The following is a 72089-nucleotide window of genomic DNA, read 5'->3' on the forward strand; positions in this document are numbered from 1 at the left end:
CCGAGAAGGACCTGCTCATCAAGAACATGGCGGAAGAACTCAAGAAACTTACTGGCAGAGTTCAAAGTGTCGAAGGGGGAAAATGCATTGAGGGTTTGAATTATGAAGATTTGTGTATTCAACCAGATGTAGAGCTGCCAGAAGGTTTCAAACCTCCTAAGTTTGAAATATTCGACGGGACTAGTGATCCAAAGGTGTACTTGAGAATGTATTGTGACAAGCTTGTGGAGTTGGCAAGGATGAAAGAATCCGCATGAAGTTGTTCACGAGGAGCCTCACCGGAGACGCCCTGTCTTGGTACATCAGTCATAACCCAAAGAAATGGGTTAATTGGGTGAGCATGGCATCAGATTTCATGGATCGGTTTGAGTTTAACACAGAAAACGCACTAGACATTTTCTACATTCAGAATCTCAAGAAGAAGCCAACGGAAACTTTTCGCGAGTATGCTACTCGGTGGAGATCTGAAGCTGTGAAAGTAAGGCCAGCACTGGAAGAAGAACAGATGAATAAGTTCTTTGTCAGAGCTTAGGATCCACAATACTATGAAAGACTGATGGTTATTGAAAATCATAAATTTTCTGACATCATCAAATTGGGAGAAAGAATAGAAGAAGGGATCAAAAGCGAAATGGTGATAAATTTTGAAGCACTCCAAGCCACAAATAAAGCCTTACAGTCAGGAGGTATCTCCAAGAAGAAAGAAGTAGGTGCGGTGATGGTAGCCCAAGGTCCAAAGTCTCCCCTTACATACCAAACACCTCCACCCACATATCAGCCTTCACCTTCTAGATACCAATAACCTGCCGCTACTTACCATACTTATAACACCAACCAGCAAACTACCACTCACCACCAGCCCGCCAAAACTATCAAAAACCTAGACCGAATTTCGACCACAGACCACCCAGACAATACACCCCAATTGCTGAACCCATAGACCAACTGTACAAGAGACCGAAGGCTGCCGGTTATATCACTCCCATTCCCGTTGTTGCTATGGAAAACTCCTCCCAGTGGATTAATCCAAATAAGACATGTGCCTATCACTCAGGCATGAAGGGTCATACTATTGATGAGTGTCATACTTTTAAGGACAAGTTTCAGACATTAATTGACACCAAAGTCATACAGACAAAGGAGGTTGCACCCAGAGTCTGTAACAATCCTCTCCTGGATCACAGGGGTGAAGGGGTAAACTTGATGGAGACCGATAAAGAATGGGACTCAGAGGGGTCAACTGGACTCATTCGAGAAGGGGATAACCCTGAAACATCTCCGGTCACTCTCACACCTATCATGATACAAACTCAGGCACCGATTGAAGTTGAGTTAGCCGCACCAACTCCATTTGAGGTTGAGGTAACAACACCCTTCACCGTGATGGTGGCACCCACGTCATATTTTAATTATAATGCTATACCCTGGGATTATGTTGCGGAAGAAAGAAGGAAAGGAAAGGCAAAAATAGAAAAAACATGTGCAGCACAAGGCATGACCAGAACTGGTAGGGTTTTTGCACCCGAGCATTTGGGAGGAACAAGCAAAGAAGCCGCCTCTAAACCGCCTGTCATTGAGACTAGCCCCGATGATCTTTGGAGAAAGGTGAAGGCGAGAGAGTATTCTGCGGTTGATTATCTGAACAAAACCCCTGCTCAAATATCCATTTTATCACTGCTGCAAAACTCCGAGGCACATAGGAATGCCTTGAAATAGGTGTTGAATGAAGCTTATGTGCCAAATAACATCACCAGTGGATAGATGGCCAACATGGTAGGGCAAATGTTAGAAAGCCACAAGATCACTTTTCATGAAGACGAGCTGCCACCGAAAGGGCTAAGTCACAACAAGGCACAACATATCACCGTGCAGTTTGAGGACAAATGCATTTCCAGGGTCCTGATAGATGGGGGTTCGAGTCTCAACATCTTTCCACTAACTACTTTGAAAAGGTTGGGTAAAGGTCTGCACAGGATGCGAACAGGGAGTATGAATGTGAAAGTATTTGATGCGTCTCAAAGGGCCACAATTGGGGAGACCAACCTCAGCCTACAGATAGGCCCGACCTGGTTCGATGTTGAGTTTCAAGTATTGGATATATCTGCTACATACAATCTATTGTTGGGGCGGCCTTGGATACATGCCGTTGGGGCCGTGGCTTCTACTTTACATCAAGCTGTGAAGTTTGAGTGGAAACATCAGAAAGTGATCATCCATGGGGACGGAAGTAATCCCATTTACACTAATCAAACTATTCCGGTCATCGAGAATAGAAGAAAGTTGGGTGGAAAAACGTACCATCGCGTCGAGTGCGTCAACACAATTGAAAAGGACAAATGGTGGAGCAGTAATATAGAAAGCATATTGGCATGGACATGGTATGAACCTGGCAAGAGCCTAGGTAAGAATCTCTAGGGGATCGCCAAACCGATACAGCTAAAGCGTCACGGCACAACTTTTGGGCTTGGGTATGAATACACCTGGCACGAGTATCAGAATTGGTCGCCACCGTGGCGTGGTCTTTATTACCCTCTAGAGACCCCAGTACCACATTTGGGCCAGTCGTTTCATCAAGCTGACATGATGTGGGGGTCTGAAGAAGATGAAGCTCTACCTGGCATAAGGAAGCTATTTCTGGATGAAAAAGACATGGACTCCAGTGTGATAGTTAAGGAGGAAAAGGAGGAGGAGGAAGACCTTATTATTCAAACAATGGAGAAGGGAGATGTTCTCAAGAATTAGACTAATGTGTCATCAAGGGCCCGTCGAGTTCCTGGGTAGCCTGGCAGTTAGCATGAATTATTTTTAAAAGCAATTTTATGAGCATCTAAGACATTTTCAATATTTTGTTCTGAACGTATTTTGTTTTGAAATAATTGCTCGAGTCACCGAGCCGTACTTGTTTGACGTTTTCAAGATTTATTTAACGCATTGTTATTTTTAGTATTTATTATTATTTTTACATTTTTTTCTCTACAATATTATTATTACCTATCCTGATAACCCTATGACTGTGACATGTAACGAGACAATGCAACATAAGGATAGTGATTCAGAGGATCTGGAAGAGGATATAATACCCGAGGAAATTGTCAGAGAAGTGGAAAATTTTTTAAAAGCAATTTTATGAGCATCTAAGACATTTTCAATATTTTGTTCTGAACGTATTTTGTTTTGAAATAATTGCTCGAGTCACCGAGCCGTACTTGTTTGACGTTTTCAAGATTTATTTAACGCATTGTTATTTTTAGTATTTATTATTATTTTTACATTTTTTTCTCTACAATATTATTATTACCTATCCTGATAACCCTATGACTGTGACATGTAACGAGACAATGCAACATAAGGATAGTGATTCAGAGGATCTGGAAGAGGATATAATACCCGAGGAAATTGTCAGAGAAGTGGAAAATTTTGAAAATAAGCCTAAGTCCAATTTGGATGAGACTGAAACCGTTAATTTGGGAGGCTCCGAAACAGTCAAGGAAACTTTTGTAAGCATTCACCTATCGCCGTCAGAGAAAGAAGAATACATTCGGTTCTTGAAGGAGTATGAGGATATTATTGTATGGTCCTATGATGATATGATCGGTTTGAGCATGTCCATAGTGGCTCATAAACTACCTACCAACCATATGTGTCCGCCTGTAAAGCAGAAGCTCAGAAAGTTCAAACCAGATATGAGTCTGAAAATAAAGTAAGAAGTCACCAAGCAGATCAAAGCCAAGGTTCTCAGAGTGGTTGAATATTTGACCTAGTTGGCTAACATTGTGCCGGTTCCAAATAAAGATGGGAAGGTCAGAGTGTGTGTCGACTATTGGGATTTAAACAGAGCAGGTCCCAAAGATGATTTTCCTCTGCCCAATATACACATACTGATTGACAACTGTGCCAAGCATGAACTTCAATCCTTTGTGGATTTCTTCGCGGGATATCATCAGATCTGGATGGATGAAGAAGATGCCGAAAAGACAGCCTTTATTACACAATGGGGAGTATATTGTTACAAAATAATGTCGTTTGGCCTAAAGAATGCTGGAGCCATCTATATGAGGGCATGCCAACCATTTTTCACGACATGATACATAAGGAGATAGAGGTGTACGTGGATGACGTCATCATCAAATCCAAAAGAAGCACATATCATATAGCAGATTTGAGGAAATTCTTTGATCGACTTCGAAGGTACAACCTGAAACTGAATCCCGCAAAATGTGCCTTCGGAGTCCCTGCTGGAAAGCTGTTAGGGTTCATCGTCAGCCACCGAGGAATTGAGCTAGAACCGTCAAAAGTCAAGGCTATCCAAGATTTGCCACCTCCGAATAACAAGAAAGATGTGATGAGTTTCTTAGGGCCTCTCAATTACATCAGCCGTTTCATAGCACAATCAACTGTGATATGTGAACTGATTTTCAAAATGTTGAAGAAAGACGCTGCAACAAGTTGGACTGAAGAATGCCAAAAAGCATTTGACAAGATCAAAGAATATTTATCCAAACCACCTATTCTGGTCCCACCGAAACCTGGGAGACCTCTGCTACTCTATTTATCTATACTAGATGGGGCTTTTGGCTGTGTCTTGGGACAACACGACGAGACGGGAAGAAAGGAATAGGCCATATACTATCTGAGCAAGAAGTTCACACCCTACGAAGCACGGTATTCTTTGTTGGAATGCACCTGCTGTGCTTTGACATGGATAGCTCAAAAGTTGAGGCACTACTTCTGTGCCTACACCACATATCTCATATCAAGGATGGATCCGTTAAAATGCATCTTCCAGAAACCCATGCCCACGGGGAAGTTAGAAAAATGGCATATATTACTAAGTGAGTTCGACATCATCTATGTAACTCAGAAGGCTATCAAGGGGCAAGCGTTGGCAGATCATTTGGCAAAAAATCCTGTAGACGGAGAGTACGAACCACTGAAAATGTATTTTCCCGACGAAGAGGTATCATTCGTATGAAAAGATATCATCTAAACCTATGATGGTTGGAGAATGTTCTTCGATGGAGCTGAAAATTTCAAAGGAATGGGTATTGGAGCAGTTTTAGTATTAGAGACAGGTCAACACTATCCAGTATCCGCAAAGCTCAGGTTTCTATGTACCAACAATATGGCAGAATATGAGGCTTGCATCTTGGGACTCAAGTTGGCCATTGACATGAACGTTCAGGAATTGCTGGTAATTGGTGACTCAGACCTTTTGGTACAACAGGTTCTAGGAGAATGGTCTACAAAGAATACCAAAATACTGTTATATTTGTACTGTATACAAGAATTGAAGAAGATATTCACAAATATAGAGTTCAAACATGTTCCGAGAGTCCAGAATGAGTTCGCAGATGCATTGGCCACACTATCTTCCATGATACAACACCTAGACAATAATTTCATCGACCCTATCCCGGTAGGGATTCATAACCAGCCAGCTTATTGTGCTCACATTGAAGAAGAAATTGATGGAAATCCATGGTTCCATGACATCAAGGAATATTTGGCAAAAGACGAATACCCAGAGCACACAAATCATACTCAGAAACGCACACTCTGAAGATTATCTAACCACTTCTTCCAAAGCAGAGGGATTCTGTAAAGAAGGACTCTAGATATGGGGTTATTACGGTGTGTCGACGCCAAGGAAGCATCCAAATTTCTCGAAAAAATACATGTCGGAACTTGCGGACCAAACATGAATGGCTTTATCTTAGCTAAGAAGATATTAAGAGCAGGGTATTTTTGGATGACTATGGAAACAGACTGCATCAGGCATTTCCAAAAATGTCATCAATGCCAAGCACATGCTGATATGATACGAGTGCTACCCAATGAACTCAATGCAACAAGTACACCTTGGCCCTTCTCCGCTTGGGGGATGGATGTCATCGGTCAAATCGAACCTGCCGCTTCAAATGGGCACAGGTTCATTCTAGTAGCCATATACTATTTCACAAAATGGGTTGAAGCTGCATCTTACAAGGCTATAACTAAGAAGGTCGTAGCATATTTCATTAGGGATCGTATTGTCTGTCGATTAGGGGTACCAGAGTCAATCATCACCGACAATGTCGCCAACCTTAACAGTGATTTGATGAGATCCATGTGTGAAACCTTCAAGATCAAGCATAATAATTCCACAGCATACAGGCCACAAATAAATGGGGTTGTGAAAGCCGCCAATAAGAACATCAAGAAGATACTAAGGAAGATGATAAACAATGACAAACAATGGCACGAGAAGTTACCATTTGCCCTACTTGGATATCGCACCACAGTTCGCACATCAACTGGGGCAACTCCTTATTTGCTGTTCTATGGTACTTAAGCCGTCATTCCCGCCGAAGTAGAAATTCCTTCTTTGAGAATCATACAAGATGATGAACTCAGTGATGCAGAATGGATACGAAGTCGTTATGAACAACTGGCTCTCTTTGAGGGAAAAAGAATGAACGTAGTATGTCACGGTCAACTTTACCAGAACAGAATGTCCAGTGCTTTCAATAAAAGGGTCAGGCCCAGGCAATTCACACCAGGGCAGTTGGTGCTAAAGAGGATATTTTCGCATCAAGATGAAGCCAAAGGGAAATTTTCACCCAATTGGCAAGGGCCCTACATGGTTCACATATTACTAACAGGAGAAGCACTCATACTTGCATAGATGGATGGAGAGATTTGGCCAAAACCTATCAACTCAGACACGGTCAAGAGATATTATGTTTAGGATTGTTTACATTTCTTCTCTTGATGTAACAGAACTATGCTTGATCCTGATTCCCATTTAAGAAGGGATACGTAGGCAGCCCCGTGGTTTCGGTCATATGTCAATAAGATATTCATTTTTCCATGGTCAGAAACTGGGGCAGAATTTTGATGAGGACCCTCAAAACTCTGAAGCAAGTCTAGCCAACTTCGTCATACACAGAACAGTCAAAGAATTGCTTTTAAACTGGGGTAGAATTTTGAGGAGGACCCTTAAAATTCTAAAGCAAGGAAGTCGCAATGTTTTCAAAATATGTCACAGTCATTGTTTCATCTAACTTACTTGATATCGCATACTACTATATTTAAAAACAACTATATTTATCAAATGCATGCATATTTTTCGAAAATTTTATTTCTATGGCAGCCAAATGCTACCCAGGGTAACTCGAACAGGATCTAAAGACAGGAGCACAGGCAAGGCAGAAGGCAAAAATGCAAACCAACCTTCCCCCACAGAACTCACAATATTTCTTTGAATGCAGGTACAATAAAATAACGATACTCACAGATACATCAAGGCACTGCCTTCAGATTACCTAGCATAAATATCTTCAGCTAAGAAATACTTTTCCACTTGCCTCTTATTCTTTGCATGAGGCTAAGCATTGCCTCCTTAACTGCATAAGGCTAAGCATTTCCTTTCTTTGTATGAGACTAAGCATTGTCTCCTATTTTGCATGAGGCTAAGCATTGCCTCCTTAACTGCATAAGGCAAAGCACTGCCTTTCCTTACATCGAGATTAAGCACTGTCTCCTTTTCTTGCATGAGGCTAAGCATTACATCCCTAATTGCATAAGGCTAAGCTCTGTCTTTGCTTTCATCGAGACTAAGAACTGTTTCCTTTTCTTGCATGAGGCTAAGCATTGCCTCCCCAATTTCATAAGGCTAAGCTCTGCCTTTCCTTGCATCAAGACTAAGCATTGTCTCCTTTTCTTGCATGAGGATAAGCATTGCCTCCCTAATTGTATAAGGCTAAGCTCTACCTTTCCTTGCATCGAGACTAAGCACTGTCTCCTTTTCTTGCATGAGGCTAAGCATTGCCTCCCTAATTGTATAAGGCTAAGCTCTACCTTTCCTTGCATCGAGACTAAGCACTGTCTCCTTTTCTTGCATGAGGCTAAGCATTGCCTCCCTAATTTCATAAGGCTAAGCTCTGCCTTCCCTTACATCGAGACTAAGCGTTGTCTTCTCTTCTTGCATGAGGCTAAGTACTGCCTCCTTAATCGCCTAAGGCTAAGCATTGCCTTGTCCTTGCATAATACCAAATGTTATCCCCATGCTATTTAAAACCTAGCACTATTTTCTATTCGTCCAGGGCTAAGCACTGCCCCAATCTTACACAAGACTAAAGCTCTGTCTTGTTTTACTTCGTATACGACCAAGCATCATATCTTTGCATCTCATGGGCTGAAACATCGCCATTTGTCCAAAGGCGTCATAGTTTGAAGGCATCATCCTCATAACCGGAAGACACCATGCCATGGCCTGAGGATTTCTTAATATTGCACGTCATTATTCAAAGGCGTCATGGTTCAGAGGCACCATTTTCATGGCCCGAGGACATCATTTCATTGCCTGCGAATCCCTTATCACATGATTCATGGACCAGGACATCATGGTCTAAGGGCATCATCCTCATTGTCCAAAGACAACTTTCATGGTCCAAAGGAAATTTGCATCATGTTTAAATTCTCGCAATAACCTATATATACTTGCACGCATTGTGTTTTAAGTTTTGCAGATAATCCAGGAAGTGACCATTCTCCTAATGGGAGCAATATTCGCTCCAGTTTTCATTCAACATTCGAATCCTGCAATTATTTCAAATGCAGCCAACCACCATCAGTTACCCACTTTTACTTGATAACCGTTAAGATACTCATTTTGAGATACATCCATAACTTTTCAGATTCACATTTATGATTTCGCGTAAATTCATCTGATATTGTTTTACCCAAAAGAACCCTTTCCGAAACATACGACCATTGCTATAACAATTCCATCGCTTCAATTCACCGATGGATCCTAACACCAGGGATATGTAGGCAACTCGGGAACCAAGGTCCGGCCCTCATTTTTTCAAATAATATTATCCCTCGTTCAATTCAGTCAAAATCGGTCATCATTTTCTTTACCCGACAACTCTTTCATCACTCCCGGGTAAAGAGGAGCAGTTGTTAATATCCAATTTTGCCCTCATATTTTTCAAATATATATATATGCTTTAAAAATAGCATATTTGCATCATTATTTAGTTTATAAAGCTATACAAGCATTTTCTATAATTATTTCATAATTTGTAGAGCTTTAAATTAATTTGTTTTTTTATATTCTAATTATAGATAAAATCCTTTAAATTATTTTTGTGATGACTTAGTTTCCTAAAATAATTGTTTTGCACCTATAATATATGTTTCAAACATTTTATTTCATTCCATATAATTACATTAGCATTTTTAAGCTATTTATCTAATTTTGCAATAATGACCTATATTCTACAAATAATTGCGTTTATTATATTATTTATGCCAAAGTATCATTTTATATTTTTATAAGGTTGAGTTATTATTTTTAAAATAGTTTTACAGCATAAATATTATTTTTACCATTTATTAGAAGTTTTAATAATTTATTTTTAATTAATTTTTAAGGGTTTCAGGAGCTGGTCCAAAACAGGAAAATTAACGGACCGAATTTTGGCCCAAACCATTAGCCCAACACCCCAATTACCCCAAGCCCAACACTAGCGACCCAATACCCTATACCCATCCATTAACCCGACCCAGCTCTTTTAAAATCCTGGCCGTTGATCTCTAAGATCAATGGCCCACAATCAATCCCCCCTTTTATAATCTTAACCCCCCAACCCTAAACTCAATTCTCTCTTGAACCGCCGCCCTAAAATCCTCTCCCTTCTCTCCCATCGAAACCCTAGCCGCCCTTTCAATCTTCTCGGAATCCATCTCAATCATGGATTCCTTCCATGATTCTCTTGCCTTTTATGTGTTACCTTAGTATTATTTGCAAGACTATGGTGTTACATAGTACTTGCCCCAATTTTGGCAAGTACAAGACCTCAAATCGAATTCCATAGCCTCCAACCTTTGAGATTTAGACGATATTTCGTCTATATGCACTCACTATCAGGCTATATGGTCCGATTCAGTGAGATTTTCGACCATCTGTGCTTTCCTTTTGAACTAGGGTTCGAGATTTTCCTTTATTCTTTACTGATTTTCGATTGATACTCTTCCCTTTTTCGTGTTTGACCGATATTTTCCTTATTTCTGTTTAACCCACCGTATTTCCCTATTTTTACTTTTATTTGCCCTAGGACTGACTTTAATTGATTTTCATATGCTATTTTCCTTATTCTTTGTTCAATCTATTGTATTCCCTTATTTTAAGTGTTATTTGCATGTTCTTTTTCCTTATTCTCCGTTTAATTTACTGAACTTCCTATTCTATGTATTATTTGCCCTAAATTGACTCTAATTGATTATGGCATGCCATATTTTCCTTATTCTGTATTTAATTTACCGTGTTTCCCTATTTTATGTGTTAAAGTTTCTACTACATAAACCCCTCCCCTAAAACCCCTTGAACAGACCTTTTGAATATCCTGATCCCTGCTACTGTTTTCACTACTCTCTTCTCTCACTCACACACTCACTGTTACACTCGAACACTCTCTAAATTATTGAACAACCTCCTCTGATGCAAGCACTGCTCGGAGCCCATTCTCGAGGCTCTTATGAACTCTGAAGCATCGGGGATTTGGGATTTTGCTATTACACTCTTCATTCTTTGATTCTACTACTAGTTAGTGTCTAAACTCTTGCAATATTCAATTTACCTCCTTCCTTTACAATATGTATTTGGACTTGCATGAGCATGATTCAACTATGATAATGTTCAATATTTTAATGTCAGTCTGTGTTAATTAAACGCATGAGATAAACTACTATTTGTGTTATGCTTCTCTATGATTTGCACTCTGTGATCTCTTGTCTTCTGAGATAGGTTTTGTACCCCTGTAGCATCTTAAAATGTTTAGTTTTGAACTTCAATAGTAGTCCACTTCAACATGAGCTTGACTATTGTGATTGTATGCTGTTAAGTTACCAATTTCTGCATATTGTGTTTAGATATTACCCTAACTCTATGGAAATCCCCCTTTACTTGAATGAACCTTTTGGTACTGAATTCTGTGTATATTAGAATGCTCTTTGTGTATTAGCCCTAACTCTACGAAATGCTGCCCTAAAATCTGCTCTAAACTTGTTTCATGCTATCCTAATTTTCTAAAAGACAAACACTCTGTTTTCTATTGACTAGGACTTTACTCCCACGCTAATACTTTTCCAGTATGCCTTGGTTCATTTGCTATTCTATCCTTTCTGTGATTATCAATGTGTGTATCCCTCCGTCATGGCTAATTATTGATTAATATGTCATTAGGTTAGACTTAACTTAATTTAGACCCTTAGGTTTCAACCAGTTCAACGTCATGCAACCTATGTATGTCTGCAAACCTGTTTCTTCTCCTAATTCCTATGATGGTTGTCTATGTGATACTTTGGCTATGTGAACCTTGCTGAATTTACTAAGCTACTTGACCAGTTGTGTTGTGTGCTCAGTCTGGTGATTTCTGTCCACTCTCCTTACTTGTTACTCTGATATTCTAAATTCCTATTCTTAGCCGGCTGAAAGCCAAGGCTACCTAGATTCTATTGTTGGCCTCCCTAGTGTGAGCACTGCTCGGGGTCCAATTGAGGTCCTTGTGAACTCTGACACACTAGGGCTTGGTCCTAGTCATTCCTTTAACCTCCAAAACTATCCCTAATACTCTACTTCTCTATCATGTATTGTGTTCTATATTGGTTTTTCCAAGTGGTGCAGCACTTGAAACTGTGGCTCATTGAAAGGGGTCTGAAATCCCCTATGGATCTATGATCATATGGTTCTTTATTGAAGGCCTAAAGTATTCTATGCCAGAATTAATGAAGTCCCAGTAAGGATGCGTATCTAGTTATTCTATTAGGGCAAACTATAGGCATGTCTACTGTTATGTAGTATTGTTACTTTATTCATTATTGGGCCTGTAATAATATCCTTTTTATAAACGATTGGGGTTGTTAGTAAAAGGGGATGGGTAGATCCTAATGTTAATATGCGATAGGTGGATAACATGCCTATAGGATTGAATGATGCATTTGCTTTATGTTGTTCATTCTCTATGCACACTATAGAAATCATGCCATTAGGAAAAAGCACACATTTGCACTACTTGATTATTAGCAAAGCATGAGCTCAAATGCCTCAATATCTTTGTTGCTATATGTTGTTAGAAAACCTGCCCGCAGGAGATAAATATCGTTGAATTTTTCGTTAATTTGCATTATTGCAGCATATCCACTAGAGATCATGCCTATAGGACTCTGATCACCTCATTTGTCATTGCATCGCATGATTCACCTAGAAAACTTGCCTATAAGGTTTAACAATAAAATCAGGTTCTCAAGTGTTAATCATTAAAGATCCTGCCTATGGGATACCACAATTTGCCTTAATAACTGTTAATGATGCCCCTCTCAATATTATTTATTGTTCACTTAGACCACTATCAAAATCATGAGTAATATTGGGATCTAATTTCTTAATTCTGAACTGCTCAACATACAATTTGTCTTGCGTGCATTTGTTGCTTAAGTGTGGAGGCAAACTTGAGCCTTGACTGCCTATATGTGAAGTCCAATGTGTTTTGTATGTCTCCTAGTTTTGACATTTCTGAGCAGCCTAAGTGAGGTCTAGAACCATCCAAAGTAATGGTCCAATACCCACTGGACCATAGGTATGGGACGGGTAGTGCACGCATAGGGTACGACCTATAATTGAATTAGAACGCTTTTAGGTAACAACTTTGACATAGTAATCGGGTAGCAGGAGATGATAGTCTGTGCCCGCTGAATAATATGAGTAACACCCCATCTCGAGGGAGTTACGAAATATTATTTATGTTGCACAGGGTGATCCTTTAGGCTAAAAAACTTAGGACCCCACTCCTCTTTATATGTTGTTATTAGATCTAAATAGTCATATCCCTATATTCTGTCACGACCCAAAACCAAACATGTCATGATGGCGCCTATCGATGGTACTAGGCAAGCCAACGTTCCCAAAATACTCCAGATAGTTTTCATAAAAACCAAAGTTGAACTCAATATAGAATCAAAATGCGGAAACTAGCCCCAAACATCGGGGTGTCACTAAGTCATGAGCATCTAGATAACCAAACTAATACAACCAGTGTCTAAGTATCAATACAAGACAAAAAAATATAGAAGGAGAGACAAGGTCTTGTGGATAGCGGCAACTACCTCGTAGTCTCCGGTACTCGATCGGCAACTACCTCGTAGTCTCTGGTACAGATAGAAACTAAGTGCATCAACAATTGAAAAGCAAGTACAGCCTCTCAGGGCAACAATCACTCAAACTCTCAACAACTCGGCACTCAACTCTTAGCCCTCAATGCACACGCACAATAGGTACTTGCACTCACTAGGGGTGTTCAGACTCATGAGGGGCTCCTATAGCCCAAGTGCTATAATTTGCACGGACAACTCACGTGCTGTACAGAAAACTCACATGCCATATTATAAATATCTGGATCCGCGGGACAACTCACATGCTACACGGACAACTCGCGTGCCCTAGTATAAATATAAGGATCCGCACGGACAACTCACGTGCCATAGAACAATACCTCACAACCAGGCCTTCAGCCTTACTCAGTCATGAGACTCTCTAGTCTCATAGCTCTCAATAAAGAAATGAAAAACAACCCAAATCAAAGTGTTACAATATATCATCAGGGAAAAATAACAGAGACTGAGGTAAACATGTACAAGAATCACTATGACTGAATATAACTATCATGAGCAGGAATATAGCCTAAGCATAATCTCTAACATGAAAGGCAGTCGAGTTCTAGTAGACAGGTATGCATATAAACACAAATAAAGGCTATTAGACTTCATAGTCTCCCGGGACAGACCAAGTATCAATCCCTCACGGTGTACACCCACATGCCCGTCACCTAGCATGGGTGCCACCTTCAAACAGTCACATTATACCAAACTCTGGGTTTCATACCCTAAAGACCAGATTTAAAATTGTTACTTACCTCAACAGTGTAGAACTCCTACTCTGAAATGCCCTTTCCTCTCAAACCGGCCTCCAAATGACCCGAATCTAGCCACAAGCAATAAAATACAATCAATATGAGCTAAAGGAATGAATCCCACAAGGAAAATACCAATTTATAGGCCAAATCCCAAAATTCACTCAAACCCGGCCCCCGGGACCACGTCTCGAAATCTGACAAAAGTCACAAAATCCGAAAGCCCATTCACTCACGAGTCTACCCATACTTAATTTATCAAAATCCGACATCATTTGATCCCTCAAATCCTCAAATTCCTTTCTCCAAAATCCCAAGCCCTGACCCCTTATTTCACTTCACAAATCCTACTAATTAGGTGGGAAATTAATGGGAAAACACCATAGCTAATGATAATAGAGCTCAAGAAACTTACCTCAGTGAATGTCCTTGAATCCCCTTCAAATATCACTCCAAAAGCTCCAAGGTCCGACTTGAAAATGGTGGAAATGAACGAAAATTCGCAAAGTCTTCTATTTATAGGTTCTGCCCAGGTTTTCGCACCTGCGGCTCAAAAATGCGCACCTGCGGAGCTGCTTTTGTGCACAAATCTCCGTATTTGCGGAAAATCACTTAAGTGCCCATCTCCGCACCTGCATTTCATATCCGTTTCTGTGACCTCGCAGGTGCAGAAAAGACCTTGCACCTGCGGCCTCTGCCGGTCCTCCTCACTTCCGCATCTGCGGGCTCGCAGATGCGACCAATCTTATGCACCTGCGGTTCCAGCCTAGGTCCTCTATGTCCGCATTTGCGGCTCACCAAGCGCACCAATGAACTCGCACCTGCGTCTCCCCCTCCGCAGGTACGGAAATACCAGTAGTAGTAGCTTCAACTGCGTTTTCTAACTTCAAACAATCCGTTAACCACCCGGACTCATCCCGAGCCCCTTGAGACCTCAACAAAATATACCAACAAGTCATATATCAACATACAAATTTAGACAAATCATCAAATCACTCAAAACAACATCAAACCACCAAATTACCCTCGGATTCAAGCATAAGAACTTCTAACTTCCCAAATTTCGCAAACGATGCCGAAACTTACCAAACCACGTCCGAATGACCTCAAATGTTACACGCACGTCACAAATGACACCACGAACCTACTCCAACTTTCGGAAATCCATTCCTAGCCCAATATCAAATTTTCCACTGCCGACCAAAATCTCCAAATTTCCAATATTTTCCAATTCAAGCCTAATTCCACTACGGACCTCCAAATCACATTCCAGATGCACTCCTAAGTCCAAAATCACCTAACAGAGCTAACGGAACGATCAAAATTCAAATCCGAAATCGTTTACACATAAGTCAACATCCAGTTGACTTTTCCAACTTAAGTTTCTACTTTAGAGACTAAGTATCTTAATCCACTCCGAAACCACTCCAGACCCGAACCAACTAACCCGGTATGTCATAATCTAGCTGAAAAGCACAAAAGGAAGCAGAAATAGGGAAACATTGGGCTATAACTCTCGAAACGACTGGTTGGGTCGTTACATCCTCCCCTCTTAAACAAACGTTCGTCCTCAAACGGGTCTAGAAACATACCTGGAGTCTCAAATAGGTGTGGATATCTGCTCCGCATCTCCCGCTCGGTCTCCCAGGTGGCCTCCTCCACGAGCCGACCTCTCCACTGCATTTCACCGAAGCTATATCCTTTGACCTCAACTTCTAAACCTGCCGATCCAAAATGGCAACCGACTCCACAACATAAGTCATATCACCCTCCAACTGAACCGTGCTGAAGTCCAAAACATGGGGCGGATCGCCAACATACTTCCGGAGCATAGAAACATGAAATACTGGATGCACGCTCGACAAGTTGGGTGGCAAGGCAAGCTTATAAGCCACCTCCTCTATCCTCTAAAGCACCTCAAAAGGCCCAATGAACTGGGGGCTCAACTTTCCCCTCTTCCCAAACCTCATAACACCCTTCATGGGTGATACCTTCAGTAAAACCTTCTCCCCAACCATAAAAGACACATCACGGACCATCCTGTCACCGTAGCTCTTCTGCCTAGACTATGCCGTGCGAAGCCACTCCTGAATCAATTTCACATTATCTAATGCATCTTGGACCAAGTCTGTACCCAAGAGCCTAGCCTCACCCGGCTCAAACCATCCTACATGAGATCTACACCTCCTGCCATATAAATCCTCGTACGGAGCCATCTGAATACTCGACTGGTAATTGTTGTTATATGCAAACTCCACAAGCGGCAAGAACTGGTCCCATGAACCCCCAAAGTCAATGACACAAGCACGCAACATATCCTCCAATATCTAAATAGTGTGCTCGGACTGCCCGTCCATCTGAGGGTGAAAAGTTATGCTCAACTCAACCTGAGTACCCAACTCTCACTACACGTCCCTCCAAACCTATGATGTAAACTGAGTACCTCTATCTGAAATGATGGAAACTGGAATACCATGCAGGCGAACAACCTCTCGGATATAAATCTCAGCCAACTGCTCTAAAGTGTAAGTAGTTCCAACTAGAATGAAGTGCGCGGACTTGGTCAGCAGATCCACAATCACCCAAATAGCATCGAACTTCCTCGAAGTTCGTGGAAGCCCAACTACGAAGTCCATGGTGATCCGCTCCCACTTCCACTCTAGGATCTCTAGCCTCTGAAGTAAGCCACCCGGTCTCTAATGCTCATACTTAACTTGCTGACAGTTGAGACATCGAGCCACAAACCCAACTATATCCTTCTTCATTTGCCTCTACCAATAGTGCTGCCTCAAATCCTGGTACATCTTCATGGCACCCGGATGGATGGAATACCGCGAGCTGTGGGGCTCCTCAAGAATTAACTCCCCGGGCCCATCTACATTAGGCACATATACCCGGCCCTGCATCCTCAACACGCCTCCATCACCAATGGTCACATTCCTAGCATCACCTCGCTAAAACCTGTCCTGAAGAACGAGCAGGTGGGGGTCATCATACTGACGCTCCCTGATACGTTCATAAAGAGAAGACCTGGAGACCACACAAGCCAATACCCGACTCGGCTCCGAAATATCCAATCTGACAAGCTGGCTCGCTAAGGCCTGAACATCTAATGCCAAGGGTCTCTCTACTGCTGGGAGATATGCTAAACTCCCCAAACTCTCCGTCCGATGACTCAAAGCATAGGCCACCACATTGGCCTTCCCCAGATGGTATAAAATAGTGATTTCGTAGTCCTTAAGAAGCTCTAACCATCTCCGCTGGTGCAAGTTAAGATCCTTCTACTTCAACAGATACTGCAAACTCCGGTGATCAGTATAGATCTCACAATCAACCCCATACAAATAATGATGCCAAATCTTCAAGGCGTGAACAATGGCTGCTAACTCAAGATCATGGACAGGATAGTTCTTATCATGGGTCTTCAACTGGCGTGAGGCATAGGCAATCACACTACCCTCCTGCATCAGAACACATCCAATACCTACCCTTGAGGCATCACAATACACGGTGTAAGAACCTGAAGCTGATGGCAGAACTAACACTGAAGTTGTGGTCAAAGCAGTCTTGAGCTTCTGAAAGCTCTCCTCACACTCATCCGACCACCTGAATCTAGCACCCTTTTGGGTTAATTTGGTCAAGGGCGATGCAATAGATGAAAATTCCTCCACAAAGCGACGGTAATCACCCGCCAAACCAAGAAAGCTCCTAATCTCCGTGGCTGAGGATGGTCTAGGCCAACTCTACATCGCCTGTATCTTCTTCGGATCCACCTAAATACCCTCACTGGACACCACGTGCCCCAAGAATGCTACTGACCCGAGCCAAAACTCACACTTGGAGAACTTTGCATAAAGTTTCTCCTTCCTCAATATTTGCAATACAACCCTCAAATGCTGAGCATACCCCTCATCGCTACGAGAGTACACCAGGATGTCATCAATGAATACAATAATGAATGAGTCCAAATAGGACTGGAATACACGGTTCATCAAATGCATGAACGTTGTTGGGACATTGGTCAGCCCAAAAGACATCACCAAGAACTCATAATGGCCATAACGGGTCCAAAAAGTTGTCTTAAGAATATCCTAACCCCGAATCTTTAGCTGGTGATAACCGAACCTCAAATTAATCTTGGAGAACACCCTCGCTCCCTGAAGCTGGTCAAATAAATCATCAATACAAGGCAAAGGATACATGTTCTTGATTGTGACCTTGTTCAATTGCTTGTAATCAATGCACATCCTCATGGAACCATCCTTCTTCTTTACAAATAGAATCAGTGCAGCCCAAGGTGACACACTAGGCCGAATAAACCCCTTATCAAGGAGTTCCTGAAGTTGTTCCTTCAACTCCGCCAGTGCCATAGGATACGGTGGAATAGAAATGGACTGAGAGCCCTGCACCAAATCAATACCAAAATTAATATACCTTTCAGGCGGCATGCCCAGTAAGTCTGCAGGAAACACATCCGAAAAATCACATACCACCGGAACAGAATCAATGGTAGGAGTCTCTGCACTAACATCCCTCACAAAAGCCAAATAAGATAGGCAACCCTTCTCAACCATACGATGAGCCTTCAAATATGAAATCACCCTACTAGGTACATAATCTATAGAACCGCTCCACTCAACCCTCGAAAATCCCGTCATCGCCAACGTCACGGTCTTAGCATGACAATTTAGAACGGCATGACATGGAGATAACCAATCCATACCCAATATCACATAAAAGTCAATCATACTGAGCAGCAAAAGGCCCACTCGGGTCTCCTGACCTCCAATAGTCACCACACATGACCGATATACGCGACCCACAACAATAGTATCGCCCACAAGAATAGATACATGAACAAATGAAACTAAAGACTCACGGGGCATCTCCAGAAAATGGGCAAAATACGAGAAAACATATGAATACGTGGAACCAGGGTCAAATAATACAGAGGCATCTCTGTGACAGACTGAAACAATACTTGTAATCACAGCATCTGAAGCAATAGCATCTGGTCTGGCAGGGAGGGCATAGAAACGGGCCTGACCACCCCTTGATCTGCCTCCTCCTCTCGGGCGACCCCTAGCTGACTGGGCTCTACCCCTAGCTGGCTGAGCTCCACCCCTGGCTGGCTGGGTGAGTGGTGGAGGAACTGGTGCTGGTGCCATCGGCCGAGTACTTCACTATGGAGTCCCACCCAATATCCTAGGGCAATCTTTTATAATGTGACCAAAATCTCCGCACTCGAAATAACCCCTTTTCTGACGAAACTGCTGCTCCTGATGCCCAAAAGAACTACCCGGGGATATCTGAGTGGACGGGGTATGATGAGAACCCTGTGCTAGTAGTGCACTGAATTATAACTGGCCCTGTTGATGACCGTGAGAACCATGGCCAGATGATGTACCATGGTGAAATGGCCGAGCTGTCTGAGCCTGTTTGAAATGACGACCTTTACCGTGCTGGAACTGACCCCCAGAAGGAGCACTACTGAATCCACCCTCACCACGAGGCCTCTTGGCCTCCCTCCACGAACTATCTCAATCTGCCGAGCAATGTCAACAACCTCATCAAAGGTAGTACCAGACACCCTCTCTCTAGTCATAAGCAACTGTAGTTGAAAAGTGAGACCATCTATAAATCTCATGATCCTCCCCCTGTCTGTGGGAACCAACCATATAGCATGACGGGCCAACTCCGAGAATCGCATCTCATACTGCGTCACAGATATATCATTATGGTGAAGCTGCTCAAACTGTCTTTGCAACTCCTCTCTGCAGGTCTGAGGCACGAACTTCTCCAAAAAGACCATGGAGAACTGCTGCCTAGTAAGGGGTGTTGCGCCAATAGGCTTACGCCTCTCGTAAGTCTCCCACCATCTGAGTGTTGCCCCAGAAAACTGAAACGTAGTGAATGAGACCCCGCAAGTCTCCAGAATACCAGCTGTATGGAGTATCCTCTAACACCTGTCCAAGAAGTCCTGGGCATCCTCTCTCTCTATGCCACTGAAAGTTGGAGGCTGGAGTCTGCCAAACCTCTCCAACCTACGCTGATCATCCTCAGGCATAGCAGGAACCATATAATCCTGAGCAGCTGCAACCAGCTGGGATGTGGTGCCTCCGGTGTCTGGAGTCCCTGAACAACCTGCTCGGGTGTGCGAGCGGTGGGAGTCTGAGTGCCTCCCCTGGCCTGAGAAGTGGTTGTGGCCGTCGAGATAGAGACTGCTTGAGCAAGGCTGGTACACGTTGTCAGAATCTGAGCTAGGGCCTCCTGGAGGCCTGGAATCACAATAGGCATATGTGGTGCCTGAGCTGGTGCATCAACAACTGGAATCTGGTCCTGATCTGGGATAACTGGTAGATATGCAGGTACCACCCCAGCTATTGTGCAGGCTGCACCTTTGCCCCTATCGCGGCCTCGGCCTCTTGCGGCCCTGGCTGGTGGTACTGGTGGCTGTCCATCCTGCCCAATAGTACGAGTCCTCACCATCTATGAGAGAATGAAACAACAGATGTTTAGTTACCAGAATCAACAGATTCACACGACAAGAATTCAATAATGTTGAATTTTCCTAAAAGTTCTGCAGTCTCTCGAAGATAAGTACAGACGTCTCCGTACCGATCCGCAAGACTCTACTAAACCTGCTCATGACTCGTGAGACCTATGTAACCTAGAGCTCTGCTGCCAACTTGTCACGACCCAAAACCTAACATGTCGTGATGGCGCTTATCGATGGTACTAGGCAAGCCGACGTTACCAAAATACTCCAGTAATTCTATAGAAAAGGTAGTTTAAAATTTTTTTCATATCAGAAATTTTTCATAAAAACTAAAGTTGAACTCAATATAGAATCAAAATGCGGAAACGAGCCCCAAACATCGGGGTGTCACTAAGTCATGAGCATATAGATAACCAAACTAATACAACCAGTGTCTAAGTATCAATACAAGATAAAAAGAAATATAGAAGGAGAGACAAGGTCCTGCGGACGCCGGCAGCTACCTCGTAGTCTCCAATACTCGATCTCGCCCGAACTCAACGACATCCATGATCAAACATACCTGGATCTGCACATGAAGTGCAGGGTGTAGCATGAGTACAACCAACTCAGCAAGTAACAGAAATAAATAAGGAACTGATAAGCAGTGACGAGCTATACAGTACAGTTCATTTCCAATAATTCCAGCAAAGAATAGACATACTTTCAAATCCGACAGTTTAAGTCAAATCAGTTTTATACAGTTAAAGTGCAGGTACTCCGGATATAGAAACTTTCAAAAATTTCACAACAATGACAGATAGAAACTAAGTTCATCAAAAATTGAAAAGCAAGTACAGCCTCTCAGGGCAATAGTTACTCAAACCCTCAACAACTTGGCACTCAACTCTCAGCCCTCAATGCACACGCTTAATAGGTACATGCGCTTACTGAGGGCGTTGAGACTCATGAGGGGCTCCTATAGCCCAAGCGCTATAATCTTCACAGACAACTCACGTGTTGCACGGACAACTCACGTGCCATAGTATAAATATCTGGATCCGCATGGACAACTCACATGCTGCACGGACAACTCACGTGCCTTAGTATAAATATAAGGATCCGCTCGGACAACTCACGTGCTGCACGGATAACTCACGTGCCATAGAACAATACCTCACAGCCAGGCCTTCGACCTTACTCAGTCATGAACCTCTCTAGTCTCATAGCTCTCAATAAAGAAAGGGAAAACAGCCCAAATCAAAGTGTTACAGTATATCATCAGGGAAAAATAATAGAGACTGAGGTAAACATGTACAACAATCACTATGACTGAATATAACTACCATGAGCAGGAATATAGCCTAAGCATGATCTCTAACATGAAAGGCAAACAAGTTCTAGTAGACATGAATTCCTATAAACACAAATAAAGACTATTAGACTTCACAGTCTCCCGGGACGGACCAAGTCTCAATCCCTCACGGTGTACACCCACACGCCCGTTACCTAGCATCGGTGCCACCTTCAAACAGTCACATTATACCAAACTCCGGGTTTCATACCCTCAAGACCAGATTTAAAACTGTTACTTACCTCAACAACGTAGAAATCCTACTCTGAAATGCCCTTTCCTCTTGAACCGGCCTCCAAATGACCCGAATCTAGCCACAAGCAATAAAATACGATCAATATGAGCTAAAGGAATGAATCACATAAGGAAAATACCAATTTATAGGCCAAATCCTGAAATTCACTCAAACCCGACCCCCGAGCCCACATCTCGAAATACGATAAAAGTCACAAAATCCGAAAGCCCATTCACTCACGAGTCTACCCATACTAAATTTTTCAAAATCCGACATCATTTGGTCCCTCAAATTCCTCTCTCCAAAATCTCAAGCCCTAATTCCTTATTTCACTTAAAAATCCTACTAATTAGGTGAGAAATTAATGGAAAAAACACCATAGCTAATGATAATAGAGCTCAAGCAACTTACCTCAGTGAATATCCTTGAATACCCTTTAAATATCACTCCAAAATCTCCAAGGTCCGACTTCAAAATGGTGGAAATGAACAAATATTCGCAAAGTCTTCTATTTATAGGTTTTGCCTAGGTTTTCGCACCTGCGGCTCAAAAATGCGCACCTGCGGAGCTGCTTTTGAGCACAAATCTCCGCATCTACGCAAAATTACTTAAGCTCCCATCTCCGCACCTGCGTTCCATATCAACTTTTGCGACCTCGCAGGTGCGGAAAAGACCTCGCACCTGCGACCACTGTCAGTCCTCCTCACTTCCGCATCTGCGACTCAGCCTCGCATCTGCGGGCTCGCAGATGCGACCAATCTTACGCACCTGCGGTTCCAGCCCAAGTCCTCTATATCCACATATGCGGCTCACCAAATGCACCAGCGACCTCGCACCTGCGTCTCCCCCTCCACAGGTGCGGAAATACCAGTAGCAACAGCTTCAACTGTATTTTTCCAACTTCAAACAATCCATTAACCACTCGGACTCACCCCGAGCCCCTCGGGACCTCAACCAAACATACCAAAAAGTCATATATCAATATAAGAACTTAGAAAAATCATCAAATCACTTAAAACAACATCAAAACACCTAATTAACCTCGGATTCAAGCCTAAGAACTTCTAACTTTCTAAATTTCGCAAACGACGCCGAAACCTACCAAACCACGTCCGAATGACCTCAAATTTTACACACATGTCACAAATGACACCACGAACCTACTCCGACTTCTGGAAATCCATTCTGACTCCGATATCAAAATTTTCACTACCGATCGAAATAGCCAAATTTCCAACTTTTGTCAATTCAAGCCTAATTTTACTACGGACCTCCAAATCACATTCCGGATGCACTCCCAAGTCCAAATTCACCTAACGGAGCTAACGGAACCATCAAAATTCAAATTCGAGATCGTTTACACATAAGTCAACATCCGGTTGACTTTTCCAACTTAAGCTTATACTTTAGAGACTAAGTGTCTTAATCCACTCCGAAACCACTCCGGACCCGAACCAACTAACCCGGTATATCATAATATAGTTGAAAAGCATAAAAGGAAGCAGAAATGGGGGAAAATGAGGCTATAACTCTCGAAACGACCGGCCGGGTCGTTACATATTCGCACTAAGATCTGTATCAATCATGTTGCAATAAAGTTCTTTGACTTCTGAATTCCCTTTGTTTACTTGATCACCTAGCTTAATCGTAATCCACATAATCTTAAGTTCAGCTAGGACCCACAGTTATGGACCTCGAGAAGTGCCTAACACCTTCTCTTTGAGGTAACTTGAGCCTTTACGTGATCTTTGGTGGCGTTGACTAGTCAAACAGAGTTATCTGCATAATAGTGCCCTAACGTACCTTAAAATCGTTAGGTGGCGACTCTTCTCTTTTAATACCCATTTAAAAGAGTTTTCACATATCGAAGCCCGCTTCCACGAGAAAATGGGGTGCGACAGGCTGCATCGAGAAAAACGCTGATGAGAAAGGATGAAGAAGTAAAAATAGCGAACGGAAATCAAAAACGGGATCATACTTACGTTTCATATTCTATTTCTCAGGAAATGGCATGCTCTCGGCCGAGATTAGGTCCGAGGTCTTCACCCGAATGAACCGGCCATCCAGCCCCGATCTTTGTCTTCATCTATACTCGAGATAAACGCCTTGGGTGTTCCGGCGTTGAACCTTTATCAACCCATCTCGATAGATTCGAGGGCTGTATAATCTTACGAGGTGGTCGAGGGTGAAAGGGAGCCCATCTATTTTACTCACGAAGAAACGGAGCAATATCACAATCCTCCAGAAAGAAGGGTGAATTTGGCCGAGGGTCACCTGGTATTTCTTGCAAAAATCGACGATGATCGGATCGAGGGGACCCAGCGTGAAAGGATAAGTGTAAACACTCGGATACCCTTCCACGTGGGTAGTGATCGCTTCCTCCGATGCCGGTATCACAACCTCTTTGTTTTCCCAATTGCAATCTTTCTTCACCAGATCAAGAAGATATTTTGGGTATCGAGCATATATATCTCGATACCGGCTCGCATCGACCAGCAACCGATGAGGATTTCTCGACCTTAAAATCGAAATCAATAACACACACCCCGGGAATAAGTTTCTCAAGGCGTGGTTCCACCACTGGTTTCTCGTCGGCCGGCCAAGATGAGGAAGCAACCTCTTTCTGCGGAGCGATTTTAGATATTTTTGCCATTTAGTTTTTGTGAACGAAGGAGAATGGAGATTGAAGTATTTGGTGTTTTAAGAAGAACAAGCAATGAAATTTGAAAACCTGAAAATAGGGAGCTTTGGAGAAGGCGAAAAACTATGAATATAGGAATGGAAAAGTTTCGAAAATAAAAGTTTGGGATGATGAAGAAAGGAACTATTTATTGATTTCACAATGACGGTTCAAAAGTGGTAATAGCCGTCCATCAACTGACGCGCATTTAATGTCTTGGTAACCGGACCGACGGGACATTTGTCACATACGTCACAATCAGGCTCGTCGCTGACATCATTATCCACCAAGTCGAAGTTCGAAAATTCATATCGTTTCTCATCATCTTCTTTCCGAAAAATGAGGGGACTATCTGTATACGGTCAAAACCGAGTATTGCCCTTCGTATGATTAATCGAGATTGGAACATGACGGTTCAAGGTTTTTCATTGTAATATCGAGCCATGGTACGAAGAATATGCTGTCAAGCTCGAGACCCAGAGACCGATCAAGAATGAGGTCGGTCAAGATCTAGCTCGAAGACCCAGAGACCGATCAAGATCGAGATCGGCCAAGATCAAGATCGGCCAGGATCAAGATCGAGCCAAGAAACAAAAAGCCGTTACAGCCGCAATTAGGAGGAGAATCTCGGTGGAAATCACGACACGTATCAAGAAGAGGCCGATTAATTAGCCCAATCATGAGAGTCCTTACTATATTTAGAATTGTATCAAGAGTAGAACTCCCCTACTATATAAATGTGGTCAGATCATTTGTAAAAGGAACCTCAGACAGTAAAAAAGTAATATAATACTCTTTTCTTAAGGTTCTCAATACTCTGTTGCTTCGCTTATATTTCCTTTGTTGTTTTATTTTGTTCGAGGGACCAAGCTATATATCTCATTTGGTTTGCTTTTATTTTTCTTTACAGTCAATTTCAATATCAGTTTGCATATTTTCTTAATTTATGCCAAGTAAAATCACTTGTCCTTAAAATCACATATAAATTCAATTGTTATCTGCTTTTAGGGTAAACAGAGCTAAATCGATATCTTGATCTTTCAACTTTGTGGAAGACCTGAGTATGCTAAATTTAGATATTTTCTAATTCACAATAATGAAAAAGAAAGATCACTTTTAATTTATAAAATGATTGTTAATCACTTAAAAATATTAATAAGATAATTTACATAAAGTATTTTGTAAGATTTTAAAAATGTATATGCTAAAGTTAAATCAATTTAATCTGCAATGAAAAAAAGAGATCATTTTCATTTACAAAAATGAGCTTTGTTTTGTTGACTATAGTAGTATTAATGATTACTATTGTAAAAAAAAGATGCTTACAATTTTAAAGATGAGAAAATACGTTTAAGAAAGGGAAAAAATGTGAGAGCACAAGTGCCCAAAAAAAGAGAGTTGGGGGAAGTTGCAGGTGGCATATGTGAATAGTACGTGTGAAATATGGGCTCCAATGGGCCCTGTTTTTGTAGTACGTGTCTTTAATCTTTAAAGTTACATGCGAAAAGATAGAATATTTTAGGCCCACAATTCAAACAAGATATAGCATGCAAAAGTACACATACGATGCAATCAAGTACAGCAACATTAAAGCAAGAAAATGATAAAATTACAAAAATATCCTTATGTAAGCAAGCATGTTGACGGAGAGGAGCCTGCTAACTCCCACTTATAGAATATAGTAGTATTTTATATTTTTGGTAAAATTATATCCTCAAATTTAATATTATTTACTAATGAATTTTCATGTTAAATACAAACTCATAGTAGTATTTTAATTGATTTTAAATCCTAAATAGTAGTATTTCTTACTTAATTCAATAAGGAAGATTTAATGACCAAAATTTTAGTTGATTTAAAATCTTAAAATTTAGGATATTAACTTAAATTACAATTTCATCCAATGCGAAATCTGATTTTAAGGGTTAAAAAAGTCGAACAACGTTTCGCTAACTAGTTTCGTGCTTTTAATACAGTACCAGTCTTAGGAGACGCGCATTGCTTGTGTACCCATGTTAATAAAAATAAAAAATTTAAAATAATATAAATGGTATATTTAAAAGATATTTATGATAAATAAAAATTAGCAAAAATATGTTTTCCAAAGATAATTGTTTCAACCCGCACTAATTAACTTTTTCAAAAGCCAAAATTCTCATCATCTTGTGATAAATACGTTTTCTTAGATTTTCGTAATGATGTTAAATTCTAGGACATATTACGCATGTTGATGTTACAATTCTATTTTTTTATTAGGCGAATATGTTATTTGATATTTTGTATTCTGCTTAACATCTATATTTGCTGATAAAGTAATTTTGAATAACTGAAAAGAATTAAAATTGCTAGTATTTGGTCATATGAAAATAAAAAGATGAAGAAAGAGAGAAGAATAGTCAAAAAATATTTTTTATGCCCAATACCTTGCTTTAAATTGATCTAGTATTTTTTTGTAAGAAAGCACGAAAATAAAAAAGAAACTAATAATTTTTCAATATTGATCTACACCAAACAATATTGATAGAAAACCCCGAGAAGACATAATAAGCCGCCGACGTCGAAATTTTTTTTAATATTTATTAGGATTTATAAAAGTAAAATCATACTTTATTTTAAAATTTTAAAATTAGGGATTCGTATATTTTTCAAATAAAAAAATTTTAGAATCTTAATTTTTAGAAAAATAATTAAATTACTATTCTTAAATATTAAAAAATAATAAATAACTATTTTTTCTAGTGAGTAGTGTCCATATTCAAAGATTTAGAACTCTAATATATGTTGCACATGTATGTGTCTGTATATTTTAGAAGGATTTAGAACAAACATTAACAATACAAAAATTTCTTTATAATTACTATAATATATTAATCGTTGGCAGAAGGTTACTATTCTTAGACTATCAACTACATTTACTTTATAAATTAATATACTTGATTTTTAAATACCCAATAGAATAACAATGTTTATATTTAGCGTAGAAAAGAATATCAACTAATTAATACAGCCTAAACCTAAAAGGAATACAAAGTGGCAAAACTTTGTATAATTCGAAATATTAGGAAATTAATTTAATGGCTATACCTAAATATTAAAAAAATAATTAAATAATTATTTTAAGTATTCGAAAAATAATAAATCACTATTCCTAAGTATTAGGCAATTAATTAAATTATTATTTTGTCTAGTGCGAACTCTATTTTATAACAATAAAAAAGGCGAACGACATTTCACTAAGGACCTTCGTGCTTTTAAAATAGTATAGATATAGAATAGATATAAATATAGATATAGATATAGATAGATAGATTACATGAGTTATAAAGTTAGCAATCAATTAATAATGGTTATCCTCACCATATAAATCTATTGCCCGAAGAACAATGTGACTTATTTCCTTTTTTGTTTGTTTTAAAAAGAATAATATCTTTTATATATTTAGCAAGTGTTTAGCTCCAACATTCCCATTTACCTTTTAGTGACACACCCTTATAGAAAAAGGCACGATATTTTTAAAATTATAAGATTCAAAAGGTATTAAAAAAATATGTTATACTAATTTTTAGTTTGACACCACAAGATTTGAAAGTTATTTTTACCTTCTTAAATTTTAGGCACAGTGATACCAAAGCATATAAAATGAAAAAACGACTATTATGTCGATATGAATAGCTTAGAAAATTCAAGACAAAATTTAGTAGTCATCGTCAATAACTATTACGTAATGATTAGAGAAGAATGATTATGAGGTAATTCCTTGTCCCAGAAAGATGATCGGTCCGCTGGACAATGTTAAACTATCTGATTTTTTTTGTCCAAAATGCAAATAACAATTCCTTAATCTGTTGGGATAAAGTTTGCAAATTCAGGTAGTGTTAAAGTGAGGAGTTTGAAATACAAGAGTTAAATCATCTGCTTAATTTTCGATCTCAATTCATACAAAAATGACAATATTCGAAAATGACATTACTTTGTGGGAGCAACGGGAAAATACTATAAACTAAATTGCCACAATTAAAAATAATTTTGAAGTCTATGAAAAAAAAATCGAAAAATAGTTTGAGCCTCCAAATTACAAGAGTTTGATAGACAACAAAAAAGAAATCACCCTAGCCAGAGGCGGAGCCAGGATTTCAAGCTTATGGGTTCAGAAACCTAATCCTTTTAAGTTACTGTGTTCTAAATTAATAATTTTTAATAAAAATTTCAATACAAATATATGATTTGAACCATTGTTATCGGGTTCGGTCGAACCCGTAGCCAATACTGTGGCTCCGCCTCTGACCCTAGGTTATACTTTTAAAAATATCAAAAGGAAAGCTGTTTCACTTTTTCTACCTTGAGTAAATTACAGCTCACAAACAATCCTCTTTTTTTGTTGTCTTTTGGTTAGAGGGATGAGGGCCACAGATCTTGATTTAAATAAGAACGATTACTTTCATAAAGGTGGAAAATAATTAGCCTATTGCCTATCGGACATGTCTTAGATTCTAGGAGCAACTCCAACCGGGAAATTTCACTCAAACCCTCTCCCACTTTTGTCCTTAAAATAAGGAGTGAATAGTGTGTCCCCAAATTTGGGGACACACTATTCATCTCCCCATTTACTATTCTTAATTAAATTATTATTATTTTTATTATTTAATCTTTTAATTTATCTTTTTATATATACTTAATTATGTTTATATAATACATTTACCTAATTAATTTTTCATCTTAACTTTGACGTATAATTTTGAAAAATTAATTATCGTGCATCTATTTTTTTTTTTATGTAAAATTGGTAGTTAATTTTATTATGAGTTATAATTGTATGAAAAAGATATAACCATCACAAAAAATGAAAGGTGAAAATATAAAATATTTGATGTAGCGAAAATTGAAATACATTAAAATTGAAAATACATTAAAATTAGAAATACATTAAAGTTGATGTTGAATATTTATGTAGTATTTCGAATGAATTTTATTGTTATGTAATATGTATTTAATTAATCTTGTATCACAATGATTTTACTTTTATTTGAATTATTTGTTAATCTATAATAATTGCTTACAAATTATGTTATTTAAAATTTTATGGAATTATTTTAATGGAAATTACAAATTAATGAAAATAAAAGATGAAATTTGTTTAATAAAAATTAAAAAATAAAATTAAAATGAAAGATAATAATATAATATAGAAGAGAGATAAGAATATAAAAAATATGTTCTCTTTTGGAGGAAAATGGGGTAATGGTTGGAGTAAGTTGTCCCCATCCCCATTTTGGAGGGTAAAGGTTGGAGATACCCTAAGCTCACAACAAAACCACTATCTATGCATGGAAAGGTCCGCCTAGGACTCTTAGGGGTCTTTTGTTATAAGGGATAAGTAAAAATAGTGTTAGAATAAAAATTTAATATCACCTTATACCTTGTTTGGTTACAAAACCTGTGATAAATTATCCCAGGATTAAAATTAGTACCGGAATAACTTATACTTTGTAGGTGATGGGATAATTAGTGTTGGGATTATTATCCTAGGACAAAATAGTAAAATTCACAAAACTAGCCCTAAGGTCCTCTTTCCAAATATTCGTTGGGTTCATTTGTTTCTCTTTATGTGCTTGAAAATTATAAACTTTTGCTCATAGACTCCTTTCTCCAATTGAAAGTTTTTGTATATTAATTCTTTTCATTTTTATTATGGCAAAATTAGGTTTTCTTATGGATCATCAACTATTGTCCGATATCAACAAGAAGATTTAGAAGAAGAAATCAGCAAATATATAAAAAAAAAAAATTGAAAACTAGAGCCTCAAAAAATTATTTAATACAACAACAACAACAACAACCCAGTATAATCCCACTAGTGGGGTCTGGGGAGGGTAGTGTGTACGCAGACCTTACCCCTACCCTAGGGTAGAGAGGCTGTTTCCGATAGACCCTCGGCTCCTTCCCTCCAAGAGAACTCCCCACCTTGCTCTTGGGGTAGCTCGAACTCACAACCTCTTGATTGGAAGTGGGGGGTGCTTACCACTAGAGCAACCTACTCTTGTCAAAAATTATTTAATACTTGTTTGGAAATTGACGTTTCAACTAGATAAAGGAGCAAGAAGATGGAGGCTAAATAAGATGGAGGGTATTTTTGTAAACAAATAGTTTCTTCTTAGTAATTATGCAATGCATGTCATTTTTAATACAACATACCAAATAGTGGATAAAAAATAATATGAGGATAACTAATCTCAACATAACTTATTCCAACATAATCTGTATTCAAACCAAACGACCCCTTAAATTAAAAAGCTCCACACTTTTCCGTAGGTACCATTTGAGGGGCCAATGTGGCAACATTCCTTCTTAAAAATGAAATATAAAAGTTTAAATTGTTCCATAGAGAAAGGCACAAATGGATCAATGTACTGCATAAAAAAAAGTTGTGATGGAAAATTTCATCACAAATTCGAGCATCGTAATAATTTTGTGATAACAGAATAAATAGTCATAAAAATGTCACTAGTCCGTCAAAATTGATGCATTCTATCATAAAACCATCACCAAATTCATCACAAAAAACTCGTCACGAATATGTGTTTTTCTTGCGGGACAAAAAGTTGGACAAGAAAATAAACTACTCACGCACATGAATTTTTACTATCACACTTCTATTTACTTGCAGAAGAGAAAAAACAATTACACTATGATACACTATGTTTAAACTGTCAAAACATTAAAAGAAATATAAAATTGTCTTTACATATATGTTTCTTCAGCACGTTTCAGGAACATCAGATTCAAATGTTAAAATAAGCTTTTTACAATAGGCCAAGTTGCCATAGACTTGAAATATGCTGGCAATTCGAATTGCTCAACCAAAGTTTGCAAACTTTAGAAACACTGCTCTATCTCAATTTTTGAAGCCAAGGTTCGCAGGGGGCTGTAAATATTGCTGGTACAACGCTGCTATCCTGCTATAAGCATCCATGTTCATTGGCTGCAAAAATGATTTCATATTCCAAAGCTGTTAAAATCCGTTCTTTAACAGAAAATTCTTCATTTTGCAGCAAGTTTTGGTCGGTAAATAATAATAATAATAATAATAATAATAATAATAATAATAATAATAATAATAATAATAATAATAATAATAATAATAATAATAACAATAATAAGAAAAGCCCCTCTAGATGCTACACTTTTATTAAGGATGTCAAGACACCGCTTGGCAAAAAACTTTTCTTACATGTGTATATATAAATAATAGTATAGTATTTTTTAAGAACAAATGTACAAAGTAAATAGTAGTATCAAGTTGTTATACTAGTAAGTAAAACATTAATTAGAAGCACCACCATTTGGACCCAAACCTTGTACAAGATGAATAGTCACAATAGACCGATATTTTCATGCAATAGACCTGATAATGACTATTTTAAAAATCTTGAATAATTGATCATTGACATTTAACAAGCGTAATAATAATAATATATTCTCGTTTTTACCTGTGATTGGCAAGTAGGGAAGGCAGCTAATGGATCCGGGACAAGAGAAGCGGCATTTATATTACGATCTCCGGGGCTAACCCCAGAGGCAATAGGCATGAAATTAGAGGCAGTGGGATGTAGAAGTGAAGGCATTGGCATTGCAGTAATGTTGGGGCGGCTTATAAGGGCGCCATTGATATGCATGAATCCAGCCATTCCCATTCCCATGGATGCCATTTGAAGCTGTTGTTGCTGCTGCAGCACTGCCATATTTGCCAACATTGGAGACATATTGTTATTCATCCCGCTCATTGCTTGAACTTGAGCTTGTAGTTGCTTCAAATATTCTATCACTTCATCCAACATCGATGCCTTGTTAGTCTGCAACAGACACATGTATAACAATTTAGTAAGTTATATATATATATAGAGAGGAAGGTTTAGACTTTAAATTTGAACTTTATGAGTTCAGGTATAGTTGAATTCACTTTAGTAGAGTTATTGGTTTTGAAATTGAATATCTATACATATTTAATAGATTTTGAAGTCATATACAAGGTGCAAATTAAAAGATACTATTGAACATTTACCTTATCTTCCACATAAAAAGATACTCCCAATAATGATGCAATGATACTCTATTTTGATTGACTTTAGTAGTATTGTGGATCCTACTCTTTCCGCAAAGACCACTTTTACTTTGTATTAACTCATTCAATGCAAATAAGAACAAGTTTAGATAAGAATAAAGAAGTAAGGAACCATTTAAAAGAAAAAAACATATTTTGTTCAGTGTCAAATGGTTTAAATGTCAGCAATGATTGACATGCAAAAAACAACAAAATTTGTTAGGGTCCTATTTGTCGAGTGTTTTTCCTCATAGGATATGCATGTGGACTCGGTTCATTTGAGACTTTCCAAATATTAATGCCTTCGAACAGATTAGGACCGCCTCGTACAAAATTGTCTGTTGTCTATTTTCAGTCATTAAATTAAAACTGTCCACTTTTATGTTCTTCTTCGGCACTTCTTTTTTCATTGTAGACATCCTAAATGATTCAGTTCATTTTTTATATTATGTTATACTTTCTTACAAGTCCCTAGATTTTTCTCTATCAAATTAGTTTTTAGCTATTATTTTAATGACTTTTCACATTACTGACATTATATTCAAATCAAACTGATATCGTAAGCTCCATATAAATCAAATAGTCTTTCATAAAATATGATAAAAAGGCTATTTTTTTTTAGGGGGGAGGGGGGATAACTTAACTGCTGAAATTTAGCCAATTTTCACTTCCACTTCAGCAACGTGGCCGACTTTTGTGGGTCAGTTCTACTTAAGCTTGAATTTTATGTGCACATATTTATGTCTTTCTAATTGCACATTAGGTAACTATATAAAATTAATCAGTAGCCAAAGACTTCTCGAGAAAAAATATAAGGAAAATAAATTATTTGAAATAACGGTTGGGAAGTAATGAAGTGGCCGAGAGCAGAAATAAGTCAAGGACTAGAAATATTCTGTATTTAAGCTAAGGTCCCACAGCTTTTACACCTTTTATTGTGTGCTTTTCAAGTAAAGATAGAACTGAAGCAATCTAGATAAGTATTAATATCAGTAGAGCTAGAAAAAAAAATAGACGGTAAATATAAACTCTAAATTTCAATACCTTACCTTACTCGAATTTGGAACCAACTTCTGCAATGTCTTCATCCTTTGGTTTATCTTGTCTCTCCTTTTCTAGAAAAAGAACATATAATCAATTCATTGTTGTTGTTATTAATTTATCAAAAAAAGACAATTGTACTTCTTTATTAGTAGTTCAAAACAGTTTATATGAAAGATCTTGAGAGAGAGAGAGGGGGGGAGGGATCCTCACTCGTTCAGATTGGTTGTGAGTAACAGCAGACAAACTCCTCTTTGTTGAAAATGAGGAAATCTTAGATCCTTTTCTCTTATCATCCCCATCTCCTGTCTCCTGCCTCTATGAGATAACAGAAAAGACCACGAACATTTAATATTGCACAGCTTGAATCACTTTATAAAAAAAGAAACACGAAATATTTCAAGGTTCAGTAAATCAGTTTAACTACGCACTACGCATTTATAGTACATAAAGAAACCTTGTACACTATAGAACCACAACCAAAGGTAACATTCCCTTACAAAAGAAACTGGTAACCTTGACAGTAACATCAAATAAAATATACTGATATTGTCTGATAGTGTAAAAGTTGTTATGCTTCCGATTCCATGTATATATGCACAGTAAATACAATCATATTTTATTGCATGAAAACTACTCCAAAGAAGCGTGGTAAAAACCATAACTCAAATTCATAATGAAAAGAAATGATAGATTTACGTGAGATCTACTGTGACAAACAGAGTCATGTTCGTCCACCCTTTTACTAGTGCATTTCTTAACGGAGCTTGTGTTTTCAGTCGACATCACAGATGTAGATGTGAACCTTTCCGCAACCAAATCCCTCTCGCCCGTGTCAATTGTGTCTCTCCGGCTCATGCTCGGGTCAGCCATGCTTCTTAACAGTACTGCATCGATGTGTCTCTCGTTGATCAAGTTCTTAACCTCTTGCTTTCCAAAATACTCGGTGATCTCCAAGTCTTTTGATATCTCCTCATAGCTGGAAGCTCCTATTTTCGCACGCGACATCTCCCCATCCGTTCTGTTGACGTCACCGCTGCGTGATATCACGTGCGTGGAGTCGCCAATTAAGCACGTGGTGATCCCCGGCACGTGTGTGGGTAGTTGCTCACCTTGGTGAAAATTTTGGGGGTGTGCAAAACTTGGCACCAAGGCATCCATGGCCACACTGACTGTGGCCGTGCTTGCCTGAGTGTTAACAAGACATTTGTCGAAGCAATGGACTAGATCTTCCTCTCTATCTCCACCTCCGTCTACGGCGGACTTCCGATGATCATGAGGGATGCCAATGGCTTGGTTGACTATGGATTCAAGGGTGCCGCCAACATGTGCCTTATTATCCCATGTATAAGAATTGAATAAAGGCTTATTATTATTAGGCATGCGTGGAGGACCTAAACCATGCATTCCTAGCTGCCCGTTTTCCCACGTTAGCTCTGCTACTTCATAATCCAACCTGCATACAAAAAAGAATTAAACCTCATAAACAAGAGGAAAAACTAGATCTAATGATTGAAATAGGGGAAGAGAGTATACCAGGGGACATCAGTTACAAAGGAATTATTGGAGTTAGAGTGAGAGGAAAGAGCAAGGTTTTGATGAGGAAGGGAATTTTCTAGATCCCAGCTGGGTACACACTGGTTCATCTCTAAAGCCAAACAAGAAGGTGCTGTTGGTATTAATAATGGTTTCTTAATCTTGAAGAGGTTCTTTTTAATTTGTTCATATATATACAGGCAACAAAGAATTTTTGGCTCGCGCACCTTCGACGTGTGATGTTGAACGTGTGGTGCTGATGCGTTTTGAAAGAATCTGGACCGTCAGAGGCCCATGCAGAACTAATAGTATGTCATTTGCTGGAAGTGGTGGCAAATGGGCAGATTGAGTACTTGGATTTGGGTCTGTTGAAAACTGGTTAGAACAAAATGGCTCACGTGAAATTTTTGTGGGGAAGATCACTTTTAGTCCGAGACCGAAAATATTTTTAGTCGATAGCCACAAAACTATATAAAATTTGTATATAATTTTTGTATATAACATACAATATATATATATATATATATATATATATATATATATATATATATATATATATATATATATATATATATATATATCACCTTTTATTCCTTCTAGCTATTATTTTAAGAGCCGACTATACAGTATTATTTTTCCAAATTTTATCACTTATTTTTTTTTATATCAATTGTTTAGTAAATGGTCTTCTTTTTACTTATATTGTAATTGATAAACTTTTTAGACCACGAATTAGACTCTGTTTGAGCAAAATAAAATCTCATTAGAAAATATTAGGCAAGAGTCTAAAATATTGCAAACTTTAGACCATAATCCAATGTTTGGTGAGCAAACTGAAAATTATATAAACAAAAATTAGATCCGAGATTAACATTATTTGGAAGGAATACTTTCAAGTATTATATTTGTGCAACTTTTCAAATAGTTACAAAATTTAAACAGTATCCTAAAAAGGAATATTTGCGCAAATCATCGCCAAAAATTCAACCCGTCTATATCTATGTGTCAAGAACGCATTGGGTGATTAATGAACGGAATATTGACCCGGGTGTACGTTTTAGGAAAACGGATTGACTTTTGAATGGTCATTTATATTTGATTGAGTTTAAAAAATAAGTATTTAAAGTTAAAATTGAAAACGATGTTTGGACATTAAAATGTTGAATTTTGTGAAGTACAAATCATTACTTCACTTGAAATACTCATTGAACCAGTTTTTAGTTTCAAATTTTCATTTCAAATTCAAGTTGAAATAATAGATAAAATTATTAAAGAAATATTGATTTGAATTTTTATTGAACCAACAAAGACAGCCCATTTAATTCCTGGGTGTATAGGGTAAAATATGTTCATATTAAATGCTCGCATAATAAAGTGATATCTGGAGCTGAAGACAGATGTATAGCGAGGCAAATGGCAATCAAGTCCGAGGGCAGCAATCTCGTTTGTTCCCGAAGGAAATGTTGTTCATAAAGACAAAATAAATGTCTGCCACCCGGTAGCATTTAATGGAGAATATTCTATAGCATCAACTGCATAGTCCGTTACAAGAGAATATGACATTCACTGCCTATCGTTACACATTCTTCAAGGCCCCCCATAATTGTCGTTTAAGAGGGGCTTGATTCTAGGACCTTGTTCCTTAGGTGCAACTATAAATAGTGAGCTCAACATCCATTGAAAGGGGAGGAATTTTCTGACAAGTTTATGCTATACACTGTTCAAAGATCAATAATATTTTATTTTCTTGCTTATTAATATCGTTATTGCTGCCTCCGGAAGCTCTGCTCCCAGAAACAGGATTTCTGTTATCTCACCTTGATTTCAACGCTAAGTCTTACATTCTTGCTTAATTTATTTATCATTTTGGGATCAAATTGATTCAGTTGTCTTTAAACAACGTATAAATTCAACTATACCGTTTTACGGGTTAACAGTTTGGCGCCCACCGTGAGGCTTAGACAGCTGTGTAATTGAGATGATCCTTGCATCTATTACTGACTTGTTTGATTCTTTGTTCTTAGCAAAAATCACATAAAATGACAGATAACAATGTCAACATCGCACACAACGTTGAGGCCCAAGGAAATCAGCCTCAGCACGAAGATTTGATTAACGATACCCGCAATAAGGGGGATGAGGCAACGCCGGTCTATAGCGGGTAATATCCACGACATGTTCGAGAGGCAACTCCCGATGATGGTGAAGGCGAGCACGTCGCTGAAATAGTAAGGATCCTGAGGGAGCAACAAAAGGTTATTATGGTCCATCTCTCACAACAGGATCAGGTCATGACGGAGTTGAGGCAGGTGCTGTCGGGTGCTTCCAACAACGCAAATGGATGAGGTCCAATTCCTCCCGGTGTCCCCGCAAACTAAATAATACAAAGGGTCGACAACAACACTCCAAGGGGCGAAGTCGGTTTCGACAAGGCTGGGGGGAACGGTAGCTGTCACGACCCAACCCGACGGGCCGCGATGGGTACCCGGTACCTTACTCAAGCAAGTACCAGCGTAATGTATCTTTCTTATTACATCATTATATACACGTGACATACGGGCCTAATAGGACAACATCATCATTTATAAACTCAAAACATAGGCCGACAAGATCGTACAATCTTTCACGTACACGACATATGTCTACAAGCCTCTAAGAGTACATAAATGTCATAAAGGTCGGGGCAGGGACCCACCATACTAATTAGTATATGTTCTAATCATAATGACCACATAAGCAATTCCGGAACAAATGTAGTGCACCAACATCTTCCGCTGAGCTCATCGCCTACTTGGATGACTCTCGACTTGTCTATCGAGACCTGCGGGCATGAAACACAGCGTCCCCAGGCAAAAGAGACGTCAGTACAAATAATGTACCGAGTATCTAAGGAATGAAAATCAGTAAATAATAGACATGAGAGAAACATGGAGTAAAAGACTCGACATGTACGTGTGCATAGCTCTGTGAGTCATTTCATTTTTATAATGTCATGCATATGCGTATAAATGTCATACCATGCATAGGTATATGCGTTCATAGCATCATCAAGCCTTTGAGGGTATCCCATCATATCATTTCAGCCAGTGTGGGTAAATCATCAATGTATACCAGCTGATCAGATAGTGGTGCGTATATAACGCCATAACATTTTTCCATATCCCATATACATATAATATACGCGTATAAAACGACATCTGGTCATGAGTCAATGTACATGTATAAATGCATGAAATACATAAGAAATACGTTAATAATATTTTCTCGGAATGTCATAAAAATAATATGCCTTAAGAAATACGTTAATAAGATTTTCTCGGAATGTCATAAAAATAATATGCTTGCCGGATAAATTTTATCAAATACGTATTTTTCTGAGACCCATGAACAGAAGATATAATAATAATTCACATGGGGATTCAAGAATATAGACACTCTTAATATTTTTATGAATAAAGTCATTTATGTGCGCCTATGCGACTCTTCTCTTCTCTTTTCTCCAGCTTTTAGCCAATCTCTAGGCTTCACTTTGTGAACATATAAAAATTATGTCAAGTTGTCCCTCTGGGTGTCATTAGCTTTACTACATCTAAGTAGGCCATACTATACCATAATTCTTACTTCGATTTATCGTTGCGGAGGTCTGCTATCAAATCAGCTTACTCTTGTTGTTTATCCATATGTATAAATCTAAGTCATTTAATGCTTCCTTGTTACTGTTCATCTTAAGAATGACGACCTAATCTCAGCTCATACTTTGTGACTTTTGTCCATCCATTATTATTTGCCTCAATATTGATCTACAATATACCACTGATAACTTGAAACTTCTTACGTAAAACCTTGCCACTAGGGCTTGCGTTGCATCGAGGAATATTTGAAGTTATTTCCATAATCATATTTCATAGTATCTCGATGTGATTCACCTTATGAGGGTATTCTGATCTCGTGCCGTCCGTGAAATCTTTTCTCCTTCTCCTTTTTTTTCTTCAAATCATTATTCAATCGAAGGCCCAAACGTTATCTTTTATCTGTCACAATTACACCTTCATTTTATTTCCAGGGCAGCATTCCATCTCTTCTAAATGCTAGTAGTCTTAGACTCCTTTGAGTTCATTCAGGCTATACTGAGCCTTCTATTACTTAGAGAACCTATCAGCTCTCTTGTTTTCATGGGCTTAATCCCGAGAACTTATTCATTCTCGTCACCTTCTCACTCACCCTTTCTTGTTCTTACTCTTGTTTTCCTAAAACATTGTCGCTCTATCATACTTTAGCTTGCGACCTTCATATATCTATTTATACTGCTCGCAATCTTGCTTGCACCATAGATTTCCTTGTATTATTCTGGAACATCAAGCGAGACATCTTATCGTCTCTAACTCTTCTTTACTCTCTTGGCTAGATCTCTCGGTACCTAGAAACCATAGGCTGGAAAATATACCATTGACGATGCTGCTATCATTCCTGGATACTGAATCCCCGTGCTTCTAGCCTTCTATCCGAAGTATGGACTATTCACAACCTTTTGCATTTGAGTATCTCGTACGTTGTTCACCTTTACCTTACTTACCTTAAAATCATGCATCACATCTTGCATCTCTTTGATAACCTCCCTTCCACATAGGTATGATTCACATTCACAACTTAGAGCTTTATTATAATACTTGCACCTCTGGTGAATACACAATCCGGTGGGAGCCTCATACTGACTTCTTATGAGGTTGGTACTCTTCTAACTGGATTTATTGTAGAGCCGTCATAGAATATGGCTCTTGTACTATCTCTCTTGTACCTCTGATATTAAGAGTGATTTCGCTATGTTGTCAATCACGATTTCTATAATTTTTTTCTGGGTTCAATAATCAGACTCCTGATTTACTTCGTTGATGTAACTCTTTAGTTTCCTCTTCCTTCTAATCATCTTTTATGTAGGCTTAAGCTATCTTCCGATCTGCGGCTCATGGTATTAGTAATTACTTTAGCCCTTCATGGACGCTATGGAATATCCATGATACAATGTTCTAGCAATTCAATCCTTTATCTGTGGCCTGGACTCAACTCTTTTTTTTAACTTATACCGGAGTCTTCTACGGTTGTATGATTGTCAACATATATGCTGCATGAATAATACTCCAACATCTTAAGTGCGTTCATAATGTAACTAACTCTGGATCATTGATCGAATAATTCCTTTCGTTCCATCTCAGCTTTTTTTAAACGTAAACTACTACTTTTTCTGGTCTTTCTATCCCCTTATTGATAGCTTATCTTAATTCCCACGCATGCCGGGATTTTCGGGCAACTCATATGATCTCGAATCCTACTTTTGATTTTTACTTCCCGTTCATTAGCCACGGTAGGTGCCACTTTCTTATGGAGTGCATACAATGTTGTAGTGATACTGTTTTTACGACCATTCCCTCTTTGGGTCACTGAGCTTAGGTTGAAGCCTTCTCCCTTACTTCCTCAGCTAGTCTTTCATTGTAGTACTTAGGGAGGACCCTCTGACTCTTGTAAAGTTACAAGCTTATCACATCATATACTTGACAGAATTTCTTTTGATGTTCTTCCCCGCCTATAATTATCCGTAGTTACTTATTTCTACGCCCTTGTGCTTGTAGGGTTGCTTCTGAACTAATATTTTGACTGTTTTTCCAGTGGCATTCTCTTTCATTTACCTTTAACTACACCAACTCCTATATGAATATATCTCAAGGATCACGATGTCATATCTGCGAGACTGAATTACCCATGTTGGGGTTCACTATGTTCATCTTGCACAATCTGTTAATTTGTCTGTGTTCTCTTGTTTAGCCATAACTAGGCTCTTCCTGGATTAACTACTAACTACTTGTTGGCTCATTCTCGTATCAATATTATGCGTAATCTTTCATGGGTCATTTACTTTATCTTAACTTACGTCCCGCACTGGCTCCTTATCTATCATTAACATCTCAGGCTACCTCCTCTCCTTGACGTCGTATTTGCATAATGTTCTGGAATCGTAGCATATCTGTAGGATTTGAATAAGTGCAATCTTATCCCTTTCTCATTCTTATCACATTCTTCCTTTACCATTCCATAGTTACTAGGACCACTTAATTCTGACTTAATACCACATCACTGCATATTCCTTCCTTTAGGGGGAGTACTAAGGTTTAGAGCTACGACGATCTACCTATAGATATTTTACCTCTTCATCTTTGGCATCTTTTCACATCATCAATGATTCTTACTCGCCTCGCGGTAATCTTTCTGTACCAAGGATAATGAAATTCCTCACTCGCGAGGGTGACACTTAGTGTAACTGGCACATATAGTCCCTTAAGCTTAACTTTACTCACCTTCCTTGCTTTAGGGAAGCGTCTTCCTGAATGACCTTTAAAGGGTATTCTTCTATCGTCCATTCTACTATCACCGAAACGAAATCTAAAATTCTCATGATGTCGACCATTATCGAATCATTCAGTCCCTAATTCATGTTTAGTTTATCTTGTTCACCAATCCATACCAATTTCTTATTACTCTAGGGTCTAATTTTTTCTTTTGGTAATCGCGTTGGAGTCACGAACTTATTTCTCGAAATGAGGATATGACTTTATGGCCTATACTCTTTTATTGTCTCAAGGCCTGTCACCTCTCATCCTTTCCTTCACCTGACTATAGACTTTGTAATACTGTCATCTTTTTGATCTACCGTTGTCATCCATGTATCACATCTTACTCATAATGCTTCATTAACTCTCTTCTTATTTCCCTGCTAATATTTTTGTCTATCAGTTTATTTTGAAAACTTCAACAAGACATTCTTTTGCTTTTAGCTTCCCTTTACTCCATCCAGTGGCTCTTCGGGTTTCTTAACGTTCTTGCTCTACTAGGGACGAGAATCACACAAAGATAATATTTATCCCTTCAAGGCTTCCAGTGCCTATCTTTGTAATATTCATATCTGGCTGTACTATTGTAGAGTTCACCATCTGGGTGTCTCACAAGGAGATCTGTTAGCACATTTGCAATATACTTCAGAAATATCAACTAACACAAATAATCCATCCACCATTTTGGGTCACTCTAACCCCAGCCAGATCCTGATATCCATCCTACTCTTATACTACTTCTGTTAGCTTCCATAGGGCATAAATGAGATGGGTGTGGCCAATTGTACATACCTTTGTTACAATTGAAGGTAACGCAAAATGCTTATGTTTCTCTGCTTGAATTGTAGATAATGTTCATCTCTACTAACTAGGTACCTCGTACCACTCATCACCTTGCTTCTTTAACTTGTTGAAACTTGTACTTTCTAATTCTTTCATTGCTTTTTACCCTAAGAGTGGATAGGCATTATTGCCTTAGGGATCCTTATCAAGAAGCTTTCACATCTTATATACATATGATCTGCTGAATACCTTATATTTATCCATCATAAGCATGATGCCAAAAATTGAGTTCCTCTAACTCAACTCTTCCACAACTATATCCCTTAGCAACCGTCCTTCTGGATGTAGGCATCGTTGTATTATGAATAAGATAGAGTTTAGAAAATTGAGTTCATACAATTGAGCTCTACCACACGATCCAGAGTAAGAAGAAAGAGTGACAATCCTAAATGCCCTGTAGCCTCCTGCTTATAAGTGCGGTGCACAACACACTCATTAACAAGACTCTACTAGACATGGCTTGTAGACTCCCTAGGACAGAACTGCTCTGATACCACTTTTGTCACGACCCAACCCGACGGGCCGCGACGGGCACCCGATATCTTACTCAACTGAGTACCAACGTAACGTATCTTTCTTATTACATCATCATATACACGTGGCATACAGGCCTAATAGGCCAACATCATCATTTATAAACTCAAAACATAGGTCGATAAGGCCGTACAATCTTTCACGTACACGATATATGTCTTCAAGCCTCTAAGAGTACATAATTATCATAAAGGTCGGGATAGAGGCCCACCATACTAATCAGTATATGTTCTAATCATACTGACCACATAACTAACTCCGAAACAAATGGAGAGCACCAACATCTTCCGCAGAGCTGATCGCCTACTTTGAGGACTCTCGACCTGTCTATCGAGACCTGCGGGCATGAAACGCAGCGTCCCAAGGAAAAAGGGAAGTCAGTACAAATAATATACCGAGTATGTAAGGAATGAAAATCAGTAAATAATAGACATGAGAGAAACATGGACTAAAAGACTCGACATGTACGTGTGCATAGCTCTGTGCGTCATTTCATTTTTATAATGTCATGTATATGCGTATAAATGTCATACCATGCATAGGTATATGCGTTCATAGCATCATCAAGCCTTTGAGGGCATCCCATCATATCATTTCAGCCAGTGTGGGTAAATCATCAACGTATACCAGTTGATCAGATGGTGGTGCGTATATAACACCATAACATTTTTCCATATCCCATATACATATAATATACGCGTATAAAACGACATCTGGTCATGGGTTAATGTACATGTATAAATGCATGAAATGCATAAGAAATACGTTAATAATATTTTCTCGGTATGTCATAAAAATAATATGCCTTAAGAAATACGTTAATAAGATTTTCTCGGAATGTCATAAAAATAATATGCCTGTCGGATAAATTTTATCAAATACATATTTTTATGAGACCCATGAACAGAAGATATAATAATAATTCACATGGGGAATCAAGAATATAGACACCCCTAATAATTCTATGAATAGAGTCATTTATGGAAATTGTGCATTTGCTCGTTTCTTTCAGTACCATTTGGGTCATGCCAAAAAGAAAGAAGGGATAGCCTTAACATACTTGAACTGATTCTCTTGAAAAACCCTTTAACACCGTCTTTTGCGACGAAACACGCAACGGCGGATCAAAGTAGGGGAAAATCCGTATGATATTCTTGAGAAAGATTACACCGTACTCCCTTAGAATCACAAAATTCTGTTGCCATAACATTACGTAGTCTCGTATGGTTTTGTAGCAAAATTCATGTTGCTAACATTTTTGAAGTCTCGTATGAATTTTTGTGGCTCTCGTCCGTCACTTTGCAAACATAGCATCTCCATTTTATAAATTGAATTAGGGAGGCCTTTTATTAATGTTGTTGTGGGCCCCACTTGAAAGATGCCTTAGCCATAAAAATCCTCTAATTATGCCACCTAGGTACATGAAGTAAGAGTCACTTATTCGGCTTGATTAAGAATATCATTTACTGCCAAGTTTCTATTTCCTATGTGGATGATGTCCCCCAAAAAACTATCTCACTTAAATAATTCGCCAAACATATTTTTCAAATTCTACATTTTCCACTAAAATTAATAATTAACCCCTTCCCAACATAATTAGGTAATATCCCAATTCACTTAAAATATTAATCACTTTTAACACACTTTGTACACCTTACTATCATGGTCATGTTGTACCTTGTATGATACTAGTTCATAAATACCGGATATTATAGTTTGTACCGTATTTTATCCCAAATTGTCAACTTCGACGAAACTCGTTTTCTTCGATTCACTTATCATCTCACCTCCACGAATTTACTTATCATTTGTTTGAAGTAGCACAATACTTATAATCCCAAAATAATCTCATTCCCGAACTTACGTTGATTAACTTACGACGAAATTTTAACGTATAAAAATGCGAGATGTAACATCTCATTTCTGAGCTTTTATCAATTTATTTATGGCGTACTTTCACGTACGAAAATATGGGGTGTAAAAGTAACGGATTCGGGAACAACAATGAGAACGATCTTTTTAAAACTAAACTCATGCGGTTTATGAGGGAAATAAATGCCTGAATGGATCAGATTCCGGGTGAACCACCAGTATTGAAAGGACCTGACTTCAACAAAATACACCCAGTTATCTTTCAAACCAAGCGCGACACCAGAATTGATACCGAAGCAGTTCAAGATGCCAGACGTGCTGAAGTATGATGGGACTTCGGATCCTCGGGAGCACATCACCACCTATACAATGGTGGTGAAAGGGAACGATTTAGCTCCGCATGAGATTGAGTCAGTCTTACTGAAGAAATTCGGGGAGACCCTCACGAAGGGGGCCCTGACATAGTATTCGCTTGTACCCGAGCATTCAATAGATTCCTTCGAGATGCTCACAGATTCTTTTATCAAAGCCCATGCCGGGGCTAGAAATGTACAAGCCCAAAAGGTCGTCATATTCAGGATTGCACAAGGAGATTCCGAATTTCTATGGGAGTTCATGACCAGATTCCAGAAAGAAAGGATGCTACTCCCGGGAATATCAGATGAATGGGCAGCTGAAGCATTTACTAAAGGGCTGAATCCGAGAAGTTTTGACGCTTCCCGAAAATTGAAGGAAAGTTTGATCGAGTTCCAGGCAACAACGTGGGTGGACTTTCACAACCGGTACAAGTCGAAGATACGAATTAAGGATGATCAGCTCGGTATCCCGGCATCGACCAAGGGTCGGGACCGGGAGAAGCATAAGGAGAAATTAAAGGATGATTTCGACACAAATCAATGGTCCTCAAGAAGTCAGTTTTTGCCCTATGAAAGGGCCGAAGGATGCGGCAGAGGTTTCCATTCGGGGGATAGATTTGCTATCGACAGGATAGTTAATCGCGGCCGGAATAACAGATCATTGCAGGACAAGGATATATCGAGTTCCTGGGACTCCTCATACCCTAGGTTTTTCGAGTACAACTTTAACGTCATTGTAGTGGAACTGGTGTCAGCTATGAGGAACATTAAGGAGGCACGGTTCCCGAAACCAATGGGATTGGATCCCAGTTAGAGGGATCCTAATTTGTGGCGTGAATACCATAGGACCAACGGTCATCGGGCTGGGGACTGCCAGCATTTGCGCGAGGAGGTGGCGACATTGCTGAAAAATAGCCATGTTAGAGAATGTTTAAGCGACCGACCTAAAAACAACTACGGTCGCAATCATGATAACGTGGAAACTTTGAAAGCAGGAGAAGATCCTCCACGTCTGACGATCAACATAGACATAAATGGACTACTGCTGCCGCACAATAATGCTTTGGTAATCTCTCTTAATGCCTTAGATTTTGAAATTAAATGTGTTTTGGTAGACCCGGGAAGTTCGGCCAATATTATCTAGTGGAGAGTGTTGGAGAAACCCAAGCTGACCAGAAGTATCATTCCGGCCACAAAACTCCTCGCCGGGTTCAATTTGGTAAGCGTCACAACCTGAGGAGAGATCCTGATGCCCACGAATGATGAGGGGGTAATGAAGACGACCCTTCTTGAAGTATTAGACGGTGATATGAGCTAAAATATTATACTGGGGAAGCTATGGTTGCACGAGATGAAGGCTGTGTCATCAACATATCATCAATTACTGAAGTTCCCAACAGCCGAGGGAATTAAACAAATAAGAAGAGATCAACTGGTGGCAAAGGAGATGAACACAATCTCAGTTTCCTGTAGCAAAGGGAAGGAGCCTGCAGCATAGCAATTATAGGAACCGACGCCTGCTCCCGATCCAAATGGAGTCAATAAAGGGAAGGAGCTGTCAGAATCCTATCAGGTTCCACGATATTTCCAAGCACTAGAGGAAATGGATGCAACAAAAATCCATATCGGAGGAACTTGAGCAAGTCGCATTATTCAAAAAGTTCTTGAGAGGAAGTTCCACTTGGGGACAGGACTAAACCCCGAACTCAGGTAAGTATTTATAGAATTTCTTAAATTTAAAGTTTATAGTTTTGCGTGGTCGCATGCGGATATGACAGGTATTTTGCCAGAAGTGGTCGTGCATAAACTAAGCCTGGATCCTTATATCCCTCTGGTGAGGCATAAGAAACGGCCTACTGCCGAGGTCAGAAACAAATTCGTCAAAGAAGAGGTAACCCGTTTGCTTGATATCGGTTTAATCCAAGAGGTAAATTATCCTGGCTCGCTAGCTAACGTAGTGGTAGTTCCAAAGAAGAATAATAAATTTTGCATGTGACTATAAGGAACTAATTAAGGCGTGCCCAAAAGACTCGTTTCCATTTCCAAACATTGATCAAATGATCGATGTGACAGTCGGGCACGAGTTAATGGGTTTCCTGGATGCTTACTCCAGGTACAACCAAATCAATATGAACCTGGAGGATCAGGAAAAATCTCTGTCCATAATGAACTTCGGCACATATTGCTATAATGTGATGGCTTTCGGGCTAAAGAATGCCAGAGCCACTTATCAGCAGCTTGTAAACAAAATGTTTGAGAAATAAATAGGGAAAATCATGGAAGTTTACATAGATGATATGCTGGTTAAGTCTTTGAAACATGTGATCATCTTAAACACATGCAAGAAATCTTTGACATCCTAAGGAAGCACAACATGAAACGTAACCCCGAGAAGTGTGCATTCGGAGTCAAGTCTGGTAAATTCTTGGGATTCCTGGTGTCTCAAAGGGGGATCGGAGTCAACCCCGATAAAATTAAAGCCATTCGAAGACATCCCCGACCAGTTATCAACCGTAAAAGAGGTTCAAAGATTGATAGGAATATTGGACACTTTAAGCAAATTCATTTCCCGGTCTTCAGAAAAGTGTCATCACTTCTTTTCACTTCTCAAAAAGAAGACCAACTTCGAATGGACTCCGGAATCCCGGTAGGTGCTGAAGGATTTGAAATGATATTTGTCGAGTACTCTATTACAGCCAAAACCGGAGGAAGGCGAACCACTGCTGATTTACTTAGCGGTCTCGGAGGTAGTGGTAAGTGCAATCTCCTATCTATTATGTTAGTAAAATTTTAGCGTGAGCAGAAACTCGCTACCCGCATATGGAAAAATTGGCCTTAGATCTCGTGGTTGCCGCTCAGAAGCTTAGGCCTTATTTCCAATATCATCCGATAGTCGTAGTGACAACCTTTCCCCTACAGAATATCCTTCATAAATCTAAACTTTTAGGCCGGCTATCCAAGTGGGGTAGTCGAAATGAGTAAATTTGACATAGAGTATAAATCTAGGACTGCGATTTAGTCACAAGTTTTGGCTGACTTTGTGGCCGATTTCAGTCCGGGACTGTTGCCTTTGTCTACCAGATATGCAGTGATGGTGTCAGAATTGACATCAGGAGTTTGGACTTTGTTCACGTGTAGAGCTTCCATTGTGAATGGGTCTGGGCTCGGCGTAGTGCTAATCACGCCTTCGGGGGAAACCCTAAGGCAGGCCATAAGAACTGTTCCTTTGACTAACAGTGAAGCAGAGTATGAATCTTTGATTGCAGGACTCGAGCTAGCCCGGGGACTGGACTCCGAGGTCATAGAAATTAAATGCAATTCCCAATTGGTAGCAAATAAGGTATGTGGGATCTTCGACGCCAAAGAGGAACGCATGTAACAATATGTAGTGAAAGTCCAGGCTCTGCTTGCGTGGTTCAGGAAATGGTCAATTACTCACATCCTGAGAGAAGAAAATGCGGAGGCAGACGCACTAGTCAATTTGGGATCATCCATGAAAATGAAGGGATCAGACTCCGGTATGGTCGTGCAACTCATGCATTCGGTATTGGACGCAGATAGCTATTACGAGGTTAACGCGACCAATTTGGCCTGGGACTGGAGAAATGAGATCATTGATTATCTCGAGCATGGAAAACTGCCTGAAGATTCCAAAGCATCTCGGGCACTGTGTACTAAAGTAGCTCGATACAACTTCAAGGGAGGTCAATTGTATAGAAGATCTTTCCAAGGCCCGTTGGCCCGATGTTTGGGAGCTTCCAAAGCTAACTATGTCATGAGAGAAGTCAACGAAGGAATATGAAATCACTCGGGTGTGAATTCCATAGTATTAAAGCTAATTAGGGAAGACTACTATTGGCCCCGGATGGAACAAGATGCTAAGGCTTATGTTTAGAAATGTGACAAGTGCCAATGCCACAGACTGTTGGTACATCAACCGACAAAGCTACTGCACTCGGTCTTGTCGCCCTGGCCATTCATGAAGTGGGGAATGGATATAGTCGATCTGCTTCCACCGGCACCAGTTAAGGTAAAATTTCTTTTGATTTTAACTGACTACTTTTCTAAGTGGGTTGAAGCAGATCCTTACAAGAAAATTTGCGAATGCGAAGTGGTAGATTTCTTGTGGAAAAATATAATTTGTAGATTTGGGATACCAAAAGAGATAGCCTGCGACAACGGGCCATAATTTATAGGCGCAAAGGTCACAAAATTCCTTGAAGACTTGAAAATAAAAAGGATCACGTCATCACCTTATCATCCGAGCGTAAACTGTCAAGCGAAATAAAAAAAATAAGGTGATTATCTAAAATCTTAAAAAGAGATTGGAAGCAACTAAAGGCAAATAAACCGAAGAGTTACCAGGAGTATTATGGGGGTATCGATCAACGGCTAAATCAAGCATGGGGGAGAATCCTTTCTCTCTTGTATATGGAGCAGAAGCTTTGATCCCAGTGGAAGTAGGGGAACCTACCCTGAGATATTTTCGGGCAGATGAAGAAACAAACAACGAAGCATTGTTGGTCAAATTGAAGCTACTCGACGAACGCAGGGACTTGGCGCATATAAGGATGACAACCCAAAATCAGAGAATGGAAAGATATTACAATCGAAGAGCCAATCTCTGTTATTTCAAAGTAGGAGACTTGGTTTTAATTAAAGTAACTCAGAACACCCGGGAGCTCAACACATGAAAGCTAGGTCCGACAAGGGAAGGCTCCTACCGGGTTTCAGCTGTCACTAGGAAAGGGTCATACAAATTGAAAAATCAAGACAGAGTAAAGTTGCTGAGCAGCTGGAATGTGGCACACCTCAAAAGATACTATTGCTGATGAGCACTGCCTATACTGAAAGTATGTGCTACATTCTTTTTCCCTTCGCCCAGGTTTTGTCCCAATTGGGTTTTTTCTGGCAAGGTTTTTAACAAGACAGCAACAGAAATCATACTATAAAGGAAGCTTCGTCAGCAAAAGTAAGACCTTTAAATGACAAAGCATGCAAGCAACGAGCCATGACAGAGCGGTTAAATAGTTTTTTCTCGGTAGCAAAGTTCCTACCGGGAAGTAAAGTTTGCTATCGGGCCAAAGGTTACCCGACCGTTCATGAGTGCAGGCCACTAGGGGATTGTTATATAATCTTTGGCTCAATATCAAAGTTCCTAAGGGGAAGTGAGGCTTGCTATCGAACTAAAGATAATCCAACCATTCACTAGTGGAATGTTCAAGGGAGCAAGACTTCTAGTGTTCAAATTTACATTCTTCGCATTCGAATACCGGGGGGGGGATTATATGAGAATACGACAACAATGACTGACACATCGACCGGGACTACAAAATCCGAAAATAAAGTTTTATCATCGGGACCGGGGACTGTGCGGCCAACCCCGTAGAAACAAGTTGTACAAGTTAGCCACAATAATGGCGATTTCTTTTTAGCACAACGAATGCTTATGTACTTTTAAAAATGGAAGGAATAAAGTAAAGTCCTTTTATTTTTATATTGTCTCTTGTCCGAACGATGAATTAATTTTATCATTTGAAAGTTAAACAAGTACTTCAAATGCTAGTGTCGTAATGAACAAGAGACGTCCTCTTCAAGAGCACCGTAAACATAAGAAGGGCCCTCTTTTATGAAACCCTCACGATAAAGGGTTGATTCCAGAAAACCTTATGCCCGGAATCCAAAAGCTAACTGGAAAAAATTTGCTCGAAGCCTTGCATAATTCGACGCAAAAAGAAAAACTTGAGCAATGATTAAACGAAAAAATACTTCTATATACAACAAACGTGCCAAGTAGTACAAGTACAAAAGTATGGAAAAGAAAAGCGAAGTGAAAACAAAAAAGCAAAAATCTAAGCTACTGCATCTCCGGAATCTGCAGGAAGAGAAGCATCTGCACCCCTAGGAGAAGTAGGCGGATCTGCCATCGGCTCAATATCTTGGCCTTCGCCATCTTGGCCTTCAACATCATCCCCTTCTGGTTCTTCTTCAGTTCCTGAAAACTCGGAACTGGAACTAGAAGAGTCAGTAGCATCAAGTTAGACCAGGAGACCCTATCGAGCAGTTGACTCCATCTCACCGGCCTTGGCGATCTCGGCATCAAAATCAGTGACACCCGCTTTGGCCTCTTCCAAGGTTTTTGTAATAACTCGGCCGGTCGTTTTGAGAGTTGTAACCCAATTTCCACATTTACTACTCATTTTGTACTTTATAGCTGTTATGTTAATTAACGAGATAGTCAGTTCGGGTCCGGAGAGATTTTGGAATGAATTGAGTCACTTAGACTCAAAGTTAGAAGTTTAAGTTGGAAAGGTTGGTCGGATATTGCCTTATGAGTAAATGACTCTGGAATAGAGTTTTGATGGTTCTGTTAGCTCCGTTAGGTGATTTTGGATTTAGGAGCACGTCCGAATTATGATTTGGAGGCCCGTAGTTGAATTAGTCTTGAAATGTTGAAAATTAAAAATTTAAAAGTTTGACCGGGAGTGGACTATGTGGTCACCGGGCTTGGATTGAAGTTTCAGGAGTTGGAGTAGGTCTATGGTGTCATTTGTGACTTGTGTGCAAAATTTGGGGTCAATCGGACGTGATTTAGGTTTCAGCGTCGTTTGTAGAATATGGAATTTTCTTAGTTTCAATAGGCTTGAATTGGGGGTGCGATTTGTGTTTATGATGTTGTTTGAGTGATTTGAGGGCTCGACTAAGTTCGTAATGTGTTTAGGAATTGATATGTTTGATTGAGGTCCCGGGGGCCTCGGGTGATTTTGGATGGTTAACGGATTGAAAATGGGACTTAGTGCATTGCTGAAGCTGGAGTTCTCTGGTGTGATCGCACCTGCGAAGGGTTGGCCGCAAGTGCGATGTCGCAGGTGCGGCTGGAGTGGTGCAGGAGCATGATTTGGTATAGTCTTGGGTGTATCGCAGATGCAGAAAGAATTTTGCAGGTGCGGACTCGCACCTGCGTGTGGAGTATCGCAGAAACGAAAGAGAGCTTAGGGAGGTTGGTCTGCATAAGCGGATAATTTGCGCAGATGCGCACCCGCAGAAGCGGGACTTGCGACCGCAGAAGCGGTTGGTCGGCATTAGTGACTTTCGCAGATGCGGATGGTTTACCCACAAAAGCGGTGCCACATAAGCTGCTAAATGAACTGCAGAAGCGAAAATGCTGGGCAGAACATTTAAATTCAAGGGTTCGCGATTGTTTTTCATTTTGAACATTTCAAGATCGGGATTAGGCAATTTTTGAGAGGATTTTTGAGGGGTTTCTTGCGTTAAGTCCCTTGTATTCATTTTTAATCAATAATCTTGTTTCCCCACTGAATTTCCCACCTAGTTTGTGTGTATTTAAGGTGAAATTTGGGAATTTGAGGCTATGGATTTGGAGAGTTTGATTTGGGGTTTTGGGTGGCGGTTTGGTGTCAGATTTTTGTAAATTTGGTATGGTTGGGCTCATGGTTGGATGGGCTTTCGGGTTTTGTGACTTTTATAGAATTTTGAGACGTGGGCCCGGGGCCCGGCTTTTGAGTTGACTTTGACTTTTGATTAATAACTTAGTATTTTCTTATGGAATTTATTCCTTTAGGCGTGTTGATTGTATCGAACTGTTTGTGGCGAGATTCGGAGCATTTGGAGGCCGGTTCGCGAGGCAAGGGTGTGTTGTAGTAGGGATTTGCACGGCTTGAGGTAAGTAACTATTCTAAATTTGGTTGTGAGGGTATGAAACCCCGTATTATGTGACATGTGATTGGTTTTGAAGTGACGCACATGCTAGGTGACGGGCGTGCATCGTAGTAATGGTGACTTGGTAAATTCCTAGGAACTGCGTATTTGAATAATCTGTTGTTATCCGTATATTCTCCATGTGTTATAGAGATTGAACCACAAAACATGTTAGAAATCATGTTTAGACTATGTGTTGGCACTGTAGGGACCCACAGTTCGTGTACTTGTCTAATTATCTGCTAAATTGTTGTTTTGTACTCAGTCACAGTTTTACTTGCATATTACATCTCAGTATCTATTGTTCATTATTGATACATTATGTCATTGTTGTTTGGGCTGATTATCATGGTTACTGAGAATTCGAGATACTGGAGAGGTTGATGATTGAGTGAGGCCAAGGGCCTGATTGTGCAGATATTTATGGGATCGGGCTGCACGCCGCAACATGTTTTATTGATTTATGCCATGATTGGCTTGTTATAGATCTTGGGCAGAAGGAGCCCCTCCGGAGTCTGTACATACCTCCAGTGAGCGCAAATACCTACCAAGTGCCGAGTGCCGAATGCCGAGCGATTGAGAGGAATGAGAGACTGTGAGGAATGAGTGTCTGTGAGGCTGGAGTGCATGGGAGGACTGAGTGACTATTGCTCTGAGATTCTGCACTTGATTTCATTACTGTTGTACTTCAGCTGGCATATATCATTGTCATATAGTTTCTGAGAGATATTATATCCTGTTTCAATTGAACTTGACATGAACTAATTGTTTTGGCCTTAATTATCAAATTTGAAAGTATGCCTATCTTTCTATGTCGTAATTTCTGTAATTGAGCTATATCCGTGAAGCTCGTCACTACTTTCAATCTGTTATTTAGTTTTGCTACTTACTGAGTTGGTTGTAATCACACTACACCCTGCACTTCGTATGCAGATCAAGGTATTTCCGGACACGGTAGGTGTTGATTTCTTAGTGCAGCTTGATCGTTGGAGATTCCAAGGTAGCTGCCCGGCGTTCGCAGGCCTTGTCTCTCCTCCCCTATCTTTTCGCTTTTTGTATTTAGTTTTAGTCTTTCATAGACATTATTATTTCTAGACTTGTGTTGCATAGACGCTCATGTACTCAGTGATACCCCAATGTTGGGAATTTATGTATTGGGTTTTGCCTTTCTATCCAGTTTTTGAGAGTTTTGATGATTTAAACCTGTGTTATTCGTATTTTTTATTTAAAAGTATTGGAAGTATTTTGAAGTGTCCTCTTGCCTAGTACCACATTAGGCTCCATCAAGACAAGTTAGTTTTGGGGTCGTAACAAGTTGGTATCAGAGCCTAGGATACATAGGTCTCACGAGTCATGAGCAGGTTTAGTAGAATCTTGCGGATCGGTACGGAGACATCTGTACTTATCTTCGAGTGGCTACCGAACCTTTAGGAAACTTTACATTCTTGTATTCTTGTCGTGCTAACTTGTTAATTCTGGTAGCTAAAATTCTGCATTCTATTCGATCATAGATGGGGAGGATACGTGCTACCGGACAGGACAGATATCCAACAGTGCCACCAGCTAGGGCCATGAGAGGTCGAGGCCGCGGTAGGGGCCGCAGAAGGGGCAGAGGTGCAACGCGTACAATAGCTAGAGCAACACCTGCAGATCCACCAGTCGCTCCAGCTCAGGAGAAGGTACAAGATACGGTTGAGCCAGTGGGGCCACCACAGGCACCAGCTTTGCCCATTGTGATTCTAGGCTTTTAGGAGGCCTTGGATCGGATTTTGATGGTGTGCACTAGCCTTACTCAGGCAGTTTTTGTTCCTTCCGCGGAAACCACTTCTCAGGCCGAGGGAGGTACTTAGACTCCCACCGCCCGTACATCAGAGCAGGTGATGCAGGGACTTCAGACACCGGGGGTACTACCAACCGAGCTGGTAGTAGTTACTCAAGCCCAGGTAGGTCCCGTTATGACTGAGGATGAGCAGAGGAGACTACAGAGATTTGGGAGGCTCCAACCTCCAATATACATTGGGGCCAAGTCTGAGGATGCCTAGAACCTTTTGGACAGGTGCCAGTGGATTCTTCGCACAACAAGTATTTTGGAAACTAGTGGGGTCTCAATTACTACTTTTCAGTTTACTGGGGCTGCCTTCAAATGGTGGGAGGCTTACGAGAGGCGCAGACCAATCAGTGCAGCGCCACTTACATGGAGTGAGTTCTCCATTCTCTTCTTGGAAAAGTTCGTTCCATAGTCTCGCAGGGAGGAGTTGCGCAGACAATTTGAGCAACTATGTCAGGATGGCATGTTTGTGATTCGGTACGAGATGAGATTTTCTGAGTTGGAACGTCACGCAGTTTGGTGGGTTCCCACTGATAGGGATAGGATTAGGAGGTTCATTGATGGCCTCACCTATCAGTTGCATTTGCTTATGACTCGAGAGAGGGTATCTGATGCTACTTTCGACGAGGTGGTTAATATTGCTCGGCAGATGAAGAAGGTCCGTAGTCAGGAGTGTGAGGAGAGGGAGGCCAAAAGGCCTCGAGGTTTGGGTAGTTTCGGTATTGTTCCTTCTGGAGGCAGTCCTATCACAGCAGAGGCCGTCCTTATAGGCTCACTCAGATGGCTCGTCCAGTTCACTGTGGTGTATTATCCAATCATGGTTCATATAGTGCTCGTCAGGGTCAGTCATATCTCAGTTCCTTTCCAACTTAGTGTTCATCCCGTGCTCTATCGGTTTAGGGTTCATCTATGTCAGGTCCTTCTAGCAGTTATCCCGGTACTCGGACCCCCCTTCAGTCCCCACCACCAGCACTGGGGAGTTGCTTTGAGTGCGGGGAGTTTGGGAATATGTAGAGGCAGTGTCCTCATCTCTCGGGAGGTCTAGTACAGTAGAGGAGTCAGGCTGTGACTTCCTCACTAGCCACTTTACCACCCGCCCAGCCAGCTCGGGGTGGGGGCCAGGCATCTAGAGGTCGCCTTAGAGGGGGAGGCCGATCAGGTGGTGGTCAGGCCTAATTCTATGTTATTCCTGCCAGACCAGATATTGTTGCTTTAGATGTAGTGATCACATTTATTGTCTCAGTATGCCACAGGGACGCTTCTGTATTATTTGACCCTGGTTCCACTTATTCGTATGTATCATCGTATTTTGCACATTATCTGGATATGCCCCATGAGTCCTTAGTTTCATCTGTTCATGAATCTACGCCAGTGGGAGATACTATTATTATGGACCATGTATATCGGTCATGTGTAGTGACTATTGGGGGATTGGAGACTAGAGTTGATCTTTTATTGCTTAGTATGGTTGGTTTTGACATGATCTTGGGTATGTATTGGTTGTCTCCATGTCATGATGTTCTAGATTTTCATGCTAAGACCGTGACGTTGGCGATGCCGAGGTTTCCAAGGATTGAGTGGAGAGGTTCTCTAGACTATGTTCCCAACAAAGTGATTTCATATTTGAAGGCCCAACAGATGGTTGTTTATCTTATTTGGCCTTTGTGAGGGATGTTGGTGATGATACTCCTACTATTGATTTTGTTCCGGTGGTGCGATATTTTCCAGATGTGTTTCCTGTAGACCTGTCGGGCATGCCGCCCGACAGGGATATTGACTTTGGTATTGACTTGGTGCCAGGCACTCAGTCTATTTCTATTCCACCATATCGTATAGCACCAACAGATTTGAGGAATTGAAGGAGCAACTTCTAGAACTTCTTGATAAGGGGTATATTAGACCAAGTGTGTCGCCTTAGGGTCCACCGGTCCTATTTGTGAAGAATAAGGATGGTACTATACGGATGTGCATCAATTATAGGTAATTGAACAAAGTTACGATCAAGAACAAGTATCTTTTGCCGCACATTGATGATCTATTTGACCAGCTTCAGGGAGCGGGGGTGTTCTCTAAGATCGATTTGAGGTCAGGGTATCACCAGTTGGAGATTCAGGACTCAGATATTCTAAAGACAACATTCAGGACCTGTTATGGTCATTATGAGTTCCTTGTGATGTCTTTTGGGCTGACCAATGCCCCAACGGCATTCATGCATCTGATGAATAGTGTATTTCAGCCTTATCTCAACTCGTTTGTCATAGTATTCATTGATGATATCCTGGTGTACTCTCGTAGCCAGGAGAAGCATGCCCATCATTTGACGGTTGTGTTGCAACGGTTGAGGGAGGAGAAGCTTTATGTGAAGTTCTCCAAGTGTGAGTGTTATCTTAGTTCAGTGGCATTTTTGGGGCATGTGGTTTCTAGTGAGGGGATTCAGGTGGATCCAAAGAAGATAGATGCGGTTCAGTGTTGGCACAGACCGTCCTCAACTACAGAGATTCAGAGCTTTCTCGGCTTGGCTGGTTATTATCGTCGCTTCGTGAAGGGTTTCTCATCTATTGCATCGCCTTTGACCAAATTGACCCAGAAGGGTGCTCCTTTCAGGTGGTTGGATGAGTGGGGAGAGCTTTCAGAAGCTCAAGACTGCCTTGACCACAGCTCCAATTCTAGTTTTGCCTTCAGCTTTAGGTTCATATACAATATGTTGTGATGCCTCTCGGATCGGTATTAGGTGTGTCTTGATGCAGGAGGGTAGAGTGATTGCTTATGCTTCACGTCAATTGAAGCCTCATGAGAAGAATTACCACGTTCATGATTTGGAGTTGGCTGCCATCGTTCATGCATTGAAAATTTTGAGGCATTATCTCTACGGTGTGTCTTGTGAGGTATTTACGGATCACCGGAGTCTCCAACACTTGTTCAAACAAAAGGATCTAAATTTGAGGCAGCGGAGATGGTTGGAGCTGTTAAAGGATTATGATATCTCTATTCTGTATCATCCCGGGAAGGCCAATGTGGTGGTCGATGCTTTGAGTAGAAAGGCGGTGCATATGGATAGCCTTGCATTCATTCATGTTGGTGAGAGACCTCTTGCAGTTGATGTTCAGGCCTTGGCCAACCAGTTCGTGAGATTAGATATTTTGGAGCCCAGCCGGGTTCTAGCTTGTGTGGTTTCTCGGTCTTCCTTATATGATCACATCAGAGAGCGCAAGTATGATGATCCACAATTGCTTGTCCTTAAGGACACGGTTCAACACGGTGATGCCAGAGATGTTACTATTAGGGATGATGAGGTGTTGAGGATGCAGGATCGGATTTGTGTTCCTAATGTAGATGGGTTATGTGAGTTGATTCTTGAAAAGGCACATAGTTCACCGTATTCCATTCATCCGGGTGCCGCAAAGATGTACCAGGACTTGAGGCAACACTATTGGTGGAGAATAATGAAGAAGGATATAGTGGGGGTTTGTAGTTCGGTGCCTTAATTGTCAGCAGGTAAAGTATGAGCATCAGAGTCCGGTGGATTACTTCAGAGGCTAGAGATTCCAGAGTGGAAATGGGAGTGGATCACCATGGATGTTGTAGTTGGGCTCCCATGGACTTCGAGGAAGTTCGACTGTCACGACCCAAAATCCCACCACAGGCGTCGTGATGGCACTTAGTCTCTAAGACTAAGTAAGCCGATCATAATAACAATTCAAGCCATTTTATTTTAAATAGATAATAGAAACCAACAACGGAAATAATTGTAACACCTTCCCAAGACTGGTAATACCGAGTCACGAACTCTAATTGAATTACATGCAATGATTTCAAGGATCGAATATACAATACTGTTCAAAATAGAGTTGACAGTACAATAAAATGGAAAGACTCCAAGTGACTGCGACGACCAAGCAGATCTACCTTAAGTCCTTGTGATAACACTCTAACTCTGTCCAAGTCTGATATCTCCAATATCTAGCTCTGCACAAAAATGTGCAAAAGTGTAGTATGAGTACACCACAGTCGGTACCCAGTAAGTATCAAGACTAACCTCGGTGGAGTAGTGACGAGGTACAGTCAAGATACTCACTAGTCTAATAACCTGTGCAATATAGCATACAAAATAATAGGAAACAAATAGCAATGATAGAAACAATAATCAACTAGTGATATAAATAGCAGGACAACAAGAACCCCATAAATATTGCTCAACAAATAATGAATACAAGTACAACTATTTAATCAAGTCCTTCAATTATAAATCTTTCACCTAAACAATTTTCAAATAATAATATTTAGAATATAATCCTTACCAATAAATATATTTCGAATATACTTCCTTCAAATAAATATATTTCAAATATAATTTTTTCAAATAAATATCTTTCGAATATAATTCTTTGAAATAATATTTTAAATATAATTCTTTCAAATAAAAGTCACTTTGTGACACCTCATTTCAAAATCATAAAAATACGGGTCTCAACCCACTTTTATATTTTCACGGCACCTCGTGCCCATATTTCTATCATAACTGCACGGACAACTCACGTGCCAATAATATCAATGTATATAAGATCCACATGATCAATTTATTTCCACTAAAGTGAGTTTACAATTTTTAAATCAAATAAGAAATCAACAAAAAAATGAATTTATTTTAGAAATCATTTGGATGAAGAAATAACATTGGAATTAAATTAAAGCATAAGATAAAATACTGATTTGGATATAAAACTATTTAATTTAAAACATAATAATAATTTTTTTTTATTTAAAACAACTCAATCATCAAAAATCAGTAAGAAAAAACATAATTATACTTCTTCAGAGTCTCGTGCTAAAAAGCCAAAGCCCACACAAAACAACTAGGAATACAAAACACATAATAATAAAGTCAACTAGTACATCACGGAAGAAGACAAGAATTTACATATTAAATGAAACAAAATCACCAAAGACAAAAACATAAATAAAGAAATATCAACAGGGCACTCCCGAGGTACCGCCTCGTAGTACCAAATCATAAATAAATTCACAATATCTCATTTCCTTATATTACCGCGGGAGCCTTCACATGTAATTTTAAAGAAATTATTTTTTCCGAAATAGCATCCTGCGTTTTAGCCACCCTTATCATACCGCATGACTTCTAGTCGTTCCCCTACTAGCCAAGCGTTTCAAGCCACCCCTATCTCACCACATGCGTTTCAACACACTGACATTATATCACCGTATGCGTATCAATATCACAATATTTCATAAATCGTACCTCAAGTGCCCAAATATCACAACATAATACAACTTGCACCTCAAGTGCTCACATATCACAACATATCACAAATTGCACATCAAGTGCTCAAATATTACAACATATCACAAATTGCACATAAAGTGCTCAAATCTTACAACATATCACAAATTGCACATCAAGTGCACAAATATTACAACATATCACAAATTGCACATCAAGTGCTCAAATATTACAACTTGCCACAAAAATCATCAATATATTATTTTTTTCACAATATAGAGCCCACGACTCGATCATAATGTGCACAATATCTTAACAAAATGATCGGGAGTGAACAACTCAACCGAATATATTTCACAATTTGGCACTTTGCCTCAATATGATTCACGACCTTTATAATTCAATACCAAATTTTCAACAACGTGAATGGAAAAGTAATTCATCAAGGAACAACACCTCTTTTAAATCACAACTTCAGGAAATAAATAGATTTATTCATCTTATTAACTAAATTTTCCATTTAAATTATCTTTAGGTAAAATCAATAATGAAAGTGTTTTTCATAAAAATGGCAACTCAAACAAACACAGAGTTCACATAAAAGTCAAGTGGCAATCACACCAAATTATCATATAAAAACAACCTCGACAAACAATGAATGAGGCATGACAAATAAGGGATTTAATAAGTTACAATAATTTTCCAATTTAATACTTAAGGGCATCTACGAATTTCAACCGATATAATTTGCACATATAAACCAAGTACGTACTCGTCACCTCGCGTACATGGTTTTCAATTACACAATTTCCACATAAGACTCAATGCCTAAGGGGTAATTCCCCCACTCAAGGTTAGGCAAGATACTTACCTCGTTTCGCAACCAATTTCAAGAATCCAATAAACCTTTTCCTCGCGAATTTGTGTCTGAAAGCTTCAAATCTAGTCACAAACAATTCAATATACTCAACACGAATCGTAGGAATTAATTTCATATGAAAATACTAATTTTCCGTATTAAAATTAGAAATTCATTTTAAAAATCGATAGTGGGACCCACATTTCGAATCCCGGAAAAGCTCACAAAATTCAAACACCCGTTCTGATACGAGTTCAACCATACAAAAATTATCGAATTCCGATATCGGATTGCCCTTCAAGTCTTCAAATAAAGTCTTTGAAGATTTCTACCATTTTTCAATCCAATCTTTACCCATTTGAACTTAACAATCTTCCCACAACCTTATTGGTACAAGCATGTATAACTAATACTCTCATATCCAAGAATCATCTTACTAATTACCCATTTCTAGTTAGATTTCGAAATTGAAGGATTGGGGAAAGAAATTCTTACCTTTTTGAAGCTCCAGCAACCCTTTGATGCGATTTGAAGGTTTGATTCAAGTTAGAGTAGTGAAATCCTTACTCCTTCCTTTCCTCTCTCTAGAATCGCTTTCCCCTCTCTCTAAAACACCAGAAAATACCCAAAAATATGAACCCTAAATGAGTTAAATGAAATGGGGGTCGGGTTATAAAAACCCAAATTGGGGCGGCTGTGTAAAAAGTGTCTGGAAATGACATTTTGAAACATTCTGGAATTTTCCACAGGCGCGGCAAATGGGGCGGCGCGGTAGTGTTAAATTCTGTCAGCGTTTGGTAATTTGGTCATAACTTCTTATAGGAGTGTACAAATGACGAACAGTTTGAAGCGTTAGAAACTAGACTCAAAGATATTTTATTTGATAGGTTTTATATCACATATATATATATATATATATATATATATATATATATATATATATATATATATATATATATATATATATATATATATATATATATATATATATATATATATATATATATATATATATATATATATATATTCTTGTGCGTACTTATTTGGAACTTTAGTCTATCATGAAATTTCAAACTTGACTTATGCTTAGGCCTCTCCTTAGACCTCACATCACATATAATATGCCTTTTACACTTATTATAATATCCAATTGATATCCATCATATTAATAGTCCTCGTCTGCACACAAAATAATATAATTAACATACATCAACTTTCTAATTTTGCCAAAATACGCCGAATTGTTCTACGGACTTCAAACTCCAATTCCGGGCATACGCCTAAGTATGAAATCACCATACGAGGCTATTGGAACTATTAAAGTTCCATTCCGGGGTCATTTGCATAAAAGTCAAACTCCGGTCAACTCTTTTTATTTAAGCTTCCAAAACAAGAATATATTGTTCTTTCAATTAAATCTCGAATCATCCAAAACCCAAACTCGACTGCGCGCGCAAGTCATAATACACATTACAAAGCTTCTCAAGGTCTTAAGCCGCTGAACGAGATGCTAATTCTTAAAAAGACAAGTTAAGTCGTTACATCGACGTTATTTGGGTGATTGTGGATCGGCTGACCAAGTTTGCACACTTCATTCTTGTTGGGACTACTTATTATTCATAGTAGTTGGCTAAGATTTACATCCGCAAGATTGTTCACCTTCACGGTGTGCCAGTGTCCATCATTTCAGATCAGGGCACGCAATTTACATCGCAATTTTGGAGAGCCGTGCAGTGAGAGTTGATCACCCAGGTTGAGTAGAGTACAACATTTTACCTCATATAACGAACAGTCAGAGCGCACTATTCAGATATTGGAGAACATGTTACATGCTTGTGTTATTGATTTCGGGGGTTCTTGGGATTATTTTCTGCTGCTCGTGGAGTTTGCCTACAATAATAGGTACCAGTCAAGTATTCAAATGTCTCCTTACGAGGATTTGTATGGTAGACGGTGTCAATCTGTGGTTTGTTGGTTTGAGCCTGGAGAGGCTAGGCTATTGGGTACTGACTTGGTTCAGGATGCTTTGGACAAGGTTAAATTGATTCAGGATCGGCTTCGCATGGCGCAGTCCAGACAGAAGAGTTATGCCGATAGGAAGGTTTGTGATGTTGCTTTCATGGTTGGGGAGAAGGTACTGCTCAAGGTTTCACCCATAAAGGGTTTATGAGATTCGGGAAGAAGGGCAAACTGAACCCTCAATATATTGGGCCGTTTGAGGTACTTCAGAGGATTGGAGAGGTGGCTTACAAGCTTTCCTTGCCACCTATTTTTTCGAGTGTGCATAAAGTATTCCATGTTTCTATGCTTTGGAATTATGTCGGCGATCCATCTCATGTTCTGGATTTCAGCACGGTTCAGTTGGATGGTGATTTGACTTATGATGTGGTGCTGGTGGTCATTTTGGATCGGCAGGTTCGAAAGTTGAGGTCAAAGGACATAACTTTAGTGAAGGTGCATTAGAGAGGTCAGCCAATTGAGGAGGCTACTTAGAAGACCGAGTGGGAGATGCGGATCAGATATCCACACCTATTTGAGACTTCAGGTACATTTCTAGAACTGTTCGAGGACGAACGTTTGTTTAAGAGATGGAGGATGTAATGACCCAGTCAGTCATTTTGAGAGTTGTAGCCCCGTTCCCCCATTTACTACTCATTTTATGCTTTATAGTTGTTATGTGACTTGCCGGGGTAGTCAGTTCGGGTCCGGAGAGATTTCGAAATGAATTGAGACACTTAGTATCAAAGTTGGAAGCTTAAGTTGGGAAGGTTGATCGGATATTGAGTTATGAGTAAATGACTCCGGAATGGAGTTTTGATGGTTCTGTTATCTTCGTTGGGTGATTTTGGACTTAGGAGCGCGTCCGGATTGTGATTTGGAGGTTTGTAGTTGAATTAGGCTTGAAATGGCGAAAATTGGAAATTGCGAAGTTTGATCGAGAGTGGACTGTGTGGTTACCGGGCATGGATTGGAGTTTCGGGAGTTGGAATAGGTCTATGGTGTCATTTGTGACTTGTGTGCAAAATTTGGGGTCAATCGGACGTGATTTGATAGGTTTTGACGTCAGTTGTAGAAGTTGGAATTTCCTTAGTTTCAATAGGCTTGAATTAGTGGTGCGATTTGTATTTTTGATGTTGTTTGAGGTGATTTGAGGGCTCGACTAAGTTCTTATCATATTTTAGGACTTGTTTGTATGTTTGATTGAGGTCCTGGGGGCCTCGGGTTGATTTTGGATGGTTAACGGATCGAAAATGGGACTTGGTACATTGTTGAAGCTGGGAGTTCTCTGGTGTTATCGCACGTGCGAGGGGTTGGCCGCAGGTGCAAAGTCGTAGGTGCAGCTGGAGTGGCGCAGGAGCGAGATTTGGTATGGCTTTGGGTGTATCGCAGGTGCGGACTCGCACCTGCCGTGGAGGATCGTAGAAACGGAAGAGAACTTGGGAAGGTTGGTCTGCAGAAGTGGACGATTTACGCAGATGCGCACCCGCGAAAGCGGGGCTTGCGACCGCAGAAGTGGTTGGTCAGCATTAGTTACTTCCGCAGATGTGGATGGTTGACCGCAAAAGCGGTGCCGCAGAAGCGGCTAAATGAACCGAAGAAGCGAAAAGGCTGGGCAGAACATTTAAATTCAAGGGTTCGCGATTTTTCTTCATTTTGAAAATTTTAAGCTTGGGATTAGGCGATTATTTAGAGTAGTTTCGAGGGGTTTCTTGAGGTAAATCCCTTGTGTTCATTTTTAATCAATAATCTTGTTTCCCCATTGAATATTTCACCTAGTTTATGTGTATTTAAGGTGGAATTTGGGAATTTGAGTCTAGGGATTTGGAGAGTTTGATTTGGGGTTTTGGGTGGTGATTTGGTGTTGGATTTTGGTAAATTTGGTATGGTTGGGATCGTGATTGGATGGGCTTTTGGGTTTTGTAAATTTTATCAGATTTTGAGACGTGGGCCCTAGCGCCTGCTTTTGAGTCAACTTTTGACTTTTGATTAATAACTTAGTATTTTCTTATGGAATTTATTCCTTTAGCCGTGTTGATTGTATCAAACTATTTGTGGCTAGATTCGAGGCATTTGGAGACCGGTTCACGAGGCAAGGGTGTGTTGGAGACAGTTTTAAATTTGGTTTTGAGGGTATGGAACCCCGTATTATGTGACATGTGATTGGTTTGAGGTGACGCACATGCTAGGTGACGGGCGTGTGGGTGTGCACCATAGGAATGGTGACTTGGTCAATTCCTAGGAACTGCGTATTTGAATAATCTATTGTTATCTGTATATTCTCCATGAGTTATAGAGATTGAACTGCAAACCATATTAGAAATCATGTTTAGACTATGTGTTGGTACTGTAGGGACCCACAGAGGTCGTGTACTTATCGAATTATCTGCTAAATTGTTGTTTTGTACTCAGTCATAGTTTTACTTGCATATTACATCGCAGACTCTATTGTTCATTATTGATACATTATGTCATTGTTGTTTGGGCTGATTATCATGGTTACTGGGAGTCCGAGAGACTGGAGAGGTTGATGATTGAGTGAGGCCGAGGGCCTGATTGTGAGGATATTTATGGGATCGTGCTGCACGCCGTAAGATGTTTTATTGATTTATGCCATGATTGGCTTGTTATAGAGCTTAGGCTGAAGGAGCCCCTCCAGAATCTGTACACACCCCAGTGAGCACAGGTACCTATTGAGTGTCGAGCAATTCAGAGAAATGAGATAATGTGAGGAATGAGTGACTGTGAGGTTGGAGTGCATGTGAGGACAGAGTGACTGATGCTCTGAGATTCTGCACTTGATTTCATTACTGTTGTACTTCAGCTGTCATATATCATTATCATGTAGTTTCTGAGAGATATTATATCCTGTTTCAATTGAACTTGACATGAACTAACCGTTTTGGCCTTAATTGTCAAGTTTGAAAGCATGCCTATCTTTCTATCTCGTAATTTTTGTAATTGAGCTATATCTGTGAAGCTCGTCACTACTTTCAGTCCGTTATTTAGTCTTGCTACTTACTGAGTTGGTTGTACTCATTCTATACCCTGCACTTCGTGTGCAGATCCAGGTATTTCCAGATACGGTGGGTGTTGATTTCTTTGCACAGCTTGATCGTTGGAGATTCCAAGGTAGTTGCTCGGCGTTTGCAAACCTTATCTCTCCTTCCCTATCTTTCCGCTTTATGTATTTAATTTTAGTCTTTCATAGACATTATTTCTAGACTTGTGTTGTACAGACGCTCATGTACTCAGTGATACCCCGATGTTAGAAATTTCCGTATTGGGTTTTGACTTTCTATCCAGTTTTTGAGAGTTTTGATGATTTAAACCTATGTTATTCTTATTTTTCATTTAAAAGTTTTGGAAGTATTTTGAAGTGTCGGCTTGCCTAGTACCACGTTAGGCGCCATCATGACAGGTTAGTTTTGGGTTGTGATAGTTTTTCTCCTCATGCTATACATAGAGTATATTTTTTCAATAATGCGGAAATCCTCTCGGCGCTGAAGCTCTTCCTTAAGATGGCCAACCTCGATCGAAAGATTATTCCTCTCTGACCTAATGGCTTGAACGCTAACATCGAGATCACAAATAGTGGAGTGAAAAACTCTATTATGCTCTACAACCCTCCGATGCCTCTCCTCCATCCAGGTATACTTCTCCTCAGTAGTAGCATTTTTTTTAGTTTTGGAGTTCAAGGCTGCCTCTAAATTATTCGGTCTTTCAGCAAAGGTAGCCTCGCGATCGGCAGCAGCAAGAAAGACATTTTGGACCTCAACCTACTTTGCCTTAGATTCTACAAATTATACCCTTAACATGGCAGGCTCTTGGCTAAGGGTCACTACATCTTGCTTGTTTTTCTTCAGCCGAGCCTCCAACTAAATGCCCTCAGCAGCTTGTGCTTCCAGTTCCAGGAGGCGGGCAACAATTTGATCTGGCTCGACAACCAATTGATCCCGCTCGTAGGTGAGTTTTTCGTTGTCTAGGATCAACCACTGAAGGCCCTCGGAAGCAAGGAAGTTAGCCTGCAAAAAAGAAGTACAAATTAAAAATCATGCCACAACAAAAATGTCGGATTTCGGCGCTAATTGGCGAAAGTTGGAAATTTAAAGGTTTGGAAAGTTCATAAGTTTGACAAGGAGTTCACTTTTATGATATCGGGTTCAGATTGTGGTTCCAGGAATTTGAATAGCTTTGTTTTGTCATTTGGGACTTGTGTGCAAAATTTGAGCTTATTCCGGGTTGATTTGATATGTTTCAGCGCGAGTTTTGGAAGTTGAAAGTTAAAAAGTTCATTGTAACGACCCGACCGGTAGTTTTGCTTTCTAGAACCTCGTTCCCCTAAATAAGTCTTCTCGTACATGCTTTTACTATTTTATAACCTGTGGGGATGGTTAGTTCGGGATTTGGAAGGGTTCGGGATTTGACCGTTCCAATAGATTCGTATGATGATTTCAGACTTGGGCGTATGTTCGGATCGGGTTTTGGATGAACCGGGAGCGTTTCGGCGCCTAATAATGATTGGTTCTTAAAGGTTTTAAAAGTTTTTAAAATTTGGTTTAGAGTAGATTTTGGTGATATCGAGGTCCAAACGGAATTCCGAGACCGGGAATAGTTCTGTAATGTCATTTAAGACTTGCACGTAAAGTTTGGTGTCATTCCGAGTAGTATAAGTATGTTTCGGCGCGTTGGGAGTAAATTAAAGAACTTGAAGTTCTTAGTTTGATTCAATTGGTTTTGGGGTGGCATTCTTAGTTTTAATGTTGATTCGGGCGTTCCGAGAGTTCGAGCGAGTCCGTTTTATGATTCCAAACTTGTTGGTATGTTTGGGCGGGACCCCGGCGGCCCCGAGTGTCAATCGGACGAGGCTCGAACCAAGATGAGAATTTGGAGCAACAGCTGATGCACCAGATCTATCAAAACTGCACCTGCGCTTGGTTAGCCGCAGGTACTAGCTCGCAGGTGCGGGCCAAGCCTCGCAGAAGCGGCCAAAGGAGGGCAACCCAGGTTTCGCAAGTGTGGCCCATCATCCACAGAAGCGGGTTCCCGTCCGCAAAAGCGATCCCAGCCGGCCCAGTGAATTCCGCATAAGTGGACCCTTGTCCGCAGAAGCGAGGACGCAGGTGCGGCCCTATGACCGCAGGTGCGAAAACCACTGGAGGCAGTGAGCCTCATTTATTACGGGTTAGGACCATTTTTATCACATTTTGCCTCCACTCTTGGGCGATTTGAGAGCTTCTAAGGAGAGGATTTCGACCTAACTTTGTGAGGTAAGTAATTTCTTTTGAATATGAGTTTAGTACATATATTATGGGTAGATTTCCACATGAAAATTTGGTAGAAATCATGGGTTGAGATGAAAAACCTAGGGTTTAATAAAAAATGAGATTTTACCACGAAAATAATTATAAAACTTAGTGAAAATCATATATTATGTTCCTAAGGTTACGGGTAACAACTTTCTTCAAATGTTTCCGAAATCCGGGCGTGTGGGCCCAGGGGTGAATTTTAGGAATCTTTAAATTTTGGTTGGGTAATCACTTTAATAGTGGAGATATTAACTTTTGAGCATAGATTGATCAATTTATATAATATTTGGCTAGTTCCGAGTCGTTTGATATCAAATTTGAAGGTTTGAGCGCATTCTTGAATTGGGAAGTAAGCTTTGAGACAAGGTAAGTCTCTTTTCTAACCTTGTAAGAGGGAACTTACCCCATAGGTTAATATGTGTTGTTATTTGTGGGAGCTACGTATGCACGAAGTGACGAGAGTCCGTACGTAGCTACTATTCCTGTTTATGTCCGGGTAATTTTAGGTTTACACCATGCTTGTTGATACCGTTATTTGATTATATTTGTTAACTGTTTCAAATGGATCTGAGTTGAGGATTTTTAAGGATTTAAAAGCTTTAAGGCGAATTATCTTTATTTTGAAAAGAATCAAGAAAGGGTTAAGATTTATTGATAAATATATATTTGACCGCGTCGCATGTATGATCCGTGAGCGGGGAAATAGATGCATCTATGGTTCGCCTCGTTCGACCCTCAACAGTGCACAATTTACATTTATGTTGGATCGGGCCGAACGTCCTCGGTGGTATTCGTGTGTGATAATAGAACTGGAAGTTCCTTTCATAATCAGTATAAATTCATTGTTTGTGTGATCATATGTTTTAAAGGAGGGAAGTGATTCTAGCTCTTAAATATTTCTGAAGACTTGTTCAGTTATTTCTTGTTCTGAGTCTTATTGTTGTATATCATGCTTAATTAGAATTTCATATTATCATGTTATTGGCCCTAGTAAGTGTCAGAGTCGACCCCTCGTCACTACTTCGTCGAGGTTAGACTAGATACTTACTGGGTACATATTATTTATGTACTCACGCTACACTTCTGTACTTAATTGTACAGGATCTGAGGCAGGTGCATCTGGTTACCAGTCTGGTATGCATATTTGATCCCCATCTCGAGACTTCACTGTGAGTTTCCTTCCGAGTTGTTCTGCAGCAGCTGGAGTCTCCCTTATGTTTTATTTTTTCTGTCTATTTTATTTCAGACAGTAGGCTAGTGTTCTTTTGTATATTCTACTAGATTGCACACATACTTGTGATACCAGGTCTTGGCACTCACACTGGTAGACTTATGATTTTGGATTTATTTACATGATTACAATTTGTACTCGTTTTCTTCTGTTTAATTATGTCACCTTTGCAAATTTCTAAATCTTTTAAAAAAATGAGGAAATGTTATCCACTTAGTAATTTATTTAAACGGGAAACCATTAGTTTGATCAGTGTTGGCTTGCCTAACAATGGTGTTGGGCGCCATCACGGCCTAAGATGGAATTGGGTCGTGACAACATGGTATCAGAGCACTAGGTTCACGTAGGTCTTACAAGTTATGGGCAGACCTAGTAGAGTCTTGCGGATCGGTGTGGAGACATCCGTACTTATCTTCGAGAGGCTATAGGGTGTTAGAAAACTACTCTTTATTCATCTCCTATCGTGCAGTTGGTGGTATACTAAAATCCTTTCTCTCATTCTCTCACAGATGGTGAGGACGCGTACGAAGGACATTCCAGACCTGGGAGGAGCTGTCCCCCCGTAGCTAGAGGCCGAGGTAGAGGCCAGGGGAGGGCACCGGCCCGAGGTAGGGGACGAGGGCGTCCCAAAGCTGCCCTGGTAGCACCACCAGCGGATCCAGTGGAGGATCCCATCATTGAGGAGCAGGGCGAGGTGCCCGCCATAGAGCCAACCCCGGTAGATTTCATGTCAGCACCGGGTTTTCAGGAGGTCATGGGCGGTATGATGTTGTTCATGGAAACTATGACTCGGGCTGGTTTATTTCCAGCAGACCCAGCCACATCTCAGGCGGGAAGGGGAGAACAGACCCTTACTTCCCAGTCTCCGAGGCATGTAGCTGCAGTATATCAGACTCCGGGTACACTACCCGTGGGCGGAGCTCAGCCAATTGCAATGGTTGCACCTGAGCCTAGACCAGTTGCGGATGGCGGTTCACAGAAGCTATCGGACAGATGGACTAGGCTACACCCTTCTATCTTCGGGGGCGAGTGGCATGAGGATCCCCAGGACTTCATTGACCGGTGCAGGGACAGACTACATAACATGAGGATATTGGAGTCCCATGGGGTGGATTTCACTACTTTCCAGCTGGAGGGCATGGCCCGTAGATGGTGGCAGTCTTATATTCTTGGCAGACCAGTGGTTTCTCCTCCCATGACTTGGGACCAGTTTACACAGCTTTTCGTGGATAGGTATATTCCACCCTCTTAGAGGGAAGAGTTGTGAGGTCAGTTCGAGCAGTGTCAGATGTCAGTGACCGATTATGAGGCGAGATTCTCTAAGTTGTCTCGCCATGCACTTATGATACTTCCTACCGACGCAGAGAGAGTGCAGAGATTTATTGCGGGGTTTCACCCCAGTATTCGGGCTAGTATGGCCTGGGAGGTTGAGATGGGTACTGGTTATCAGCTAGTAGTGTAGATTGCTCAGAGGATTGAGGGCTACCGCCAGAGGGGTAGAGAGCAGATACAGAAAGACAAGAGGGCCCGATTCTCTGGAGAGTTTAGAGGTGCCCCGGCCAGGGGCTGAGGGTAGTTTGGGAGGGGTCAGCCTAGCAGGCCACATATCCAGCACCACCACCTCCTCGGGGTGCTCCGGCGTGACTCTATGTTAGTGATATGCCAGAGAGTTCTTATCACCCACCAGCTCATCAGGGTTCTTCCAGTGCCTATTTCAGTGCCATGCCAGAGAGTTCATACCGCCCACCAACCATTCAGGGTTCTTCTAGTGGGTATTCAAGCCATCGGGGTCATACTTCGGGGTAGCAGTCTATGGTACCGAGAGGTTTTTACGAGTGTCGAGATCCGGGTCACATGAAGAGAACCTATCCTGACTTCGGGGCAAGGCAGTACAATAGGATCATCAGTCTATGATTGTAGTACCAGCCATCTGGCCACCCAGAGGTGGGGGACAAGTGGGTAGGGGCCGTCCTAGAGTTAGAGGCCAAGCAGGGGGAGGTCAGCCAGCTATTGTTCAGTCAGGTGGAGGCAAACCAGCCTGCGCTCCAGCTAGATTCTATGCTTTTCCGGCCAGACCAGATGTAGTGGCCTCAGATGCCGTGATCATAGGTATTATTTCTGTCTGTGGTAGGGATGCTTCGGTGTTATTTGATCCAGGATCTACCTATTTATATGCATCGTCTCTGTTTGCTCATTTCCTAGGTATTCCTCACGAGTCCTTGGGTACTCCTGTTTATGTGTCCATTTCTGTGGGCGATTCTGTGGTTGTGGATCAGATCTATCGGTCCTGTGTGGTCACATTCTGTGGTTACGAGACTAGAGCAAACCTTTTGTTACTTGATATGACCGACTTTGAGGTCATCCTGGGCATGGACTGGTTACCCCCATATCATGTCATCCTTGATTGCCATGCTAAGACTATTACCTTAGCAATGCCAGAGTTTCCTAGATTGGAGTGGAAGGGTTCGTCTGTCAGTACATCTAGTCGGGTTATCTCTTTTCTGAATGCTCGACATATGGTCGAGAAGGGTTGTTTGGATTATTTAG

General features: G+C 40.1%; 1 protein-coding gene across 1 annotated transcript; it reads right to left on the reverse strand.

The window, feature by feature from the left end:
• Positions 1-31383: 31383 nt before the first annotated feature.
• LOC107763790 (transcription factor UNE10-like) lies at positions 31384-35614 on the reverse strand. Its single transcript, XM_016582284.2, has 6 exons — positions 35375-35614; positions 34538-35294; positions 34052-34156; positions 33847-33912; positions 32187-32549; positions 31384-31678 (listed from the first exon to the last, which is right to left on the reverse strand). Exons 1-6 carry the CDS (start codon positions 35482-35484, stop codon positions 31592-31594), a joined length of 1488 nt encoding a protein of 495 aa, XP_016437770.1. The 5' UTR covers positions 35485-35614; the 3' UTR covers positions 31384-31591.
• Positions 35615-72089: the final 36475 nt, after the last annotated feature.

The sequence above is a fragment of the Nicotiana tabacum genome, chromosome 23, assembly GCF_000715075.1.
Source record: "Nicotiana tabacum cultivar K326 chromosome 23, ASM71507v2, whole genome shotgun sequence".
Taxonomy (NCBI): domain Eukaryota; kingdom Viridiplantae; phylum Streptophyta; class Magnoliopsida; order Solanales; family Solanaceae; genus Nicotiana; species Nicotiana tabacum.

Coding starts and splice junctions, on each gene's coding strand:
- LOC107763790 (XM_016582284.2), bottom strand. CDS start 35,484: ATGAACCAGTGTGTACCCAGCTGGGATCTAGAAAATTCCCTTCCTCAT. Junction 34,157..34,537: donor TTTGTCACAGTAGATCTCAC/GTAAATCTATCA, acceptor GTTATCTCATAG/AGGCAGGAGACAGGAGATGG. Junction 32,550..33,846: donor TGGTTCCAAATTCGAGTAAG/GTAAGGTATTGA, acceptor TGTCTGTTGCAG/ACTAACAAGGCATCGATGTT.